Genomic DNA, 67914 nt, shown 5'->3' with positions numbered 1-67914 from the left:
CCTAGCAGACATCCATTTCAGTCTGATTTTAAGCCATTGGCTCAAACATTTTCTCTTCAAAAATTTCGACTTTTATTTGCTTAAGCAAAGTATGAAAATTGCAATTAATACCTTATAAATTAAGCGCACATTAAGGCGTCGTTTACCTTTCTCTTTCACTTCGAAAGATTATATTGTCATTTGCACACCAATCGACCAAGTATTAAATATGTGATAGAAAACTGTTTGGAAAACTAGCACACAACTGCTTATTATAATTTTATTCTCCATCCGCAAAAAGTTTAACGAAACTTTTGAAACTCGCACATTTACTTTAACGTTTAGACTTCTAAGAAGTTCAGCGTGAACTTAAAGTAAGAAATGTGATTTCCTTCGCCTTTTAATAAACTTTAACGCAATGTCAAACAAAAGATGATCCAAATATCCAAATGATTGGCTAATACAAGGTGCTTGAACTCCGTTTAAAAACATGCCGAATGACATATGGTTTCCAGTATGGTTTCCTAGTTAATATACTGATTAAAAAAATAAATGATATTTGTTTTTTTCGGTGCAAGCCCGTTGACGTTGTCCTCATCAGAGACGGAGTCACAGTCATTTCGTGCAGAGTTGGCGCTTCTGGTAACGAGCGGAACCAACAAATGTCCTGGAGACGGGGCTCAGGGGATCGTTTCGGTTTTTATAACGTGACAACACGCAAGGTTGGGACTCGGACTCAGACTGAGTATGAGTCTAAGGCTGAGACTGAGACGTGGGCATGTTGAAGAGGGGCCAACAGGAACAGGACATGAACATGTCACCGAAAATGCCTCCTTTGCTGCCGCCGCCGCCGCGAATTTGATGGGACTGGAATTAAACCCTTGCACATTACCCTTAACTTCTTGCTGTTGCCATAAATTCGACGGGGACACAGAAATCAATGTATTTCATTAATGGCCCGAATGTGTGCCGGCTCTAATAGGCTTTATTGTCATTGTTGTTATTAATATTGGCATGCAACAAGGTCGATCAGAACACGCCAACTTAAAGTCATCAACGGAACACCAGGCAGAGCATACGAGAATCCTTCCCTTTCCGCATACGACGCATTTTGAAAATCCAATTAAATTCGGCTGGCAGCAAATCTTAATGAAATAATTACAAAAGGCCCAGTGAACCGAGGGGGAAAATAAGCCGGGCTTCCGGGAAAAAATAAAAAAAATTAAAAGCTGTTCCAAGAAAGAGAAAACACTTTAAAGCTTTGTTTGGACTCGCTATGAACTGATCTGTAATGTATTATAAAAATTCAGAATAATCTCTGCTTATTGGATTTAATCCCTTCTTATAGTTCTGTTATGATTTCGTAAGATATCGTATCGCTACCCATATCCCAAGCATCCAACTATATGATGGCCAACAAAAATTGCCGGCCATGTCCGGTCATGGGTTGCTGGTTCATTGGGTTCGAATGGGGTCATAGGATGTGCTTGACGATGGGCAAAAAAAAATAGAAAAAAAAGGAGCGGGTTGCGCACTTAACAAACTCGTAAATAACCAGAACAATGAGTGCGGCGATCGAGTGACGAAGGCCAAGGCGGATGTACCACAAATTGAATAAAATGCAAATTTTATTTTTCATTTTTATTTTCTCGCTACACATATGTACGTGTTTCTGTTGTGCGCAAACCAAACAAAAATAACTCAATGTGTGACAATTTGGCAATGTCACAAATGTTTATGTGCATATGTGTTGACACTAAAAAAAAGATCGTTCTTAATAGAAAAATTTTTAAGCTAATTGATAACAAAGCTTTTACAACATTTTGGGTTACAGTACTTGAACATTTACGTTTGAATTAAAACAAAATAGTGTGAGAATCCAAATGAAAGCATGCCAAATCGAAAGAGCGGTTTTCATTCGTACTGTATTTCCCTGATATTTTAAAATCTATTTGTCACAGTGTCGGCCTTTTCGCATTTCTATTATTTAGATATATTTTATTCAATTTTTTATGGCCGGCCGACATTACGCCCGGAAATATTAACGCATGTGCGACGTCGGCAAACATCGACGACTGGGTGTGGGTGTATTTGAATGTTTGAATACAAATTCAGTTTGCCATTTTGACACACATGAATGACCAGCGAGTGGACGGGGCCCTTTTTATTATATATACGCTTGCTTTTTTGTGCGAAATTCCATTTCCAATGTCCGCCTCTCATATTTTTTTATGCACACATTTTTTTTTGTGTCGCTTCTTTATGCTCGTATGAATAAAAAATTCGCTTGGCGACTGCAACGAAAGGTCCTTGCGGTCCTTGCTAGACAAAGGACTATAGAAATAAATTGGAGTGGTGGTTTGGCTGCTGGGTAGGTTAAAATCAATCGCTCCGTTTTAGCGAACGCATTTATTTTCATTTCGCCGAGATTCGGACCGCTTGATTTTCATCTACAATGTGTTCTCCGGCCTCCGCATGCATAGAATCAGATTCTCAGATCCAGATCCAAATCCAGATTCGCAGATACCCCGATATCGTATTCAGATTGTCCGAACCCTTGGCCTGCGGGTAATCCCCCAGCCTTTGGACCCCTGCTACCTTTTCATATTTGGCAAATTTGAGCATATTTTATCACCATTACCGAATGCCGTGACCCGCAGGCAGGGAAACCCAACCCAACGCAACAACACCCACTCACACAGAGTCCCAATATTGGCACCCGCATATGAGGTTTTGTTAGTAAACCGACAACCCTTTTGCCAGTCGAGCCCGCATCCTCACATCCCCTCACATCACATCCCACATTCACATCCAATCAGGATTTTCGGGGTCCTTGCTGCCACTTAGGCAAATAAATAATATTGGACAGCCTGCCAAGGAGCACCAAAAAATTTGTTTAAACAAACTGGAAAATTTATGAATATACTGAAGTTTCTTGGGCTCAAAATGGAGTGGCAGACGCTGGGATACCAAGCCCTAAGAAACTGGTATGAATCCTTGAGGTTGAGAAACAATTCTTAGGTATTGTTATGTTATTCGTTGTGAATCGCATATGAATCACGTTGCCCCAGTTCTATTAGACTAACTTGTTAATCTGTGCAATCTACCAACGATGCTTTTTAAAGTTCTGTTTATGTCTAAGGCAATCAAGACCTTTTGTCTGTTAATAGTTTTTTTTTTAAATTAGTTATTTTGAAAGTACATATCACCTTAGAAATCATGCACCTTGCGATTTAAGAGTAACTTGCCACATCCCCGACCAAGAATATTTCCAAAAAAAAAACAAGAGCATAAAGTAATAAACACAGATTGGCTCCGGAGGACGCTGGAGCAGATGCTCTTGGGCCCAAAAACAATCTAAGGAGTACTTTGGGTCCACGGCAATGAAAGAAAAGAAATGTTATTTCATAATGCAAATTGTGTCTGTTCTGTTCCTTTTTTTATTCCCCCAAAACGATGGGGCGATGGTATTAATGTCGAATGTCAAGCGAATGAAGTGACGTCCAATTGAGGCAACGAAGGATATGGAAATGGGGCAGAAATAAGAAAAATGCGGTATTTAATGTGAATTACACCACTGTGACCACAAGGCTATTGCAGTGCCCAAAAATCGAGACCAAGACCCTCGATCATCGTCATCGCTGGCACAAATGTAAATTTTCAATTTAAATGCAAATATCAATTTGTCAATGCGGCGCTGCGGGGCGACTTCGAAGGCAAAAAAAAAAAACATGAAAACCGTCGAAGGAAAGGCGAAATCCTTGCATTTTAACTAGTCAGGCGTGGTCAGAGGAGAGAAATATTCCAGAGTCTGGAGCGCTCAATTCCCACGTGGCCGTGACAGTCAGTCCTGGCATTTAGCCATCATCATAACGCCAGGAAAGCCCACGGACTCCATGACTTCATACCCATACCCATCCCAGTGGATCCATCCTCGCTGAATGGCGAACAAACGGCGCTGATTTCCTTGTGGGTTGCCGGTTGCCCATTGCCGCTGCTGTTTTGTGCCTAATTAGGAATTCACATCATTTTTTATTTGGGTTAAAATTATTCAAAAGTGGCAAAGACCCTGAGCCGCACTCGCATCCTGCCATCTCGCCATCTTCGAGGCGGCTTTTATGGGCAGTCGAGGAGCTAAATCTGCGTGCGGTCAGGACAACCACCCACCGAGCCACCCTCCTGCTTCACCAAGCACCCAAGTCCTTTGCCCCTGGCCATCAAAGGAGCTCCTCAAATGAACTTCACTCAACTGGACGCGGCAGTTATGAAAACATAACTGATGCTTGCACTGTTGATAGACCAAATAAGTATCTAGGAATGCTTTAAATTTACAAATGTTTACCTTTATTATTAGCAAAAAAGTGAACAAAAACTATTTTATATCGTTTTTAGTAACTGTTTGACCTTCGAATAGTTTGCAGATACAATTTAATATAAACTTATTCTATTAGATATTTGAACTTGAAGCCTATTAAAAATGTAGTTTTCTAGAGAGATCAGCATAGCCATGGTACCCATTTCCATCGCTGATGGGCCGATAAGAATATAGGTGGAAAATTAAACATATTAAAAGTTTTTACACCTTTGATGATGCATTTTTTTGTACCTCGGCCGCCGCTACTGGGCAACCCTTTTGAGTTCATTTTTTCCACTTTGCCCCCTAATATTTGAAACCATGAAACCCTTTTGGCCGGGCCACTTAACAAACTGTCGCGGTGTCGGTCTCAACTGCGATGAGGAGTTCGTAACTGTAGGCTTGAGATGGAAGTTTTTGGCCTGGCCTGGCCAAGTAATAAAAATGCAATTACACAGCCCGGTTGGGGCGGCCCAAGTCCACACTTAACCAGCCCCTGCCGCCCGCCTCAATTTGATTCACTTCATCAGCAAGTAAACCGACGCATTAAAAAATATACCTATATATATATATATAACCTGCCCGCTCGCTGCATGCAAAATGAGCCCGGAGTAATAAAAACCGAAATAACCCAAAATGAAAATAAAAATAAAAAGAAGGCAAGGAGAAAAGCTGGAAAAGGTGAAACCGTAACCAGTGGCCATTATACAGCAGTGGAAGCGTTAATGAAAAGCGCCGAAAGGGTTAAGCCAACTCAAGCCGCCCACAGAATGAACTCTACCCTCTGGACTGTGCCTTCCACCCCGCGCCGCCCCTTTTCCAGTTGGACATGTGACACGCTCGCTTAACTTGGTCCAAACTGTCAACAGGTTGATTGGTTGGAGGAGGAGGTCGCTCCTTCCAACTGGAGCTGCAGGATTCAAGGAGTCGAAGCCGGTGAGGTCCAGTCCAGTCCTATTCTCTACTGTCCTGTATACTCCGGACCCATCGTTATCATTAACATTTCAAACGACGAGTCACGCAAGCAGCAGGAACAAAGTGTAATGTATAAAAAATATAAATACCCCCAGAAACAACCGAATTTTAATCTGTTTCTCCGATTCGGGGTGGAGTTACGGAGCGTGGACAGTCAGCCGTATCGCGTGTCAATTGTTGCCGAAAAGCAAAAGTCGTCAGTCAAAGTGAAAACGAAAAAATGAAAGCCAAAACGCCGAAAAAAACAGTATACAGAAAAAGTGTAGGATTGCTGAAACGAATTTCTATGCTCTTTCAACAATATTGAAAATATAAATTTAATACTTTTCATTAGTTTTTTTTAAATTCCAAAGAAAGGTGTTTAGTTGCAGCAAGTTTTCTCTTTTACAATTTTGAATTAGCGCACAATAGTGTTACTAATAAATTGTAACGAACATATAAAAACAATTTTTTAGTTTCGTTCGATTTGGAAAGTTTACAACTATTCATTTAAGGGCAATACCCCATTTGAATGTAATGTCATTGCTATGGGAGGAATAAAAATAATTACTTGAATGTTATGCTACAGCTTTCATTTTTCACATTTCACATTTTCCACAATTTCCATGCATTGCGTGGGCAATTGCGTGGGCGTATTTTTCCAAAGGGGCATGGTCGCGTTTTCATGTTTCAAAGTGGGAAGAGGGGGCGGGGGGAGGTCTGCCATGGACAGGTTGAGTTTTTCGTTTTCCTTTGCCCAAAATTTTTCCTTTTCTTTTTTTTTTGTAATCGCTGAACTTTTTTTTTGACTTCCGCTTGACATTGTTTGATTGTCGTTTAATTGAATTTAATTAGCGTGAGGCGCAGCAAGGACGCGGTCACCACCCCGCCCTCATTTTCCGTCCCCCCTTGCCCCCCTTTAGCACTCCCGTTCCTTTCTCTCTTTTCCACTTATTAATGGCAGTTTAACTTTTATGAGTATGTTGTGGCTGACAACCGCGATTCTTTTCTCTGCTCGTAACGAAACATTTTTATACTTTCGTGGGAACTGTCTGCGGTTGTCCAAGCCACCCTAGTGTTAAATATGTGAGTCCTTTATCCTTGGATGCCCCATCCAATTCGGCTGCCACCCATTGTGAGTGCAGCTTATCGCTTTTCAATCAACCGAAATCGCTTAAGTGCGTATTGTATTTGCGCTTGCCACGCAATTTTCTTGTTACCAAAGGCTCCTACCTCCCGAGTCTTAACCCCACAGTGCCCCACCCAGCCACTGCCGATGGCACTTAGCACCTTGGTGACTTAACCGCACTGGCGAACGCACTAAATGAAGCTTGGCACGCACCAACAAATACTCATGATTGTACTGAGTACTGTATACTGTGTACTGGAACAACAACAGCCACCCTCGACTGAGGTGTATTTAAGTTTTAATTGCCGGCAATTAAAAGTACATAGATACAGTTAGAGCCGCCCACCCACACACACACGCACACATGCACAAAGGATGTGTGTTAGATGCAGATATGAAAACGCGCTCGTAAATGTATGCACTTAAAAAATCCATTGCCTAGCTAATAATGCAGAATTTATGAAGTACACTTTGATTTAACTATCTAGTTTGAGTTGCTCTACACTGTGCCCGGATTTTCTTGCAGTGCATCTTCAGCCTTTGTATCGCATTGAATAGCAATTGAGATCCAGGCAAATGTAAGCACTCGATGGCAGGACTCCGCCAAAGTCGCTGGCAATTAACGTTTGCGATTATGACACTGATGTGGAAATGGTTGGGAAAACTGATGGGCAAATCGCGTAGGTGTTGCCAGCAGTTTCTAAATTGCAATTAACCAGCTTTTTGCTTTAGGAGGAGAATCAACCCGCATTCGAGGGACTAATTAAAGAGCAGAAGGGTGTGGGTGGCACTTCCATAACGCCCACTCCCAACTAACTGGAGAAGAACCTTGAACTGGAACTGGAATCGGTGAAGAGAAGACGGGAGGAGAAGAGGGAGCTGCGCCAGAAAGTTGCGACGACTTCCCAGACACAGATGCAGACACAATCCCAAACTCCCAGCTCTTTTTGGCCACGCTTGGCATATTAAAAATATGTATAAAGCACAAACTTTTGGCCGCCTCTGTCGTACTTTCACACTTTGGCTGATTAAAACGCCGCCAAGAAAAGTCGAGGAAAAGCCAAGCCGAAGGAAATGAAAGCGAGTGGGGGGTGTGGCAAAGTTTTTGGCACTGCCAGCGTTTGCGGCAGCTGCGAAAGGCTTTAACTACATTGCAAAAGCAAAAACCAAACCCAAACAGCCGGTGTCCTTGAAAAAGTCTCGCAGGACGCAGGTCGCAGGACTCGGGACACCGAACTGGCCTATGAAATCTGCGTGTTTACGTACCGACAACTTTCCGCTTTCATTTCCATAAAAATGCGTTTGCTTATTTCATAACTAAGTCAGCCAGTGCGAGGTACACAGAAAGAATTTTTGCACAATTGTAAGAATGTCTGCAGGTGAATAACAGTGTTGGTGTTCGCATTCGTCCGTTGGGTCGACTGATTGCCCTCCATAGTATTGCCTAAACCCAATTAACTTCGTCAAAAAAGGCCGCAAAGACAAAATAATGACAGTTTTGTGCAGCTAATGATCATATCTAACTAACCCTAACCCTGTCCTGCAGATTTTCGGAAATCCATTTTTTAACAAATTTTCGCATTTTTAATAAGGGATATAATCAACATTTTTTGCGATATTTTTTTTTTGTGTGTTCTCCTTGGGCAAAGCGGACAAACTAATTGGAAAGAAAATACACAAAAATCCTTTGGATGCGGAATCGGATTTGGATGCGGATCCACATGCAGAGACTCATTAGCTTTGCTTCAGTTAATGCAAAATCAAGTTGCCACCATGGTGGGCCAAATCTCAGTCCATTTGTCTACTGCGTTAGCGTTAATCATCATCCTATACGCGTAATTACAGAGTCAGCGAGAAAAGGAAAGTGTGGGAAAAAGTGGTAGTCGGCTATGGAAAGGAAGAAAAATTTGGCAGAAAGGATGGAGGACGAAAGTCAAGACGCAGCATCAACTGAATATTAAAAAGACTTTTCGCATGGAGTTGAAAGGAGCCCCGGGGAGATGCGCTGCTTCTTTACATTCGCCAAAAACCACTGCGGTTGCAGTCACTTTTGTGGCACTGGCCAAAAGCCGCAAATATTATTAACCACGAATTAGGCGTATTCAGAAATGCCATCCCCAGAAATCCCGTCCTCCCCGAAAAGCCACTTCATTAGTCGAAAATAGAATCCATTGAAGCGGGTAATAAATTTGCGACTTGCTACATTCAACAAACAACAAATAACATGCAGCATTTATCTATCAGAGATATATATATACATATGTATGTGACATGTAACATTAAACATGCATCATTGACTTTGCAACATTAAATTTGCAACATTGAATTTGTAACATTGTATATACAGCATTGAATTTGCAACATTGAATTTTCAACAATAAATGTGCAACAATGAATTTGCAACATTGAAACATAGGTAACATTCAACGCAAAACATTAAACATATCAAAAGTTATTTTGTATACATTGTAATGTACTTAATTTACATAATTTTACATAATTAATGTAATGTAAAATAAAATGTCGCCCACCAATACTTATAATTCCACATCAGTTCTGACTCAATCATCATGGGATAGCAGCTCGGACAGCTCGTAAATATGTTGACCGGAAGTTGTGATGCGATAGGAAAAGTAGTAGTTTGTGTGTCGGTGTGTGTGATAGTGGTTCCAGAGACCATGGTATCCCATCGTCATTCTGGATGCAGTTCATCATGGACCTGACCAGTTGTGTTCCACACTTGGGAGGTAGTTTATTAAATTATATATTTGTGTTCACGTGTGCCTTGATGCAGGCTACATATTTATTCTCAACATATTTTATTAATAAACGTCCATTTAATGATTACAATAAAAATAAAGTTACTTATATATATATACATATTGAAATTTTGGAGAAAATCGATTTTCTGTTTTTTTGCGTAAATAATTATCAGTATTTTGATCACTGCATTCGAAATAGTGGTCCCAATATGGAATGTCATACCTCGTTGAGTTCGTAATTAAATTTCTAATCAAACTGCGTTTTCAAAAAAAAAATAAATTTTTTTTACATTCTTTGCAATTTTTGACGATGATTTTTGAATTTTGGCGGAAAATTGTTTTTCTGTTTTTTGCGACTATAAATATCAGTATTTTGATCAGAACATTCGAAATATTGGTCCCAATATGGAATGTCATACCTCGTTGAGTTCGTAATTAAATTTCCAATCGAACTGTGTTTTCAAAAAAAAATTAATTTTTTTTCACTTTTTTTGCAATTTTTGATAATGTTACCCCTTACAAAAAATGCGAAAATTTTGCCAAAAATTATTTAACAGAGTCAGTCAAAGAGTGATTTGGTTGGTTAGTATTGGTAATAAGGAACATTTTTAGTCAAGTTATACCTAAAATACCAATCGTTAATATTGCAATTTTGTAGAAAAACGTCATTCTGGATGCAGTTCATCATGTACCTGACCAGGTATGCTCCACACGTGTGTGTGCACAATTAGGAGGTAGTATATTAAATTATATATATGTGTTCAATGTGCGCTGTGATGCAGGCTACATATTTATTCTCAAAACATATTTAATTCATTTTTTTAAATTTAGTTTTATTGACGTTTTAATTAATAAACGTAAATATTTAATGATTAAAATAAAAATAAAATGTTTGGTAATTTTTAAGAATATTTCGAATATGTTAAGATACAATATTATGACGTAGCGGTTTTGGATTTTCGTGATATACATTTTGGAGCAAGCACAAGTGCCGACGCTTTTGGGGAATTGGACTATCATAAGTTTTATTGAGACCTTAAACATTTTATTAATTAAATGTGCAAACGACAATTTGGATGCTGTTGGCTAGTTTCAAATGTTCCTTTAAAACGAAGCACCACTTTTTCACAACCGGAATGAAATTTTTCAATAATTCATAGTAGCCACCCCGTCCGAATTCCCACTTAAGCCCTGGAAAAATAACCCCATCAAGTGGCTGGGACTTAAAGCGCCTGGATTTAGTTGGAGTCCGACTGCAAGATGAGAAGAAGGCGCCAGGACAGGAACAGGAATAGGAATCCGAGGCGGAATGTCAACTAAGAGTGTTGAGTGTCAAAGACGGATGCCAGGGCGAATTGCTGGCAATCAAAATCCGAAATCCGCTGAAAGCTTGAGAAAAGTGGGCAGATGGGGGAAAGGGGAGAAAACTGTGGCGATAACACCGAATGCTCAAAACAGAAAAGCACTTAACTCTTAAAGGCGAAATGCTTGTAAAATTTAAGCCCTACTTAATTTGCGATATACTCGTAAACAATTGCCCGCGGCAATCTCATTGTGGCACTTGTCACTGGCCTCCTGCGGTGGGTGGTGGTGAGTGCTGTGTGCTGGGTGGAGCTGCGAGTGGTTTTGAGTGGCTTGAGAGTCGTGCCGTGCCAAGACTCGCCCCCAGCCCTTTTCCCACGATTTTTACTAATTTTAATAAAGCTCCAGAGACAAAGGCGTCGCTGGGGTTGCTGGATGAACAGGCGATTGCGAAGGCGAAGGCGCCGCAACTCAATATCACAAGACAAAGGCTCACATCAAGAGGAAACCACAGGCTATGGCTACACCTACGCCTTAACCCGCCATCTGCTCCTGCTCCTGCTCCTCTGCCACACTCTCACTCCCACTCCCACTTAACCCCCCAAGTGTGTGTGCCGCAAGGGGTTGAGGGCGGGGAAAGGGGTGCTGCCACGTAGCATTCCGGCTTATTTCTTTCAATTTCGGTTTTTACTCATTTCGCGACGAGGTTTCTCATTATGCAGACATAGCTCGGGAAATGCCGCTAGAGATGGCAGTGAAAGACTTTGAGAAATACCGCGAAAATTCCAGTTAAATAACCTGAGAGCAGCAAAAGGCCAACAGAATTTAGTGGGCTAATAAAAGTTTCAATATGAAAAATGCAGTTATTAGCTGTTGTTAGTTATAGTTAAGTTATTGAGTTATTTTAAGATCTTAGTGACGGATCCAAAAATATGCAAATTACCTCGATACTGGACACGAACACGAATTTTCCATCAGCGATCTGCTTTTTGGACAAGGCCACCACTAGCCCCAAATGAATTTTTCGTGTTCGTCAATGGAAAGCTGGGAAATTCGAGGATATAGGATGCGATGGTGTTGCGGGAGAGGGGAGTAAACGGGAAATGTCTTTCTCTTGGCAGAAACCGCGAGTCCCCGCATCAGCGGCACATTTGTGTGCAGTGCCGTCGCCGCAGCCGCTGGGAATTTAACCCTTTACTCCACGAAAACCTGCTTACCCCACCTTAACCCCTGTCACAACCCACACCCGTGCCTTTTTTGTGTGTGCCAGTCAGTGGATTACTCAATTAATTTAATTATGCGCTGTCAATCATTTCGTTGCCTTGGCCCAGGAACTTGCTTACTTTCGGCGCCACGCCCACTGCTAGACGCCTTCTTGGCCCATCCCCCAGCTGCCCACGCCCATGGGTCTGGGCAAAAAGTGACTTATTTTCTTGTTGCCACTTAATTTTTGTTGTCCTTAGATTTGCGCCAACGTCTGTGGCCGCTCAGCCGCGGCCTTCCGCCCCCCTTGTCCGCCCACACCCCACCCCTTTCTCTTGGCTAACCCCTCATCCCTTTCCGTACTCATTTTGCCTACACTTTGCCTGTGGCACATCTCGACGGAGTCGGTAACTGTGAAAGAAAGACTTGAAAATGTTTGGTATCCCGCTAAAAAATAACACCAATGCTATGTGTATAGTTTTATTTTCAGTGAAAAGCGTTTTTCATTTGACCGAGTTTAGTTTATTACCAATAAAACAAATGTGCAAACGAAAATTTAAGTAGAAATTGTTTATAAGGCAGACATGGTGTATATGTAGTACGTAATTTCGGACAGTGCAGCACTGAGGCACACAACTTCAGAAGAATGGCACGGGGCCCAGGACGACCCCCATCCTTTTAGCAACCCCCTCCAAAGCTGGGCCACCCGCGAACCGCTTGGTAAGAAATAAGAGAAATCATTTGAGTTTTTGCGTTTACGCAAGACACGGGTTCCGAGCTGCTAATCCCCCGGCACCATCCCGAAGAGCCCCTTCTTGGCGGTATACTCGTACATATAGAATCTATCCTTCCTGATCCCCAACTGCAGATTCCCATCAGCTTTGTGCTCTGCTCGTCGTAATGTTGACTTTTCCATTTGCCTAGGCAATTTGTGGCACTGTTTTTTCCGCTTCTTCAGCGGGTTTTCTTATTTTCTTATTTTTATTTTTGCTTTCTTTGAACCCGTCTTCTGGCGTCTTCTGCGAATATCCTGCGGGCTTTGTTTGCGCCTGTATTTGCTTAAGCTGCACATGTCTGCGTGTGTAGTGTGTCTGTGTGTACCAGAGTGTGTGTGTTTGTGTGTGCGTGTGCACGGTGTTTGCTTACATGTGTAAATTACTTTTCAATCTTGTGATTACTTTTTTCCACATTTAATTATTTTAATTACGGCCCAGCGCACACAGCAGCTTTCGCATCTTCGTTTGCGCCAGCGAAAACCCTTTTCCTGCGACTGGTTCAAAGAACCCGAATGACGGCTCCCATGACTCCCCCATTGTTGCCTTGCTCCACTTGAAACTTGAACTTTGGGGCCTAAACTACTAAAAAAGAAACTGGGCTTTCATTGCGAATCTATCCCCATTAATATGATTCTTGCTATACATATCGAATTAAATATCGAAAATTGATACTGAATTAAATAAATCAAAATATAAACTCTGTTATAAAAATGAATAAACTATCTTTTGCATATAGATGCATTTTAAAGCGATCATTTCGCTTTTGCTGATCTGAGAAATGTGAACTGTAATTTATTTAAATATAAATACTATATAAAACTTTAAAGAGGGATCCCTACACATTGTTTAAAGTAAATACCCCATTGATTAAAGTTATTCCTCGACTTTGGAGTATCTTAATCACTGAACTGCAAAAAAAAGCACACATTCGCGCACTAAAATAGCCAGCTGTGGATTTTAGGTTGCAGTGATGATTGATGGATTGATGACGACGGCAAATGATGGATTCTCGATGCGATCGGCAAGCGGATGTGACCTGAATCACCTGCTGGAGTATGCGTCAGATGTGCTAATAGGTTTGCCAGCCTGGATCGCTATCTGCAGGTGAATGTGGGCATCTGGATCCGAATCTTAAGCGATCTTTGTTAGGCGATGGACGACGGACTGCCGTCCACGGAGGAAATCCCTGCACTTGAGTCGTCGACGGGATAAAGTCATTTGTGGGCTGCTGCCGACGTCGCTGCTCCGAGGATATCCTCGAAGTCCTCCGAAAAAAGCCGCCCCATTTCGGCCACGATTTTTCCTGCGGTCTTTCGGAAAAGGGGGGTGGCGGCGAACAGGACGAGCTTAAGTGCGCCGACTCCCAGACTGTTATACTGTTATACAGTGCTGGCCAGGGGGTGAGTACAATTCCACTTCGGGTTTTACTCCGAAAACGGTGACGACGACGGCGACTGTGACGTCGACTGCAATTTTCAGTGCGTTCGAAAGTTCGACAACTTTGGAAAACTGTCAGTTGGCAGCGAACTTAGAACAGGTAGAGACGCACGTTCCGCCTGGAAAATCGGTACAGAAACGGAACAGGCTAGAAAGGAACATATATTGCCCCAAACTCCCCGGACACACCGTATTGGGAAAGCCGAACGCTTCTTTTTTTTTTTGTTGTTTTGGGGTTCGGAAAACGTGCGTCGACGTCGACAGCGACTGAAAGACGGCGACTGAAACGGCGACGATGTAAAATTTTATTACCCCAAACGCATCGAGCAGTCGGGTTTTGGACGTCCGGACTTCACCGCCTCTCGCTGCGACGCAGACTTTTATTGCAGCTGCCATATAGAGTGGGTACATTCCATGGTCTGGCCCGGAGATCCCAAAAACTTTCTGAAGACGGACACAAACTTTTACCAGAGTGCGGCATAAAAGTGCAAAAGTTTTTGTTCGCAGCGCCACGAACTAAAAGCAAAACTTCCTAGCCGCCGCGCAAAACCCCCTTCACAAAAAAAAGTAAAACCCAGTGCAATGCAAACAAAAGCCCACGAATATAATAAACAAATACTAAAAAGTGCGTGCTCTAATTGACATCAAGTATACGCCCCGTTAGCCGGCTTCAGTTTACGAAAACATTAAACCTTAAACATTTTTCGAAGACATCACCGCCGTCGCGTTGACAAAAAGTGAGTTGAGTGTTTGCTTGTTTTTGTTACTGTTTACCCAGTTTTAGTTTGGCTTATTTTTTGTTTTTGTGAGACATATCCTACATATGTAAATGTATAAAACAAAGTGTTTGTGTGGAACAAGAAATCGCAACAGCAACGTTATCAGCCAGCAGCCACATCATTACCAGCATAGCAAATTAAACTACAAACAAAGGTCTTGACATAATGGTCAACCAATAAGTGAAGAGTGTTTTAATTAAAGCAAGTTAAAAACAAAATCAAAATCGAAATCGTAATCGCTAATAAGACAACAAAATCGAAACAGAATTCGCCAAATAGGTAAAGTTCATATATAAGTATTTGAATCTTGTAATATCCCCAATAGATCTTACAAATTTTTGTACCGAACTAATAACTGACAGTCTATAAATATATACAAGAATATATATATATATTGTGTACACTATATACCATGCTGATCCTCACCCAGACCCGCCCCCCTGCCCCTGTGAAGGCGAATATTTCGAAATAAAAAAAAAACACCAACCATAACGAGAAATCAAACAAATTAGTAATTACAAAACAGGAAAACAAAAACAAATAGAATACAAGTACAAGAAATTCAATGCAACAAGAATAATCACATTGAGAATTTGACAAACAAAATTGAAAATTCAGCTAGCGCAAATCTCGAGTTTCGTCTCGATATTATCCTAACCATTTAGATAACCACTAACTAAGAATCATTTTATTCCCAAATTTATAGGTGACTTAACGAATGTTCGCAGCGGTTCTATGGTTTAATAATATTTAGAAATAATCTTGAACCCTAAATCATTAGACTAGCTAATTCTGTATAAAAGTTATCCGACTAAGCCTTAGGTGTCGAAAAAAATGTAATTTTCATATCTTCGAGTAACATGATTTATAGTTTATGATAGTATTAAATTGATCATAAATAAGCAGAGTATTCTAACAATGAACCATTTTAATGACGACAACAAAACATTCACCCGCTGACACAATACTAGTAGTTTTTGCAAAAATTTTTGGTATACACTTTTGGTAAATTTTAGAGGTGGAGGATGCTTAATGCTTAAATTATGATTTGATTTTTGATAAACAAAAATTTTTGCTTGTCAACACCTTTTTGTTTACTGCAAACTGCCGATGGTGTCATTTTTTGTTATTAGGGAAATGGTTTCGATTTTGTTTAGTCTGGTGATATTGGAGGGAAATAAGTTTGGAATTCGGTTGCTGAAGCTGCAAAATGATAACGCTAATGATAATGTTTCAAAGGGGCATCTACACAAACTGCCACTTCTGCACTAAAAAAAAAACACCAAAATATAGCTTACGTTTCGTTTGACTTTTCACCTGATCAGCGGAGCCAAAGAGCCGGAAAAACGGAATAGCCACCGGGAAGATGGCGCTTTCCAAGCGGCCCCTTACAAAGGACACTCCGTTGTCCGAAAGCAACGGCAACCACGCCAATGGTAATGATCACGAGACCTCCATCAAGCGGCGCAAACGTTGCAGTCGCGACGAGGACTCCAGCCTCATCAACAACAACAATAATAACAGCAATAGCAACAACAACAACTTGCCGCAGAAGAAACGCAAACAGACCGGCCAGGGCCACATTGCAGACAGTCCGGAGAGCCCCACCTGCGGCTACCTGCCCACGCCACTGGCCAAAAGCAACACGGATGCGGACCAGGACGATGAGACCCTCATCCGCGAAACACAGGCGGCGCTGAAAAGCCTCTCGGGCAGTTGGCCCGACTCAAGGGGGAATTTGTATCGGCTGCAGGAACAGGACGAGAATCCACCGCCCTTCCAGAATCTGTTCGAGGAGAAGCAAAAGTATGAGGCCATCGGCAATCCCAGCCATGCCATGCAAGCCAGCTCAACAAATCCAAATCCCACACTCTTCTCACGTTTCCACAGACAAAAAGAGAACGACCAGGCGCGCCTAAATGCAGCCAGTGGCGGTGGTGTCGTTCATCTGGAGGCACAGGCACGCGGCAAAAAGTCGCCCGATGAGGATCAGGATCCGGAGGAACTGGAGGATACCTCCTCCTCCGCCTCGGGACAAGGCGTTTACGCCCAAGCGGCGTCGGCCTTCAAGCCGCCCATCGATATCATCAAACGGAATTATGTGGCCGCCGCACATGCCCATTATAGTGCCTATAATGCGGCCGCTGCAGCGGAATCTGCCGCCGGATTGGCCTACTATGGCTACGCCGCTGCCGCCGCCGCTAGTCAACAGCAACAGCAGCAGCAACAACAACATCAGCAGCAGCAACAACAACTAAGTACCACCTTCGATATTGCCAGTCAGCTGGGCGAGAAGCAGCGGCCCAAGGAACCGATGGCCGATGGCAAGCAGTACACGATCCTCCAGCCGGCGGGCATCGGCAGTCGGGCTGCTTCTGTAATGCAGGACATTGCATCGCGTGAGGGCGTTGTGGGCGTTCCGCTCGTGGCAACGCCACCATCAATGGCGGCCGGCAGTCCGGCGGCGGCGGTACCAACTGCAGGACCGTCGACTCCTTCGACACCGGCACCTAGTTATTCGCCGGGCAGCCAGAATCGCGGTAAGTGGTCACAAATAGTAAGCCAAAAACAAAAAAAAAAGAGAAAGAGAGTGATTTTCCAAGTTGATTGTGATGAGTTGGTGTGCCTCGCTGCTGAGAAGAATCCTGTGAAACTGTACTGTATTGTAAACAGAACTGATCAAAACAGTGTTGTACACATCACTGTGATTCAAACATTAAATAGTGCTGTAAGTGGTGCTGCGATTTGCTGACACATTACGACGACCATAAACAGTTCTGTTAACAGCAATGTAAATTGAGTTTCAATCATTTTGAATGAAGCAGTACAGTAGTTCACCTGCGATTCGTTGTGGTTCGGCTGGGTTTCCGTTTCCGATTCCGGTTCGACTGAACGATCGGTTGATGTGCGAGACTTCTTGTTGCATTGAGTTTACAGCTTCAATTGGCAAAATCTGAGTAAAGCCCCCTGTCCCCACCGCCCCCCAAAACCAACCCACTAAACACCCCTTAAGAGAGACAGAGACGGAAAGAGATAGAGAGAGTGTATGAGAATGTGTGAGTCGTCTTCTGATGTGTGTCTGATCATTGCGCCCAAAGAAAATGAGAAAAACCAAAGAAAGAGACACTCAATTTCCCTTCGTAACAGGCAACATTATGACGATTATTATACCGGTGGTTTTTGTTGTCATTATTATTCGCACAGACTCCTGCCCGTAACCCCACATATCTAAAAATAAAACCCTTTTTGCAGCTCATTCAGCAGCCAAAAAGACATTAAGCGATTTTGTCGTTATGAAAATGGGAACGGTAAGGGGAAGGGGGGTGCTGTGCTTTTGGTTGAAGTTGGGGGTTTCGAGCGCACAACAACTAATGGCTTGTAAACCCTTTATGCCACACAACACAGAGGCACATGGACAGACATCTTTTGGTTGAGTGCCTAAGCCTTGAGCTTTGCCTTCTACTAATTTCGCAGTACAATTTCCACAGGCGACGACGATGTGAATGTAGGGGTGGGCTGGGTAAGTGGGTGTGGCATGATTAGATATAAAGCATTATGAGCACGTTTTCCTTCAAAAACCACTTTTGCATATTTATTTTGTCATTATGTTTTGGCATTAATATGCTCAGCCAGAAGCTGAAGCTACTTTTCCTCCTGTGCGTGTATGTCCTTGGTATTCATATAATTTGAATGACTTTTTAAATAGTTGACGGAAGCCTTAGATTCTAAAGCTCGCTGCGTATACGTAATAAGTCATTAGCGTGCGGCAAGCCTTATGGTTATTGTTTTAGCCTCTTTGCTAATGTGGCTTATTAGGCTTTACCCTTCAGAGTTTATGTGCGTCTGGTTTCTAGACTCTCCTCTCAATCATTAGTTTTCGCCATGTTCCTTCTTTTTTTCCCTGTTTGCTCGCGCCACACACACGGAAATTTTCTAATGCACAAAAACTTTAGAGCCCCATCCCGTTGGCTTTATTTTAATTAAATTCTAATTAGAGACGAGTCGGTCCTTTTACCTTTGCTCGCTTTTCCTCCGGCAGCTGCAGTTTGACATTTTGTGCCCGGCCACGTAATAGACAAAAACAGGAGTAAAATATTTCGAAAAATATTTCATTAACCAACCCCCCATATCACACACATCATACATCAGAAAATATCAGGGGGCTTGGCATTTTATCTTCGAGGAGTAGCGCTTAGAAAGCGACCAAGTTGTTTTGGGTCTGCTCTGGTATGATATGGTATGGTCTGGTTCGGCTTGGCTTGGCTTGCTTTGCTTAGGTTTGATTTTTGAAGCTGTCTCGAAACCCGTTCCCGACTTCCCCTCTGTCGACTGGCGACTGTCATGTGTGCGTGAGCTTTTTAAAGTAAATAATGCAAAGCTGTTTTCCATCAAATTTTAATTAATTATTTAGGGTAAAAGAATTCGTGTTGCCTGCTGTTGATGATGCTGCTGCTCCCGCTGCTGCTTCTTTCGCATTGCTGCTTTTTAAGGTTTTTTTTAGGGCGGGTTCTACGTCAACTTGTCTCTCGTTGTATAATTAATTAGAAAATAGTCACCCTCCCACTGAATCCACCTGTCTCATGCTGGCATGTCTATATATGCTCTCCACCTCCACCTCCCGCTCTCGCTCACGTTCTTCTTCATCGTTGAATTTAAGTTATACTGTTAATTGGTTAATTGTAGATGGCGTCAAATGCCCCACGCCGCATTGTACGGGCCAAGGACATGTCACCGGATTGTATTCGCACCATCGCAGGTACCCATCCATATATATCCCATGGAACTGTCCTTCGGTCACACAATACAAAACATGTTCTTTTTCTTTATTCATATGTATATCATTCGATCTGCCATTAATGGGAACTTGACAGTTTGTCGGGTTGTCCGAAGCGCGATAAAGTAACCACAGAATGTAAGTTTTCCCAAGAATTCAAAAAGAAAAAATACTTCCGTTTCGCATGCCCGTGTATGCCTAGTAGTCGCTCTATCTCTGTCTCTGTCTCTGTCTTTCACCAACTCTTTGTCTCTCTCTAACTGTCAATCTGTATCCTACTCTTTTCTCCCTGTCTCTGTCATCGTATTTATTAGCAAAGTCTTGAGTGTGGATATTTGATGTGTATGAGCGGTCTATCCTCTTCTTCTTTCAGATTCTCTAAAACTTAACAAATACATGCTGAATTCATTCATTCTAAAGAAAGTTTTCCTATTTTAGATTTACTAATATTTTCGTTATTAGTATTGTATTCCTTAAATGAACTCATATTATAACTTTGGGAACTAAAAAACTTTTTTTAAGCAATTTATTCATGAACGGTTTTTAAAACCGAAGTGGAGCTATTAAACATATTTATACTCATTTTGTAAAGGTAGTATACAAATATTAAAACAATGTGATTACAGTAACATGTACTTTTAATTAAGACTTCTTCACGCCTATCCTTCTCATTCCATCTTTGCATGATCTTAGATAGATCTACAGTTTGTCCACAGTGATAGAGTCTATAATTCTGTTGTTAGAATGCATGTAGCTTACAATTAGCTTTCGAGATGGGTTGGATCAACAAGATCCTTCCCTCTGGCTACAGAGTAATTTTGACATGACCTGATAGAGGATCCTACTGCTCTTTCTCGACCTTTCTCTGTCTCTGTCTGTGTCTCTGTCCCTGTCTGTGGAATGCCTTGTTGTTGTAGTCGTGCTGATCCTCCGAAACTGATGATTCCCATGCACTTGCAGTGCTGGCTTTGCACGAGCAGATCCTGAAATGCCCCACGCCCGGGTGCAATGGTCGTGGCCACGTGCAGCCGCATCGCAGCGTGCACCGCAGCCTCTCCGGCTGTCCGCAGGCGGTAAGGCGCTCGGGCGTAACCAGCCGCCGTCCGGGAGCAGCTCCACTAGCAGCAGCAGCAGGTGAACCACTCTAGCCACTCCACTGAGCTTTCAATCCAACCCACCAATCCAATTCAGCCGACAGTGTGTGAAAGAAGCTCCCAAAAAGAACCATTCCGAAACTGATCTGTGTGTAACGCCCTTTCTCTGTTCTATCGCTCCATGTCTTGCTCTGTTCTATCTCGCACCATCTAGCCGATCTGGACAAACATGAGAAGGAGCTGCATCCACTGGACAAACTGAAGCTGGCCTCCAATCACTATCTGAACAATAATAACAGCAACTGCATCAACAATAACAGCACAAAACTGAGCGGCTCCACAACGATGCCGATTATCAAATCGGAATATAGTCCTGTTGCCAGCATAAAATCGGAGTATAACAAGAGCCCCATGCACTCATATCTCTCGGGGGAAGCGGCCGCGCCCGCCCCCGCCGCCCCTTCATCAGCGTCCGCCGCCCAAGCGCCGCGTTCCGGATCGGCAAGCGGAACAGCAGCTTCCAATGGAGAGAACAACCTGCATGCACCGCATCTGAGTCGCTTTGTGGGTCTCCAGAGTCCGCCACATCAGTCACATCTCAATCCTCACGGGCATCACCAGCAGCAACAGCAACAACAGCAACAGCAGCAGCAGCAACAGCAGCAGCAACAGCAACATACGTTGCACCAGCAGAGAGGACCCTTCATAGAGGGCAACGATGTCCCCGATCCTTCAGCCAATTATCACTCGGAACACCAGCAACAGCAGCAGCAGCAACAACAGCAGCAGCAGCAGGCCGACGACCGACAGCAGCAGTATGAACAAATGCGGTATGCCCAAAGTCATGTCACCGTGGGTCCAAGCGGTGAATTGATGGCGCCCAACGGAGGAGAACTATCGCCGGGTACGGCGAGAAGCGCCTACGAAGCGCATCCCGGGCATCCGCATCCGCATCCCGGACATCCACATCCACATCCGCCCGTTTCGCTGAGTTCCCTAAGCTCTCCAGCTTTTACGGTAGATGCGGTGACGGCAGCCAGTGGAGCGGGCTTTGAGCGATACGATCCCAGCGGCGTCTGTTGTCCCAGCAACGGTCAAAGGGCCACCGCGGCAACAGCGGCGACGGCGGCGGGCGCTTCTGCGGCGGCGGCTGCCTATCACTATCTGCCCCAAACCACCGACGAGATGCAGGCCCAACAGCAGAAGTATCTGCAGGAGCAGCAACTGATGCTGGCCAAGGCGGAGCACGAGGAGTTGGCCAACGGCGGACAGCCTCTATATCCGCGGCCCATGTATCACTATGATCCCACGATGGGCCCTCTGCCGCCGGGCTTCTCGGCCATTAATCTGTCGGTTAAGATGGCCGCTGCTCAGGCAGCAGCTGCAGCAGCAGCCTATCAAAATCAACAACAACAACAGCAGCAGCAGCAGCAACACCACCAGCAACAGCAGCAACAACAGCAGCAGCAACAGCAGCACGGCAAACAGAGCAGCTCACCCGCACCCAATGTGAGCGGTGTGCCGGCGGTGGATCTCAGTGGTTCCACCTCGGTGACGAGCAGCAGTCCGCACGGTTTCAATTCGCCAGCCTCACACAACCAGTATACCGCCCAGCGGATGGGCAACGGCAGCCCGCAGCCTGGAGCTAGTCCAAACATAGCTAGTCCCCAGGTGCCCAGTCCCCAAGGACAGACCTTGGACCTTAGCGTCACCCGATTACCCCACAGGTTAGTCATCAAGACCCTTCAAAACACATGTGTACAAACCATACCCATGACTATATGTGTTTATCGGGTGCCTATATTACTAATCACTTGACTTATTCATCCGCAGCATTATTACGAGCCCGCAGTACGGCGCCGATGGCCTGGTGGTGGGTCATGCTCAGGGCTTTGTAAGTGGAGCGACAGGACCTCTCGGTCCGGGCAATGGTGGACCACCACGATCGCCGCAAATGGAACCAGTGGACTTCAGCGGACCTCCAAGACCCTTGGGCTTTGGTCTGGTTGGACACATCAGCGGTCCGCGACCGTACAGCCGCGAATCCACGCCAGACAGCGGCGGATCTCACTACATCGAAACGTATCGGGATCCCAGTGGTTAGTAAAGAACCCAGAGCTCAAAAGAATACTGTTCGTGGCACACGTTTGACACCACTCTTTCAAACCTTCGCTCTTTGCAGGTTACTCACCGCACCCTGGCTATGGGATGGTGGTGCAATCGGACTATCCGCCTGCTGGATACCACGGCTACGGTCCGGCTGCCTATCAATGCAGTAATCCGTACGCCACAGCCGTGGGACCCGGTGGCTATCCCACGCCCGTTTCCGGCGGATACTCGCCCAGTCCGGCCACCTGCTACTCGATGCCACCGCCACAACACATCCCGCAGCACGACAAGTCCAAGGACGGGTAAGTCCTCCCAGTGTGGTTAACGAATTATGTAATAATTGGAGGAAAAACGTCCATCCATCTATGTTGTGGCCACCGCTTCATTTTTGCAATCCATCTTTGTCAAAAGAAATGTGTCTCCGCAACACCTGGAGCGCATATAAAATAAGCCTTTAACTCAGCAGTGCCCGATATAATTATCTTAAAATGTGTACTTTAAACCTCAAAACTTAAGCACAAGGTTCAAAGGGAAAACTTTAATCTAAAGCAGTCGACCTTATGAGTGATAGTTGCCAAACAAAATGCAGTCCTTCGTGGACACTAAGGCCGAGGGTCGAGAGACTTTAATATTTATGATTACGACTGAATGTGGCCGCAGAGCGGTCGTAAAACCATCCCCTCAGCCACCCCGTGATTAAATGAAACTTTAAAACCGAAAGTTTCAAGTCCAGAGTCTTAGCCGCACGAACAAACGCAGACATATGGAGTCCTCTTATCTGAGGGCGACCACTTGGCCTGGTTTAAGTTCCAGGAGTGGGCTTGGGTCACTCACTAATTCTTCGTCCGTTCTTCTCTCGCCAGATTGACGGGCTGCTCGCGCTCGGACCGCAACCATCTACAGTCGCACTCGCAGGAGCTCAAGTGCCCCACCCCGGGATGCGATGGCTCCGGACACGTGACGGGCAACTACTCCTCACACCGCAGCCTCTCCGGCTGTCCAAGGGCTAACAAACCGAAGAGCAAGCCCCGCGATGGCCAGGATTCGGAACCCCTGCGTTGTCCCATTCCGGGATGCGATGGATCCGGCCATTCCACCGGCAAGTTCCTCTCCCACAGAAGGTAAGTCCTTGGTGTCCAACGGCGGTTGTGGAATTAAGGCTCATGCTGTCCTTAACCCTCTAGTGCTTCGGGCTGTCCGATTGCCAATCGGAACAAGATGCGAGTCCTGGAAGCCGGTGGCACTGTGGAGCAGCACAAGGCTGCTGTGGCTGCTGCCACGGCCATGAAGTTCGATGGTAAGTACATAATTTACTCATTGCTATTTTAACCTGGTGAATGTCCTTCGCGTTTAAATGAGAACATTTCTTATATTAGTAGCCCTAATCTCCATCGAATTTTTTCTTCTTTTAACCCAATATCTGTAGCCTGCACCACGGTGGGAAGCCAGGGCATTAAGAAGCCCAAGTTCGATGAGGTCACCATGGTCTATCCAAAGGGTTATACAGGTGAGTGGCCCGATCTTAGACGCTTCATCTCGCTCTCCTTTTCTCTCGCTGTCTCTCTCTTGCGTGTATTTTTCTGTTATGAACTGGGCTTAAGGCTTAAGGTATACCATTTCCCTCCGTTATCAAAAAGAGGGGTTGGGTGATAAAGTTAGCAACAAAAAAAGAAGAAAAATAATTATCGGTTACCTAATCAATTTCCCCAATCAAAACGAAAAATATCACTGAAAATAAAACCTCAAAAATTATTCAAAATATCGTATTCTTCTTCTCAGTTGTTGCTCGCTTTTTGTCTTGAACATTTTCGGTTGGAATTTTGTGTGCGTGTGCTAAATGCTAAAGTCAAACGATAAAAAAGAAAGCATTAAAAGAAATGAATAACGGAAAGCAAATATTCAACAAGAAATAACTTTATTTTTGGTTTTGGTTTCGGAAAATGCAACACAAAAAGAATTTTAAGAAGAATTTAATTTTGCAAATTTCCATTAAGTTTCGAGATCCTTCGAAATCCCCCAGCCTCCGACAACACCAACTCCCCCGAAAGCCAAACACTCACTAGAAATATCCTCTGAAAATCCTCCCGATAAACCCGGTACATAACAAGAACCCATTTATATTCAATACCACACACACGCACAACTGCATCATCGTGTGCATGTGTGAGTGTGTGTGTGTGTGTGAGCTACGAACAAGAGAACAAAGCAAACGCAAAAGCAACAAAGAAGCTGATCAAAAGAGAAAGAAACAATTAAATTCCTAGTTTTCTAATTCTAATTTAATTCTGTGTTTCTTCTTTTCGTTTCGTTTCATGTCGTTTTTGTTGACGTTTTCTTTTAGATTACGCAACGTTTTGTATCGGTGCCGAGTATCTACTGTAAATAGAAAACGAAACCACTGAATCGCAGTCAAAACTGTCCGAATCGAATCGAAACTGAAACCACAACCAGCAACCAAAAATAAATGCAATGAAAATCCAAATGCAGCAGAATAAAAACCAAAACAAATACAAAACAAATTTTATGTGTCTGTATATATAACCGAAAGACAGCTATGCGAACAGACCACAAATTGTCATACCAACAAATAACACAAATCAGAGAATTAAATTAAAAATAAAAATGTACATACAAAAATTGCCAGGGAGTCTGTCGATCAAGGTAAGCCTGAAGATAAGATGATAAAAGCCCACTAAACCACCTACTAACACCTAACACCCACTCATTCACAAACATAGCAAACTCTTGCACACACACACTGAGTCAAACGAAATTTCCCTTAGCACTAACCAACCCATTGATCTACTATTATGCAAATGTGACTTATCTTATTCCACGAACTGTGATTTAACTACGGTGATCAAGTAGAAAATAAGAAAGTTACAATTTTTAAATATGAAGTACAAGCTGTTTGTAAACGATGCATCGTCTGTTCCGCGTCTATCTCAGTGGGAGATTGTATGATTGGCACAAACCGCTGCACCGTTTACAATTAGCATTACAAGTTAAACACTAGTGTCCTAATAAATGTTTGTGACTCACACCATCAAAACACCAACACACGCTCTCACACACCACACACACATCATCACACCAACATCACCAACTCACAATAGTGCCAATTGAGTTGCTAGCACACGCGCACATTGACGAACCGAGGAATGGCAGACGATCCCCCGGATCAAAAAGAGAAAATCCATAACAGCATAATGAGCATTCATAGATCGTAGGACCGTATCATCCACTAACAAGCCTCTGCATTGCCCTTCTATTCACTTGGAACAGGCGGCAGCGGACTGGACATCGTCATGGGCGGCGTGGGAAGCAGTGTCGGCGTGGGACTGGGTCTCAATGTGGGCATCGGGGTCACCAGCAGCAGTAGCAGCAGCAGCGCCGGTGGAAATAACAACACCAGCGGCAATAGCAACACCGGCGGAACCGAGAAGAATCCATCTGGTGGGGGTAACTCATCGGGCGTTAATGGCAGCGATGATCTCAACACGCTGGAGGCCGAGATTTCGGAGCTTCAGCGGGAGAATGCACGCGTAGAATCGCAAATGATGCGACTTAAGTCGGACATCAATGCCATGGAGTCGCAGCTGAGCACCAGCGATCGGGTATGTAGGCTCAGGTTCGTTGACGGCAACAAATTATGAGACCAAGTCCATTTCCCACTAGGCTAAGCGCACCAACTTTGCAGACGATGGTCACACTGAAAGTTTTGCACCACCCCTTAATAACACCTCCTACTAAGGCCCCATCGTCCCTCCGTCCCCCTTAAAACTTTCGACTCAAACGAGACTTTGAGTAGAGTTCTTTTTGCCCATAGTATATCGCTTTTGTTGTTTTGAGTTCGGTCTGTCGTCACCTGAGCGAGTTTTGTCTTGCCACTTTTCAAGGACGTCTCTAAAACTCGCCAAAAAAAAACAAAAACAATGAACAACAAGTAAAAGAAAGTAAAGTTAAGTAAAGTGAAATAAACTTAGGGTAAAGTTGAATCGAAAACGAGGGCACGAGCAAAAAGTTTTAACAGCCGCCGACGCAGACGTTAAATTATCCAGGATCTTTTGGTTTTCAAGCCTAACACAACTCATATTTGCATGCAGAGGCCAAAACAAATACAAACTTGATTGTAGACTGTATCCTATCAGCTCATACGTTCATTTCAACATCAGTCGAACAGCATTTTCTCGTCGTGTATTAAATCCACCCGAATTGCAGTGCATTTGCACTCCACCCCCTGCTGACGTCAGCCAATCGGTGACGTTGCATCCTTGCTGCATCGGACGGCGAATCAGAATCGGCGGCGTCAGGGGCAGGAGGCACACACCCCTAAGCACACACGCCCACACCCACACCCACAGCAACAGCAACATCCACGTCTCCCTAAGGCGCACAAGTGTGCTGACGTGTGTGCGCTGGTCATGCGCAGGCCATGATGTTGCAGCCCAACAACGAGGCGCCAACAAATCGCAGGACGCCATTCGACTTGCTACTAAAAGCTGGGCAATGGGGCGAAAAAAAGACGAAGAAAAAAGTACAACAAAAACGAGAACAAGTCCCCCCGAACACGGGGGCAGCAATAACTGTGCTACAAAGGCGCCGGCAGCGACGTCGACGCAGCATTAACCTTTGTATTTTTGGGGCAACCCCAGGCCCCCAAAAACTCCGAAAAAGCCACGCTTTCTCGCTCTCTCCTGCTCTCGCCAGATTTCGTCGTCTCTGTTTGCCTGCGGTGTTCGGGCTCACTTCGTTCAGGATTCGTCTCTTTTTTTTTTCCCCCCCTTGCTTGCTCCCCATCCCATTTCATTTTTATTTCACTTCTGTATGTGATAGCGCGTTCTTATTGGAATTCCCATACACATATGTGGCACATGAGCAGGGGTTTATGTACCCGGGCGAAACACCCCACCCAATCAAGTAAATTGAAAACCGATTCGTGACCGTCGTCTGAATTGCAACACACTTAACCCTAACCACTAACCATATAGTATGTATACATTTCTGTTGTGCCCACTATAGGAGGCTTCTCCATTGAGCGGTCATCAGCAGCAACAACAGCGTTCCTCGGTGGCTTTGGCCTCGCCCAGCGGGCAATCGCCATTCGCCAGTGTCAGTTCCACCAGTGGTGCCAGCTCCTCGGTCAGTGGCGCCACCACCAACAGCAGCAGCAATAACAGCAACTCTGGCGGTGGCACCACCAATGCCAACGATCTGAACCACTCGATCAGCAATTTGGCACCCAGTTCAGGCAGCAATCCCAACCAGCCTATTGAGGGCGTGGGAGCACCACCCAATGCCAATCTGAACAACTATTATGAGAGCCTAAGGAATAATGTGATCACGTTGCTGGAGCACGTGCGTCTGCCACCACCACCTCCACCGCCTGGTGCGGTCACGCCCAGTTCGTCGGCATCATCGGTGGTTCATGGACTGGATAATGTGTGTGGTGCCGGTGGGCAGTTGGTGGCCGGGGGATCGCTGGTGGGTGGAGAGCATGCGACAGCGTACTCCACACTTCTGCCGCCGCCACCGCCACCGTCGTCAGGCGGTGCCGCTACCGGGGGTGGAATGTACGGTGGTGGTGCTAATGGAGCTACTGATCTCCATCAGGGCTCCATCACTGGCTCCAGCAATGGTGTAGGAGGAATAGGATCTAGCGGAGCCGTTGGACCGCCTCCAGTGCCACCGCATCATCATCCCTACACGGTGCATCATCCCGTTAGCTACGCCCATCCACATGGTCATCCGCATGCACACCCACATCCGCACGAGCACTTCGACTCGTATATCTCAAAACTGCAGTCGCTATGCGTGCCCCCCGATGTTTATGCCCTGCCCGAAGATGCGGATCGGCCCGTCTACAACTCAGTGAAGCCAACCATGCACCAGGACTACGGCAAACTGATGCCGACTCCCATCTAAGAACTCTGAGAATCAAAAGCCCAGTACAGGTGACCCCAACATAGAGCCACATCCCGTCCAGGGCTCAAACACGTGTAAATACTTAGGCACAAGCAGTGAAAAGTAGGAAGTAAGTGGGAAGTAAAAACTGACGTTATACATAGGCCTGACTTCTCAAGGCAGACTATACAAATTAAAATTGGGACAGAGTGTCGGGGTCACCCGTACGTACTCGATGCCCCATTAGTAGATACATAAAGCTAGTTTTTAGGGATAGAAACCTAACCATTTAGTTGGTTGGGACAATGCTAGTTCCAGTCTTAGTAATTAGAACTGTTCCACATCCTAGATCCTAGACGCTTTCGTCGTGTGTTGATAGCAATGATGTATAAAATAAAAACAAGAATGCAAAACCGAACTTAAGTGTGTAATTCGATTATAAATTGCAATTTTTTTTGTCTGTATCAAATACTACAACTAGAAGTTATAGAAATCGATATATTATATATATAATTATATGAAATAACAAACTCCAAATATATGTTTAAATCTAGGGCATTTGTTTGCTGTTGATGTCTGGTCAATTTTTTGCATACGGATCGCAAGATGTTCGTCACTACCCAATAGACCCTACCCAATTTCCACGTAGTGCCCCTCTAGCCCATATCCGCGCAGGCTAAGTTAAGTTTAGTGGCAAAGTCGAACACCAAAGTGGAAAACGCAGTAAAATACAACATATAAACGTGCAAATATAATCAGTACTAAACTTAGTGGATGTAATCGAACGATTTTTTTTTTTGTTTTTTTTTGTGTAACTGTAATATTAAAATGTAATAGAAATATCAAGCGAATATCTAAAACTATAATGGGTAAGTGTGTGAAAGGAAGTGAGATCGTTGAATTGCAAGGCGGCAATATCTACATAAAATCGGGAAAGAAAACATATGCAGATTATATCAGTATGTGTGTACATGTATATGTCTGCTTTTCTGTAGAATCGTAAGTTTTAATGTTACCCCTTACGAAATCGGACAAGAGGCATTAACAAAGACCCCTAAGAAAATTGAACGGATAAATAGATTAAAATTCAGTGCAATACGTTCAACCAAATGAAAGCAACGCTAAAAACCAAAATCGTAATTTACTAATTGTGTAAGCTTAAGTAAACCAAGTAGTTGAACAAAAAGTCACGTTTTTTTTTTGTATCGTCATACGTCTAATCTTAAAACTTAACTTTAACTAAATAAAAAAAAAAATAAAGAGTAGATCGGAGAAGAAATCCCCAGGCCGCAAGGTAATTTAGACGAATTTTAAAAAAATAAAAACCAAATGGAAAAAGTTTAAAACACAAAAAAACAAACGGCACGAAGCAAATGTCGAAAAAGTATGAAAATAAATAGCAGGCTTAACTGAAATCATTGTATTAAACGAAGTAATACATTACGACGATTAATATAATTACACTAAACTAAATATAAAACTAAAATATATATATAATATAATATTGTATTGTATGACAAGAAAAAATTCTGTAATTTACAAGCGAAAAATATTTTATGTGATCATTGTCTTTTTTTTTAATATTACAAGAAATAAATAATTCGAATACCAAATAAAGGATATACACAATAACGACTTGGTTGTTTGCACTAAAAAGGGTTTAGTTTATATGTATTGAGTTATTGTTTATGGGCATTAAAAAAACGTTTTAAGTGTTCTTCAAGCTCGATTATCTATCCTAATTGCTTTGCATCCGAATTCCCATTTTGTGGGCTTTGCATTAGCATAAATCAGTGCTAAATTGTTCATTTTCGTTTTTTTTTTTTGGGGTGGTATGCTCTTACAGTGGTAATCGAATGAAAAATGCGAAGCAATTTCTTGGCAATGTTTTTAATTTCAATTAGCCACTGGCACTGACCAAAGGACCTCCCGCTGAAAGGCCGCTAAACGATGAAGGATGCTGGTCAAGCAGAAGAAGCAGGAGCGGAAGCGGGATGTACTGCCACTTGATTTATGTGGCTTCATTAGACATTCCGCACATAGCTGGTGAACCAAGTAGCCAGGGGGCTAAGTGATTGCCAAAAACTAAAACCGAGCACACGGCCAAAGGCAATTAGAAGCGAACTTCAATGAAGGGATGTGCTGTGGTGGGCGAGAATTTCCCCTTTTCCCTTTCCCGGCGAATTTGCAAGTTTTCCGATTGACCAGCATGGAATATTTTTGGTTGCCACCTCGAGCACTCAAAGCTCACGGACCAAGGGCAAGAAAAAAAAGCTGGGAAAAAGGGTTCTCAGGTCCGGTTTTGGTTTGTGTTTGCCCGTGTGAGCCGCAAAAATATTTGCATAGTTACCTTTAATGTGGTTCGCTTCGGGATGGCTCAGGTCGGTTCAGAGTTCACAGCTCACAGTTTGCAGTTCGCAGTTCGCAGCTCGCAGACTCGATGCAAAGTTCTTCGAAAACAAACGAACAAAAGTTTTCTTTGCATAAACACACACACAGTTGCACAACAACTCGTACATGCTGGCATGTAATTTAAAATGAAAAATTCTATTCTTTTGACGCAATCACAAACACACACATACACACACACATGCTCACAACCACCCACACATACGTCAGCGAGCATTGATTTCATTTGCATAAATAAGGAAAAAGGCGACCTGGAAGGGAGAGTCTGGCCCCAAAGTGGTTGGGGTGGAGGCGGGATCTGTGGGCGGATGGGGGCTACGAAGGTCCTCTGTGCCGCCGATAACGTGAGGCAAAAGAAACTATTGCCTACTTACGGGCGCCGAAAACAGTCGCACACTTGCACAGTGGGACAAAATGCCTGACGAACTGCTACAAATATTTTGATAAATGTCGTCAAAATCCAGTAATGGCTACTAGAATTTATCTGCTATTAATACATTGATTCTACTCCTTTGATTCTTCTCTCTACTTATACATATTCACATTGTATGTTTGAATCCCCAATAAGTGCGTGAAATAAACTCGTCCACGGTGCCACGTACTGTCACTCCCCCACTCCGCCACCAGGAACCCCTTCACCAACCCCTGCCCAATCCGCACCCACCATGCGTATGCCGAAGGGCGGCGGCAGTCAAAAATCGCATAAATTAAAAAACTGCACACACTCACGCACAGACATGCGATGGATGGGAGGTGGAGTGGCGGGTTGGGAGGCAATGGCAACCCTTTGTGCCAACTCCCACCGCCCCCTCGCCCAGCTGTCGCTCACCACCAAGGAAGTAATAAAGTATCTCGAAAGTAACTTATTAACCATGCTGACAACGCTGCCAGCGAAGCTCCTGGAGCTCCAGACACACAGTGAGCTTCGGGATACCAGGACTCCAGGACGCCAGGACTCCCGGGCTCCAGGGCTCCAGGATGTGTCTGTGCACCACACGCACACACTCGCATTTCTCCGCTGTAGGAGAGGGGTGTGGAGTGGGCTCACATTTTGGAACGGGCCCCGGGTAGTCATGTTTCATGTTTGCTAATTGCAAGTCGATTTTTCATTTCGCATTTCTCTCCAGAGTGTCGTAGTGGACCTGGGACCTCGGCTGCAACCTCAACCTGAAGCCTGAATCCCCATCAGAACCTGAGGTCCGCAGCGTGCACAAGGAAAAATGGCGGGGCTAGTACTAGTAAAATCATGTTTTTTAGTACGATCAGTGTGGTTTCGAAGACTTTTCTCTAAAATAAAACAATCGAAATATGAGCAATTTACAATAATTAGGAATGATTTGTTAATTATAAAATCTCCTTTATAGCAAGTACAATGAAATTGACAACACCTATTTCAATTTTCTTTTAGTGCCATACAGGAGCTGGCCAAGGAACTGATTGAGTCTGTGGAAATTGTTGAGGTTTCCGCTGACCCACTCAACGCCGGAACCACATCATCCCGGAAGGGACTCACGCAAAAAGGGAAAAATATTTAATTTAAAGCAGCATAAAAACAAAGACGACGACGGGAAGACGGGAAGGTGGGGTGAGTGTAGCCAGCAAATGGTTAATTTAATTACAAATTCTTTGCTTTCTTTTCCATTCGTATTAAATTTTCATGGGGTCCTGACATCAGCTTCCTGTGCGTGCGTGAGTATGTGTGAGCTGCTGCCAATGTGGTGGTGGTGGTGATGGTGGTGGGTGTGCGTATGTGTATGCGGGGCACCTGCTGTCATTGCCGTCTTTGCGGCATTTTGGCCGCTTAAATACCCAGGAGACTTGAGAAAAAGCATCCACACTCGCAATCACCCACTCAGCCCTTCACACGTACACACAAACACACACACACACATGGACACGCTGATTGTCCTTTCAATGAAAAATAGCACTCATTAATGTTGCTCATTAGCAGGACCTCGCATCCTGCTCCTTGACTCCTCTGCCCTGCCAGTGACATTCCCTTACGAGTCTAAGGACCTTACCAACACCCCCCAGATCTCCCAGATCGACCACCTCCGGCCTCTTGGCCATTCAGCAAGTGTCAACTGGCAAATGATTTGCCATTATTTACTAATAAAACTCATCGAGTTTCGGGCCTCCGCTAATCGAATGTGTGCTCCGCACCACCCAACCACTTTGGCTTCTGTGTCCTGGCAAGCGAAGGACTCTTAATTCGAAGCGACTCACACGTTTACGCTGGCAAATGACCTCAATCAACGCGGTCGAGAGATCAGCTGGGGGAAATTAGTGTACTTTAGTTATACGAGTATAAGAACAAATCCTTAAAAGAGGATGTGTAGCGAAAATATCGAACCATTACCGTAGTAATCTGAGCAACATTTAGAAGCCGAGAAGCTTGGGAAACGCTCCGCAACTTTTAGCTCCCATGAAACTGCTGACAATGGAGCTGATCATCATCCAGTAAACAAATTGCCACCAAAATAATTCTTCCCTTTCTTTGAGACAGCAGTGAGTGTCATATTCGTAAGAATAACATCACTTGCCGGTTCCATTTGTTTGATTATATTTTGTCCAAGCATTGGACGACATTTGTTGACCAGACGAGAGGGTGCGGTGCGGTAATCTTTCATATCGATTCAATAGCTGGCTTCCGGTTCGATTCCGGTGCCTGTCAATCAGAAGAGGTCCCACATGGCTTACCGGAGTGCGGGGCTGAACTCCCCGAACTCCTTTGTCAGGGCTATCCTTACTTGGACTTCCACTTGGACTTTTGCCTGCCAGTCAAACTCTTTTTGGCTGCCCAATTCTTTGCATTTAATTTCGTTTATTCATTCGAACGACCACAAAATGACATTTGCATTTGGGCAGCGGTCAGTCCCGAAACCCGCATCCCAACTCCCGCATCCCAACTCCCGCATCCAGAATCCCTAACCCAGGTCTCATGTGCTGCCCTCCGGGGACTTCCGTTGCCCCGGACTGGGGGAAAGTCTCCGGGGTTTCGTAACAAATGAATGGCTCAGTTGCAAAAATTTGTTTTGACAACTGAAGATGCTCGCAGCAGACCAAGTGCAAAATTTATAAAGCGCACAAGTGCGAAACTATCAAATGTCCAGGCGGCATGGTGCGGATCGCAGTGGATCACGATGGAGCGGAGTGAAGTGGAGTAGAGTGGCATGGCGTGGCATGGAGTAGAGTCGAGTGTTTGTAATTAATTCTCTGCTGAGTCGGCAAACGTAGGCCCAGCCAAAAATGCACAATTAAGTGCACAACAAAAACAGCAGATTTTCTGGACGAGGCATGACCAACTACACTGCTTGAGAACCGATTTCCATGCCTTTCCCCATTACAAATTAGTTTCGGCTTATATATTTCTATATATTATACCAACTACAAGGTATTCTAGCTAATATTACATTTTATATTTCGCACTATAATTTTTGTGCTCTCACTCCGCTGAACAATACCAATATCATTTGGTTTTGGACAGCTCAAGGTCCAGTGTGCAAGTCAGCTAAACTGCAAATGGATAACTACTATTTTTCGGATGCTGTAACTGTGGCCCGTTGCCGGATTCGTCGTTAACAGCTTTATATATATACATATATGTATACGTAGTTCGAGGCCATCGTCATCGTAGCCGTGGCCAAAAAGCAATTAGCAAAGTTTTCAGTCTCCAAAACACTCACTCCTCGCATGGAAAACGGGGATGAAGTGGGATCAGGTTGGGTTTACGGCCAGCAAGGATGGAAGGAGGTAGGAGGTGGCCATTCTTAGCCGACCATCATCAATCTGGTGCAGTTGCGCACCCAATCCCAGTGCCAAATCCCAATCTCCGCGTCGATCGGATTCCAGTGCCCCAATGCTGTTGCACCTAACTATCAGATGTCGTGGACAGAATGTTGCACAACGAAAATACACCCAAAATTACACCTATTCAGTTGGTAGGCCGTCTTACCCATTTAAATTCACTTGGCAAGGAAGCAAATTGAACATTACGCAATTCAATATGCTTAAGTGCTTTAAAATATCTTATAAAATCGATTTTTATTTATCATTTTATATCTTCAATTAATTATATATTGACAATTGATTTTGGGGTTTCTCGCTGTGCGCTGAGCGCGACCAACGCTATTCGCAATTATTCATGGGTAATCTAACCCAAAATGGGACGTTAATTACTGGCGCATGTCAGTGGCATTTTCCCCATGCCCCATGCCGCATGCCCCTGACCCCTCACCACCCAGCTTGCCTTTCGGCAGTGTGTAACTGTGCTGTGTGACGTGAATTGCACAAGTACGGCCAACAATTTGCTTTTTTGTCCAACTGCAAACACTGCGGATTCCGCACACCCAGGTCCCCAGAAATCCGCTCTCCGACAATTTATCGGGTGATTAATTAAGCTGCAAGGACCTGTGAATGCAACTTTCTGCCGCTGACAACTCCCACTGAAAAGAGGTGGTGGTGGTGGAGGGCCATTGAAGATTTCCGCAAATATTCAACTCAAGTAACGCAAGGGGAAGTGTTACCCTTATATCAATCATATTTTTTTAATTAATAATATCTTATATCTAATAGTGTGGGTCAATTCAATCCAACACCACATTTAAACTTGCTCAATTGGAATAGGAAATGTTCAAAATTTGAATTCTTACTATTAGAAGTGGCAAAGACAGCCATTGCTTAGCTAGACCCACAGGAACCCGGTCAAAATGAAAGACGGTGCAAGTTTGGTAAGATCTTTTAGAAAATAAAACAGTTGCACACTTTGCTCATACGCGTGTATGTTGTACGAATATAGTTAGTAGTGATGGTCGAAAAAAAATATATATGATTCAGTTCCTGCGGACACCCAATCGTCGAATACTTAAGTCGAATAAGTAAAATGCAGGGATCCGTTGTAAAACCTCCAGATAAGGGTAAGTTAAAAAAAAACACGTATGCGTATGTATAGTTAAACTTATGGCTAAGTTGTGTTGGCCTAGCTGTGGCCGAGCTTGTCCGCGATGAACTTAACGAAGTCGCTGCGGAACAGGATCTTTGGATTGTCGTCGGTGGCCAGCTCCTCCACCTGGCGCAGGTCCGTCCACTTCCAGAGCAGGCGGTACGAGAAGCTGCACCGGAACGAGGCGAAGATCTCGTTAGCCTTCTTGCTGGGTATCTGATCCTTGTAGTACGCCTCCTTATTCTTCACGTTGAAGTAGTACAGCTGACCCCGCGACCGCGAGTGTGCGGACACATAATATTTGGTCAGGTCGCAGAACATCATTATGCCGCCCGGAACAAAGAACTTCTTGTCATCGAGCGCGTATCCGAACCTCTGCGAGTTATCCTTTAGCACATAATGCCTCATGTCCGCAAAGAAAGTGCCCATATCCTGCAGCCGAAAGAAGGGTTTGCTGCGCAGCGCACCAAAAGTGCGCTCCTTGCGGTACGGCTTGTTTAGACTCCTGGCAAACTTATCGCACATGCTGACGCGCTCTCGGAACGGCCGTCTGCGGATGTCGATGCCACCCAGGCAGATGCCATCGATGATGTGCAGGGCAGCCACTCGCTGAATGGTCCTGCCCTCGCCGTAGAACTCGTACACAATCTGGCCGAAGAAGATCGAGCGCGGCTGCACCTCAAAGGCGGTCTCCACCAGCTCCCACTTTTTATGCTCCGTGTAGCGCAGCAAGTTGCCCCGGGATTTGCACAAGAACAGACTGCAGGCATTGATGTTCGTCTCTTCGCGTCCCACAGGCACAAAATACCAGTCCGCCACGTTTTTAACGGCCGTATTGAGACTGGCCACACCGCTCATCTCGGTGGCCGGCACACTCAGCCAGCTGCGTTCGTTCCCCCAATCGGCAAGGAGTTCATCGAGCAGCCTGTCCGTTGGCTTGATCTCCGGTGCCTGGCGAAGTTTATCCGGAAGTCCCCAACGCTTCAGACACTCCTGCCGCACCTCCGACTGCTTGGTCTCCTTCAGCTCCAGATTCTGTGCGAATGCTGCTATCTTGCGCAAGCCGACGATCTGCTTCTTGCCAATGGCGTTATTTGAATCGATAATGTAACGCAGAAAGTCCTCGTCCTCGGCCAGCTCGTTGGCATCAAAGATCTCCAGCACGTCGTTCTCCTCCAGTTGCGACTCATCGGACAGCATCAGGTTGACCGTATTCAAATAAGCTATGATGCCCTCCGTTTCCGCGTCCGAACGTTTGTACTTGCAGACCAGGTAGCGCTCCGAATTTGCCGGCCGGCTGCTGTTTGGCTTGATTATGGCAATCTGGTGGAAGCACTTGTACATCAGATAGACCAGGCCCACACTAAACGGTGTGAACAGGTCAAACACCTTGCACACGAAGCTGCCGTTCGGTCGCAGAATCTTCAGCGCGGTGAGGAACTGACAGAGGTACAGCTGCTTGGACAGGATCTCCTGGATGTTCTCCTGACCTTCCACCGAAAAGCCGCCGTCGGCCATGGCAAAGTGAACCCCCTGGGGCGTATGCATGCGGATATACTCGTTCAGCGAATCCTGGTTGCTTTCATCGAAGATGTTGCCATCTTCCTTTACGCCATAGAACGTGTCAAAGGACTCCGGCGAAGCAGCGAAGAACTTTTCCAGCTTAAAGTCGTTCGCGCCACGCAGCGTGAAGCCGAATCCTTTGGCCTCCCAAGATTTGCGAAACAACACGTACTCGGAGAAGCCGCCAGGGCCTGTGCAACAACAGAAAGGATATCAAGGTTATTACTATAAAGCGAGTTTATTGGGAATGAAGTATTTATGTTAATGGAAATCAACATTTGGAAAGTGAAGCGAAACGCAAGGTAATCAATCACCTGCACACATATCCGTGAAGTAGAGGAGTTCGTCGGGAGCCACCAGGGACTCGCCAGCGGGATCACGGGGATTGGTGAACATGAAGTCGCACATCGAGTCGATGTTGGCCATCTTGACGGCGGCGCGGTTAAGAAAGATGGAGCTGCGGATTGTCTCGAACGGATTGCATCTGGATCTCGCCCGCCGTTTTTCGCTGTCGTTGAGATCATCGAATACGGTTTTGGCATTGATGATGTGATGCAGGATGGCTGGCTCGCAGTAGCGTGTTTCTCCGTCGAGAGTTAACTTCTTCTCACCGGTGACCACATGTCCCATCAGCTGATCAAGGCTATATGCGTCTGCACGACTGCCAGGATTGTGCAGCCAAAGCACCGGTTCGGGTATCTCGAGCTCCTCGCAGGCTGGATCCCATTGGCCAGCCGAGGATTGGACGGTGTCCAGCTTGAGGCCGAAGCCACGGCGCCCATCCTGCTGAACGGCGATGATGGGCTCCAGACGACCCTGGTTGCTCTTTCCCAAACCCTTGTCATTCTCGTAGCCCATCTTTTTCATCATCTCCATGGCCTTGTTCGAGTAGCTCTTCACCCATTCCCGCTTGATTTTCTTGGGCGTGGGCTCCGAGTTCTCGTCGTCCGAAGGTTCGTCCATTTTGCACGCGGCGATGGAATCTGATTTGTGAGCTGCGGTTTTAGGAGATGGGATGCTGCTCTAGTTTCTGCAGCGTATTAATGGATTATATACAATAACAATTAAATCATCTAAATGGCATTAGCTAATTAACATTTCTTTCTTTCTTTCTTTCTTTCAGTGCCGAGTTATTTGTTTACAAAGAAATTTGGACAACGGTGTCGATTCCTTGTAGGTTCCACAGCCTGGTTATTACACTTTATCAGTGTTTTTTGCCGTTCCCGCCCCCGGATCGGGCATCTAGATAGTTAAGACTGCGTTCCGAAAAGTGTTTGTCAACCGCGATTTAGATTTAAGCACATTTAGAAGAACTTTTTGGTCTATTTTTCAGCTGCAGCTGATTCGATAGGTGCGATAAGTCCAGACAAATAACGCTTCGTGTTATCGATAACATAGTTTTTCTTGGAGAATAGCTAAAAATACCGAAGCGAAATGCAGTGAAATATACCAGAAAAATACTTTCCGCGGGCAATTCAAAATTTTAATTTATTATTTCCTCAACAAATTTTGATTTTATTGTAATCTCTTAAAATGTGGGGGCTACACTGACCAAAGGAGTCTTTGAGTTATATTTCTATAGAGCAGACAACTATTTCTCACAAGTTTAGCTTAAATTCCCGGGCTGAAAACCCAGATTGAATATTGTATTATTAGTGTACCACCATAATGGACAGGCAGACGGGTAAAGAGATTAAAGCAAATCCCCAGTCGCGGAAACTAAAGTTCTCCGGGATTTGTCAGCTTAATGATGAGGAACTTTCGCATCTCTACAAGATCGATAAGCTGACGGACGAGGAGCTGGCCTCCGTGGACCTGGAGAGAAGCTCCCTAATCGATGACTATCGTCATTTGCACGAGCTTTCGCAGATTTGGCAAAAGGAGAACAAAGCCGCACCGCCTTCCAGCCTCTCGGAGTGGGAGTTACACAAAGAGCTGCAGCATATGGAGTACAAACCTAAAAAGGTGTACAAATTTCACTTGCTCAACAAGTTGGTTAAGGTCATGAGTTTCGAGAAGGAGCCGGCCTCTATCTTCAGCGAGCAGCAGTTGCAGTTTGATGCGGACTACCATGACGAGAAGGTATATCTGCTTCCGCCCAAGAATTGTCTGCGTCGCCGCCTGGAGTCCTTCTACGATCACCTGGACAACATGTTCGTCTGCGGCGACCGCAACATGGCCATCGACTTGGTGGTGCAGGGCATCCTCCGTTTGAACAGCGCCGCAAGTGGCAGATCGATGGCCTCACCCCAGAACCAAATTCATACCTAGGAAGTGCAATCTCAAGTGCAGGATTATCGACCGAATTTCCGTTTTTTAGTTAACTTTTTTTCTCACTCGGAAGAAAGGGCAACTTCCCACGTTATACTATTATTAGAACAAATTTGAATTTAAAGTTTGCTTGCCCATTAAAAAATGTAGAAACATACGAATTTCTAAGTTGTGGCAACGTTTATTCGGTAATAATGTGGGTTTATGTACAGCAAAATCCTAATTTCTTGGCCAAATAAGGTCTTAAAGACAAAATAATATCAGTTTTGTAAAGCTAATGAACATATCTAACTATCCCCCATCACTATCCTGCAGATTTTTTTTTGATAAGGGGTGGTACCATCATCATTTTTTTCGAAAAATGACAAAAAATTTAAGTTTTCAGACTGAAATACAAAACGGTTTAATTACGAATTTAACGAGGTATTACATTCCATTTTTGGATAATTATTTCAATTGTTATTGAAAAAAAAACGATTATTTTTTACCAAAAAATCAACAAAAAAAAAAATCGCATTTTTATCATAATTTTTTGCAAAAAAATGAAAAAAAAATTGAAGTTTTTAGGCTTGACTACAGAACGATAGGGAATTTAATTACGAATTCAACGAGGAATCACATTCCACTTTTGAATAATTATTTCAATTGTTTCTGAAAAAAAATGAATTTTTCTTGTGCAAAATATCAGGATTCAATTTTTGCAAAGTTGAAATAAAGACTATTTGCGCAACTAAGCAATAATCAAGGAGTGCTCATTAGTAGCCTTTGGGAAAAACTTCCACTAGGCATTCCGAAATTTCAGGGAAACACACAACTAACGTCGAACTGATCCCACGTATAGAAAATTGAAACGGCCATGTCCTGGCTGACGGAGATTCCATTGACGAGACAAGACAGAGGGGGTCTGCAAGAGACGTTTCGGTTGTCCGACGAGGCACTGGTCGCCAATGGGCTGCAGAGGAATTCGATGGTGGAAAACTTGCGCTTTATTTGCGATCTCAGTGGGGAGTGGCATACAAATGGCAGATTGACTCAGTTCCAAGCTCGAACTCCAAAAGCCAGCCCCGCCAAACGCGAAAACCGGATGATATTGAACATACCCAACAAAGTGTACACGTTTAAGATGCTCAGGCAGATGATCACGGAGATGAGTTTCGAGAAGCAGCCGGAGGCCATTTTCAAGGAGCAGGAGTTGGCGCTTAATAAGGATTACCGCGAGGTGCCCGACGAGGAGGCCAGGCAGATGACGCCCAGAGAGCGTCTGGATCGCCGGCTCAAGTCGTTCTACGATCATCTGGAAGACATGTTTGTCGGCGCCGATCTCAACATGGCCAACATGGCCGTCGACTTGGTGTTCAACGGAATCTCCCGCTTGGCCGAGCGCCGAAATGTGTTGACCGCCAGCTGGCGGGCCAAAGGGTATACTAACTTCACGCACTTTGAAGCCATTTAGCCAAATTTCAAACCCAAAATTAATATAAGCGTGTAGTTGTCTGGGAAATGCTGGGAAATCATCATGCGAATGCACCAGAATATTGTATTTTAACCTAAATTCAAATTAGTTTTTAGCACTTGATCCATGCGCATTTGTGTGTACTTCAATTACAGATCTCACTTATTATTCACTTAACTAGTTTTTTAGAGTAATAATGGTGTGTAAGTAGGGGGCTTAAGATGGGAAAAAAAAAAGTTTTTAAGTTTTCAATGGCTTCAGTTCCATTCTTGAATCGGCAGCGCTTGTGGGCTCGCAACTGGATGCTGACCACATCCCCCTACATCTTCTCGTAGGTCTCGCTGTACGGACAGGTGAGGCAGGTGTGGGTGTAGGTGTCCTCCTCCTCGTTGTAGGTGTCCGGCCCGAACTCGTGCTCGTGAACTTCGTGCGTCTTCTTGGTGTAGATGCTGCTGCGCACCTCCATGCGCAGTTGCTTCATCTTCTTGTTGTACTTGCGCGCCTTTCCCTCCTCCCGCTTGTCCTCGCGCGACTCGTGCTGGCGCACTAGTTCTTCCTCGCTGCCCCAGACCTCCAGTGCGCGCTGGTGGATCTGCATATGAAGATACAGCTTCATCTCGCCCCAACGCACGTTGTGCGGATTCTTGCGGCTTATGTACCGCAGCTTGGGCTCCCGCTTGTCGAAGTCGCAGTCCTTCAGCAAGTACTCGGCCTTGGCCTCAGTCCGCGTAATCAGGGCGTAGCGTTCGTCCTTGTCCCGGCACTTGTCGCACGCCGAGTGCCCGAAGTTGTTGAACAAATAGGAGTCGGCGAACATGTCCCCGCACTCCAGGCACTCCTCGTACTGCACGGGTATGGCAATGGCGTCGTCCAGGATAGGAGGGGCCTCCTCCCCCGACTTATTAAGGCCCGCTGGGCCCGAGGCCGTGTGCAGAACAGGCTGTTCAAGCAGGAAACCCCCGCCAGAGTCTATGTACTTGGTTCCCTGCACCTTGATCACAGAGCTTCCCTGGCTGAGGGCCGCATCCGGATGGGAGCCGCGATCCTTGTTGCTGTCCGGGATTAGAAGAGCTGCGGGTTGGGTATAATCTCTCGTAGATATAGCATAATAGATAGCCCACCTGGCCAGGTCCTTAAATGGATGCAAAACCAACTTGGCCTCTCGCAATTTCTGCGCCTTGGCCAGGTTTCTTTCGATCCTAGCCTTTTGTGCATTGGTCAGCTTGGACTTCTTCTCCGCCGGCGGAGCAGCTTCATCGGTAGACACCTCCGCAGACATTTTGATTTCACAAGTTTTTGTTTTTAGTGAGCGCAAAGTTCTCCGATATTTTGTTTATAAAATGCTTCTTCTTGCCGATTTGACATTCCACGGAAGAGCATCAAGTTCAAAGCCGATTTAACAGTGCTGCCAGCTTTTGAGCGGAGCAAAGTTATTGGCGAAAAAGTTAAAAAAAAAACAAATTTTATTTTAAATTTATATCAATTTCACAAAATTCATCGAACTCCAAAATGGGCCTTCAGATTTAGAAGAATTTGAATGCTTTTAGACTTAGTTCATTTTTAAGTGGGCCGTATCAAGGGTGGGCGTTTGGTATTTTTTCCACGTCACGGTCACATTGGTGGATTTGTTTTTATTTTGGTCGCAATGCAAAGTAAACACCGCAAACTGCTGCTGCGGTGCCTCCTGGTGCTGCCCCTCATCCTCCTGGTGGACTACTGCGGGCTGCTGACCCACCTGCACGAGCTGGACTTTGAACGGCACTTCCAATACCCGTTGAACAATGACGCCGCATCCGGATCTGGATCCAAATCCTCTGGACTAGAAAAGTTCTCCTACCTACGAGTGCCCTCTTTCACGGCGGAAGTGCCAGCTGACCAGCCCGCGCGTCTCACGCTGCTCATCAAAAGCGCCGTGGGTAACTCCCAGCGGCGGGAGGCCATCCGCCGGACGTGGGGCTACGAGGGTCGCTTCTCAGACGTCCATCTGCGACGAGTGTTCCTGCTGGGCACGGCCCAGGAGAGCGAAAAAGACGTGGCCTGGGAGTCCCGGGAGCACGGCGACATTCTGCAGGCGGACTTCACGGACTCCTACTTCAACAACACGCTGAAAACCATGCTGGGAATGCGCTGGGCCAGCGGGCAGTTCAATCGCAGCGAATTCTATCTCTTCGTGGACGACGACTACTATGTTTCGTGCAAGAACGTGCTCAAGTTTTTGGGCAGGGGGCGTCAGAGTCACCAGCCCGAGGTGCTATTCGCAGGACACGTCTTCCAGACATCACCGCTTCGTCACAAATTCAGCAAGTGGTACGTTTCGCTGGAGGAATACCCCTTCGATCGCTGGCCACCGTATGTCACCGCCGGGGCGTTCATGCTGTCGCGGAAGGCACTCCGCCAGCTGTACGCCGCCAGTGTCCACCTGCCCCTCTTCCGGTTCGACGACATTTATCTGGGCATAGTGGCCTTGAAAGCGGGAATTCCCCTCCAGCACTGCGATGACTTCCGCTTTCATCGGCCAGCGTACAAGGGTCCGGACAGCTACAGTTCGGTAATAGCCTCGCATGAGTTCGGAGATCCCGAGGAGATGACTCGGGTGTGGAACGAGTGCCGCTCCGCCAACTACGCGTAGCATCAAGGACAGGACTGAAGGCCGTTGGAAATTGTATATACGAACGAGTCAACACCTATGCAACAGCCTTATAAAGTATATTAGGAGGAGCAGATAATACCTTAACCGTTGAGTGAGACTTTAAACTAAGCAGCTGGTGGTAATAGTGCAAGTAGAGACTATGTGCAAATGTCGGATAACTTTTGATGCAATATAAAGTTGATTAACATAAGAAAGCGAACAAAGAACTAAAAATCGAAATTCGGCGCTCTAATTTGGCAGTTGTATCCGCTAAGCGGGGCTAGTGTATCCGCTAACCGGGATTAGTGTATCCGCTAAGCGGGGTTAGTGTATCCGCTAGATGACATGTGCTTCATTTCCAGTGTGACCATGAAAAATATTACCAACGAAGTTCAGTGTGACCGCGCATTCGCCCAACAAAAAAAACGCAGAAACAAAACCGCGATAGTATCGCCGTCGTATAAAAAGCGACGGTCAGCGCCGAGCGCCAGTATTAAATTTGTGACGTCAAGAGATCCGCTTCGCGAACATCGAGGGCTAAGCTTCCAAGTGTACAGCTACACATATATAAAGATATATATAAAGCCGACCCCGCCAGCATCCCAGCTTAGTAATCCACTTTGCCAATCCAAAAAACCAACGCCAAAAACCAAACCAAGGTGAGTTCCATTTCGCACTCAACGCAAATTGTAACTTCGAATTTTGTCGCTTTTTGTCGATTTTCGATGGGGCATCGCCGGTAATTTCCTTATCCGTGGAGAAGAGACAGTGGTAAAAGGGGATCCTAACTGGTTTTTATTCTTCATTGATTGCAAAAATGGCAGCGGATTTGTTATAAATATTTATTGTGCTGGTCTAGTCCGTTACTTTTTGCTCTTTCTCCTCGTTTCCATTTCTTTTCTTCTACTTTGTAACTTTTTTCTGCAGCTGTTGAAGCGCTTTTGTCTTCGCCCCTTTTGTTGACTATTATTTTTTGTGTGGCTCAAACTTCAGATTTGCGCGTGTGTGTGTGTGTGAGTGCCGGCCGGCATTTTTCACTTCTTTTTTCGCCGTCTGCTTGTATGCATGTGTATGTGTGTGCGTGCTTGGGCGGGGCGCATGTGTTGTTGCTGCCCAATATCCTCCCCCACAAATGACACCACAAAGAAAGTGACACTGTCTCGCAAATGAATTCATTTAGTATCACAGAAGGCATATAACTTAATCTGATAAGTTTGAGCTTAGGTGAAAAGCAAAAATATGTGCAAATTTGAGTCTTTTCAAAATATAGATGTAATTAGTCAAAGGAATTTGAATTATTAAATAGGTGTTGAATATAGTTGAAGTTCTCAAAAGTACAGCCAAATCTATTAAATTAGAGAATAAATTTCTTGCAATTACTTGAATACCAATGAAAAATGAACAGGGAAAGAAAAACATATGCACATTTTATAAGGATGAAGTCACTATCTGTGCGACCTCGGCTGTTCGACGTGTGTGCTTGCAAGTTGCGAATTTTGCTGGGCGTGGTGCTATGTCACTTGGATATCCAATATCCAGCGATTTTGAAATTGAATATATGACTAAACGCAGCCGCCTGCATAAAATGTGTATATAATGTGCACAACAACAAAGTGCTTAAAATTCATTGCAAGTCGCCGATTGCGCCTCCCTTTCGCTCTGACTCTCTCACTCCGTCTCTGTCTAATCGCACACACTTGTGCATTTCTGCAGGAGATGAGGGTGTAAATGTAAAGCGGACGTGTCTGTCATTTCTCATTTCCCCATCTCTCCAGCTCCTTTTCTTTGCGCTCTCTCCACCCTTTCTTCTCGCCTCCTTTTTGCAGTCCGTTCGTCGGCTGGTTGCCACGCATCAGCGGCTTTGACTCATTTTATTTTACATACATATGTCTGTTATGTATGTACGTATGTGCATATTCCTATTCTTATTCCCAAAACAATTTCTGTGTCTTTTGTTTTTAACGGTCTCTTGGCGCCGTCTCACTCACACCCCCGAAAAGAGCCAAAAGATATATATATGTATATCTGTAAGAGAATTAACCAAAACAGGAAGAAAGAAAGAAAGCAAAATAAAAACTTACAAAGCCAGGCGAAGAAGAAGCACAGCTGTGTGGGCAACGATAAATTCACCAACAAACATATGTACGTATCTATATACATATGTATGCCTGTATGTATGCAATGTGCGATGATTCATCAGCGGCTTTTAAGCGGGACGACCATATTTCGAAGTTGGAAGTTGATTCACGGCGAACTTCATTGCCCCCTCCCCCATAAAATCACCACCTCACCGCCCCTAATCGTCATTACTCTCACTTTGTATGTATGCATGCGAAGTTGTCGTTATTGGTGATGTTGTTGTTTTTGTTGCTTAGTGGCCTCTCCTTTGTTCGGTGCAAGGAGCTGACTAATACGACACTCGTCGTTTACACGATGACAAATTAATCGATATTCAAACTGATCGTTGAGATCGATACTACATCTCAAACACTATGTCCTCAAATTGAAACTCAAGTTTATACATTATTTGATGCGAAGATTACTGCGAAGACAATTTATGAAAGCTATAATCATAAAGCTTGACGTTCAGTTACCGCAATCAAACAACTATAATCCCCCAATGAGTTACACATTGAAAAGAATGTGCAAACATAATTTCTAGAGCAGATATTTTTTATTGTTCAGTTGCCGTTTTCTCATTATTGGCTCACCGCTGTTATTTTGGTACCGATAAAGAATTGTGGCCAATTCATTGGCATTATCAGAAGAAAGATTAGCGAACCAAATAATGTTTAATTAATCATCAGTTAAATACAGCAAATCAATAGATTTTTGCATTGGTCAGAGTATTTGTATCAGAGTAAGGAATGTTGGGGGGATTGCAGCTAGTCGGGTATACATTCGTGATAAAAGTGCTGCATGAACCAAGCGGACTACGATACGCTTGTGAGCCAGGGGTAGTGGAAGTAAGGAGGGAGGGAGGTAAAATCGGCGGCCGTTAGTCAGTTAGTCAATCAACGTGATTGGCCAGCCGCTTGAGGAGCAGCTTTCCGACCATTTATGGCCATAAATGTTCAAATAAATAAATATAGATTCGCGATGCCTTTTCTCTGCTTTTCCGTTTTGCTTTTGGTGCGGTCGCTGCCCTTGTACCGATTGCATTTCAGCGCAGCTGTTCAGTTGACTGCAATGCAGTCCCAATCCGACTGATGACTTGATACCAATAAGATATCGGTGCACAAAGAGGATTCTTTGTCCGGCGCAACTCTGATTGGAACTCGGGGGCATGCTATGTGGCACGCACACTCGAATTTCGCAACTAAAAATAAACGTGATAAAATGCAGTTTAACCGCTCGACCAAGTACACATGTCTTCTGATAAGAATGTCAGTGCTAAAAACAAAGGCCAAGAACAGCAGCAAAGCGAATTGGAGTCTTAATCTGTTTCCAGTTGGAAAGGTTCGCTGAACTCCTCGCTCTCTCCGCTGCGCTTTCATTCTCTTTCCCTCTCCTTCTGATAGGGACACACACTTGCATGACTCGTCCTTGCTGAGCCTGTGTGTGTTTGTGGCTTTGAGTCATCGTTATCGCCCCACATTTCTCCACATGGCTATCGCTTGAGAAATCAACGGTCAACAAAGAGACATTACGTTTCTGTTTAAACAAAATGAATTATTTATTAAGGCGCAACACAGTATCAACAAAAGCAAACAGTGAAGAGCAACAAATCGTCAATCGGAAAGTTGGCTTCCTCTTACTCACCGATAACATCGATATCCTCTTCCGGCTTGGCTCCAATTTGATTTGTTTCTAATTGGAAATGTTTAAATTAGAAATTCTTTTGCATTTCCATTGTTAATAAGCTAACAGCTTGTAGCTATTTCTATATATTTTTATACATACCTACAAATCATTTATTGGTTTTATGACTTTTCGTACTAAAAGTTTATATCAAAGGGAAACCGGTATGAGTATGAACACAGTAGCTCTTATCTAAGTGCCAGTGATATTTTTGTATGGTTGAGCTGTTTTGATTTTTTTTTTTTTCAATTTTCTTGTGTACCATTTGAAATCAATATTCTTTATAAATTCGGGCCTAAGACTCTGTTATCTAAGGTAAAACCACTATCACAATTCCCAAATCAATTGGGTGTGTCAGCAAACTAAAACAAAGATCTTAACAAGTGATCGATCAGCAATTGAAGCTACGAGGACAAGAACAAGCTATAATCCCAATGAAAAGATACGTTTAGTATCAAGACAAGTAATTTAGGATTCACCAAAAAACTTCTTGTTCAGATGGCCGCCCCAGCACCAGCACTCAAGGATCTCCCCAAGGTGGCCGAGAACCTGAAAAGCCAGTTGGAGGGATTCAACCAGGACAAACTGAAGAACGCTAGCACCCAGGAGAAGATCATTCTTCCGACCGCCGAAGGTGAGTTGGCTGTTGGTGAACGGCCGAAACCATGAAAACCGAAATCTAATCCCCCGGCTCACAGATGTGGCTGCCGAGAAGACCCAGCAGTCGATCTTCGAGGGTATCACCGCTTTCAATCAGAACAACTTGAAGCACACGGAGACCAACGAGAAGAACCCGTTGCCCGATAAGGAAGGTGCGTTGTAGGCCATCTAGTATATGGCATATGGTTTGGCCATAAAAGGCAGCCTGCCTTAGATGGCCAATGCAGGCTCTATAATTGTGTTGTTATTTCTCCATATCTCAACCTCTCAACTCAAATTGCAGCCATCGAACAGGAGAAGGAGAAGAATCAGTTCATCGCCGGCATCGAGAACTTTGATGCGAAAAAGTTGAAGCACACCGAGACCAACGAGAAGAACGTGCTGCCCACCAAGGAGGTAATCGAGGCCGAGAAGCAGGCTTAAAATGGGGGCTCCAATGTGGTCAACTCCGATCCGAGATCTGAGATCCGATCCTCAGTCACCCCATCTCTCTTTTTCGTCTCGCCGCATCTCACTCTTTATACGTATAAAGCTATTCCCTCTCAATTTTCAACTGCTACCAAGTTATTTGAACCGTTGCGCATGCGCGTGATAGCAAAAGTATTTTACTATTATCGTATTTCGGTTGTCCTTTTTTTTTTTGCAATATTTTTATATATATATATATTTTTTTGTATTAACAAGCAAGAGAGCCAGTCTCATTCCTACAGCGTAATTAACATAAAATAAACATTCGTCTATCCCATATATTTGTGCATAAATGTTTCCAAAACACACGACACACACATCATCAGAGGAAAGATAAAACGCAGATACAAAGCAATACGACAGCCAACTCACTCAGAACATTTACACAAAAAAAGACAGCAAATATATGAGAAATACTTTTTAAAAGACACGAAAAACGTATGAAGCGTATAAAACAGAAAAACAAAAAGAAATACGGTAGAAAAGCATCTATATAAAGAGTATGTGTAATTTTTTAATGAACTTTTTTTTATATACTTTACATACGATATATTTATACTGGGAAAAATAAAAACGTAAATGTACCATTTTATAACAAAAACGTACTAATACTGCACCGACTTTTGCCTTCTTTGGGGAGGGAAACCTTTTAAATAATAACACAAATTGTTGAAATTGCCCACTTTGGGGATGTTTATATACTTTTGATTCGTAGTAATTATACAACTGGTCCGCTTAAATGCTAGATTTCGTAGCTACTCCCGATAAACACTAACTTCTCGTGGTCACCTCTTCGGTGTCCATGGGTGTGCTTGTTGTCTTGGCGGCCTCTGGGACATCAACAGCTCCACTGACAGAGGATGTTGACTCCGTGGCGGCACCCTCGCCCGAGGAATCAGCTTCGGCCTCACCACTCTTGCCGGCTTCAGCGTCTGCTGCAGCAGCAGCCGCCACTCTCGCGTTCTCGTACTTGTTGGTCTCAAACTTGCTAAGATCAGCGCCTAGCAGCCGCAGAATGTGGACGGTTTCGTCCTTGTGGACATAGGCGCGCAGACTGGAGGTGCCGCGCCAGCCCACCGTGTACAACGTAAACCGCTCGTCCACGTACTTGAGGATGCAGCTGCCCACTCCTGAAATGGAATACCATTAGCTAACCGTTAGAGCATAAAAACCGACCGAACTTACCCAATTCCTTGCAACGCTCCTGGGTTTCCTTCTTCAGTTCGTGAGTCGACGGTGGCTGCGTGGGATCGGTGCAATTAAGCATCATCACCAGGTCCTCCCGCTCCACTTGGATTCTCCTGTTGGCGCCCATGAATGCATTGGAGGTCTGGAGACCCTCCTGGGCCAATCGAAAGGGATGCACCGTGTGCCTGTTCTCGCAGCGCACGAATGTCTTAACGCCCGTGTTAATGATTTTGATGTTGTTTTCGTTGTTGAGCACCAAATCGCGGATGGGGTCGGAGCAGTAATAGATGTTCTTCTTTTTCTCCGTGATGCAGCGAGTTAGAAGGCATCGTTGGCTAAGGGATTCGTCCAGCTGGTAGAACTCCTTGATAGCCTCGTAGTCAGGATCATTTTCGCCAAAGAACACATACGGATCTTCCTTGTAGCCATGCAAACGTCGCTTTTTTCGCTGCGGTCCCCACGGGACGGACTTTTCCTCGACAGGCTTGCCCTCCTCATCCAATTGCGGCTCACCTGCAGGCTGCTTGGCCTTCTCGTTTAGCTGCACTAGCTCCACCACATCGTTCTTCTCAAAGCTTAGCTGACGCCGCTTCTCCAATACGGCTACAAAGAAGCCGCCGCTGTCCTGAAGATGCGGCAACACCCGAAGGCACTTGTCCAACCCGATCTTGGCCATCTCGTCGGCCGGCAGCGGAAACATACCGGGCCGTATGATGGTGTGCAGGCTTTCAGGCACCTCATCGAAGTTGCTAAAGATCTGGTCCACCTCCTTAGTGGCCAGTTTCCAGTCAGTCATGCCTGGCTTGTACTTAAGACCTGGCACCAAGTGCCCCGCATCTACCAGCTCTAAGGCACCGTCAGCGTCCTTGATAATGCGCTGCAGCACCGCCTCGTTCTCGATGGGATTCAATGAGCAGGTGGAGTATACCAGACGACCGCCAACCTCCAGCATTTCAGCGCCTCGGCGCACGATCCGGTACTGGATGCCGTGAAGGTTGTAGGCCTGCGCCAAGTTCCACTTGAGCCAAATGTCTGGATTCTTGCGCAGTGTGCCGTCGCCGGAGCAGGGTACATCGCACAGGATCTTATCAAACTTAAGGATCGCCTTTGAGCCGTCAGGCTTTGTGGTCAGGAGATTGGGAAAGACACTGCTGTCGTGGTTTGTCACCAACAGGCAGGGCGAGTTAAGGCGCTTGGCCTGGTGAACCAGCATGTAGCAGCGGTTGTTATCCACATCGTTGGCCAGGACAAAGCCGGGCGGAATCTTGTGCTCTTCGGGAGCAGCGTGAAGAGCCTCTATGAGCTGGGCTGTCTTCGAACCTGGCGCGGCACACATGTCCAGAACTTTGTCCGTGGGTCGTACATCCAGGACAATCGGCGGGATCATGGATACCGCCTCCTGCCGGCTGATTCCACCCGCTGTGGTCTCCACAATAAGGAAGTTGTGCAGCCGGTATAGCGGCTCCGAGCGTCGAATGTCCTTTCGGGTGAGGTGAAGCTGGTAGGCCAGACCGTTTGGATACCAGGGTAGGCAGAGCGGACGTTCCACATCCTCGGGCGCCTTCTGGTGCAGCTCGGCCACCGCCCTCACATACTCGGTGAACAGCTGCGTCTCAATAATGGAGAGCAGGGCCTTGGCCTCGTCCTTGAATCCTGTCACACGGAAAGTAGTGGGCAGGTTGTCCCTGATGGATTCGAGGAACTGCGACCACTCCTCTTCGCTGGCGCAGATCTTCTGCAAGTGGTAGTACTTTATGAAGAAGGCATTATCCCTTTTGATCTCCTCATACGGCAGGGCCCGACGATCGGGGCGCTCGGGACCCTATAAATATAAATATAACATATATAACAATAAAATCCAAAAACGTGGAGTGTTACTCCTTTCGAATTCAGGTGACTCACGTTCTCCCGCTTTTGGCGTTTGCGGGCCGCAAAGGGGTTTTGTTTCTTGTTTCGACCCATTTATCAATATCAAGCCCAAGGTATTAAATCAACTGAATAAGTTAAAAAAAACCAAGCAAACGTTTATATATTTTCCAAACGAAACGAATAAATAAAACGTGTTCGATGGCTAACTGGCAACACTGATGCGTGAGCGTTGCCGGACAGTTGGAGCTTTGCAGGGAAAATGTAATATGTTATTTAAAAAGTATTAAACACCTGGTGAACACCATTTTACAGTACTTGGCTTCCGTCCCATGAAGATGGTGTAAACATTTGACTTATTTTGGAATTTAAAATTCAACCGCAATGCTAAAATTTTTAGCGCCAAAATAATTCTGCGCTGCCATCTGCAAACTGGTTTCCTAACTATCGATAAATAAAGTCAAACAACGAATTTTACTTTTCTAAAAACTAGAATTAGTTGTTTACAAATATTGTGCAATGCAAAGATAGTATAACGATCTTTTAATTTTAATATTCTTCTCGAGGACGTTATTAATATTATCAAAAAAAAAATTAAGAGCCAGATTTGACGAGAATGTAGCTAGGCGTTCATCAGTATTTAAAACCTCCGTTAGCTGACATCGAAAGCGATAGCTGTAATCGAATCCGAATTTACCACTTTTTAAAACGAAGACATTTTTGTAAGCCATCATGGAGACGTCACGCACGCCCACCATGACCACCCCACCATCATTGACAACTGAGGGCACCATGGACGACATCCAGTACTTGCTGCATCTAGAGGCGATGCGCCGTTTCCAGGAAGACAGCCGCAATGTAAAGCGCCAGGTGGAGGAGCAAGTGCGCATTTGGCTGGACGCCAAGTGTGAATATCAGCGGGAATTTGGGCGGCTGGCTAAGCTCCTTAAGTGCGGAGCGCTGCAGGCAACCGTGGATGCCCATCGTGTATCTGATGTCAAACAAATCAACCAGGCGGCCAAGGATGTCGCTAGTCTGCAATCCAAACTATGCAGTGATCTACGTCCCGCCATTTTGGACTCCTACGATGTGGAGCAGTGCTTGGAGCAGCTTAACACCACCCACAAACCGCGGTTAAATCTCTGCCGGCAGCAACGTGAGTTCGCCCAGAACCAGGAAGCTCTAAAGAGTTTGCGTACCGCAGTCGATGGATTAGAGAATGGTATGGAGATGGGCATGATTCAGGCAATGGACCGCCTTGTGGAGGACCTCCTCCCACCGCGGGAAACAAACCACTAGTCTCAAAAGTATATATGGTTTTGGGATATAAACTAGTTTATAACAATAAAAACGGAGACTTGCGAATGAAAACTATGAGCTACAACGGTGACATGTCCATCCGGAGAAGGGCATTGGTAGCGGCAATCTAGAACACAGATTTAATGCTGATTAAGCGCAGTTCGTTAAGCGGACAAGAAGGGAGATTACCATTTGGAGCGCTTGGACCAGTCTTTTGGCGTCCAGTGCAGGCATTTTGAGTCGATGCGGATTTTGCGCTTGTCCATTGCGCGCCGGTGCTGCTCGATGGTATCCCGGTTGATGCACACGATGTACTGGCCCTTGTAGTAGTTGATCAGGTTTAGGTTCTGCAGCGTTGAGATCACGTCCTCTTTTTTGATGGATGTGCATTCGCAGATGTCGCTTTAAAGAAAAATGAGAAATGAATGTATGGTTCGACAATGTTTTCTCTGGTTTGAAAACTCATTACTATAAGCTTTATAACTAGCCATACTTTATTGTTATGGTGGGCTTCTCGCCGTCCGTGCTCGGGTTTTGGCTGATAAAGATCTCCAGTATGGTTTGCGCCCAGTACGATCGATACGACAGCAAACCCAGGTCAGACAATGGTTTCTCCGGCGATCCCGTCTTGCCCTCAAACTTGGACAACTCGTAGCTGAACTCAATGAGCAGTTTGCCGTAGCCCTTGCGCTGATAGGGAGGCATTGTGAGAATGCAGGCCACGTTGTAATCCTCGGTACTCTCCTTCTCCTTGGAAAAGTAACCTACTATGTGGAAGCCGCGCGAGTCAAACTCGGTCATTACGTAGAAGAGAAACGGATCTGTATCATAGTACAGAGTCTTGTGGTCGAGAAAGAGTTTGGCAAGCAGGCACAAGTTCTGGGCATACACCTTATTTTTGCGGCCGTCGATTTCAAAGAAGGAAATTGTGTGTTTGCGGTAGATCTCGTTCCCCGGCGGATGCCTAAGATTGCACTTAGACAGGTGCCTCTCCAGGCATTTCCTGCTCTTTCTGTACTTTAGGCAGAACTCGCAGATGTAGATGCATGACATTTGACACAGCTCTTGCGGATAGGGTGAGAAATACCAGGGTTTAATGCGATGCCTGCCCAGTTCAATCATCTCCACGTTTTTCATGCGGGTGACCACGTCGTCCTGGTGCGTAACCATGCTGCCCGATTGCCTCGGCGTGGGCGTCTTGCCATCCTGCGATCCATCACCATCCTCATTGGCCGCACCGCTTATCAAACCGTCGCCGGTTACATGCACGGGCGTAGCCGTGGGTGTCTGTGGAGTTGTAGGATGCGGATGTGACTGCTGCTGTTGACTCGGCAGGCTGTGGTGTCCATGGGCCGAGCCTCCGTGGACTTTTCGTTTGCGATTGATGCGTTTTTGAAGAGCTGCGGCCAGATTGTTGCCATTCACAAGCTCTCCCCCACTGCTGGGTGTCCCGGGAGGAACTACAGAGCTGGGAATACCTGCAGGGGGAGGAACACTGCCTGATGCACCAGTGGGAGTCACGGGGATGGCTGCCGGAGTACCGGAACCAGGATGTTGTGGCGATGTAGGCCGGGAAACGCTGCCCGCTAAGGAATGGTGGCGCTGGGGCGTCGTCACTCCGGTGCTAGTGCCCGTTTGGGAGCCGTCCCGCCGCGGAAATTGCACTTTTCGTGTGTACAGATCCTCTTCGTTGACCCATTCGTCCAAGCGTTTGTTGACTGCGAATTGGAGCTTATAATGAAAATGTTCTCACTCGACGATCTCGTACTCACAATCCACATAGTGCACGTAAAACTGCCGGCGCCCGTCCAACTCTTTGATGCTCACAATCTCCGCCAGGGGCCAATCGTCCGTTTTGTGCATTCTGACGGGCAAGCGACATCCCTCGGTAAGGGCGGCCTACAAGTTTACGGTTTTAGACTATTATATCGAACACCAAAAATACGCCAAAGCGTTCTCAAGCCTACCGTTGACTCGCAAATGGAGGCCACATCGTCGTCAAACTCATATTTGTGGTTAATTTTCATTTGTTTATATTTTACGTGTTTTTTTCGCCCTAAAAAAGCAGCGTTGCCAGATGGCGAAATGGCAATAACTATCGACAAATCGACGCCAAAGTGACATCAGCGGTTTAAAAATATCGATGACATGGGCAGTGCTGCGCAGCGTCGCGTCGCCTTTTCAAAGTGCTGCACAATACAACAACAATTCCAAAGAGTTCTTCGGTACGGGTTCGGTATTTTTTCTCATGTGCCTACTTTGCGATTAAACAATTTCGCCCGCTTACAGACAGCTGTAAGATAATAAACCCAACCGTTCGACTCTGTTGCAGTTGATATAATTTGAGTGCGCGGCTATGTGCTCCCTTCTTTTCAGTTGCCAAACCAAAAAAGAAAAACGCTGAGAAGGTCAGAGAAATGTACACAGGCGCATACCTGTGCCCGTGTGTGTGTGTGTGTGTGTGCGTGCGTGCATTCGTGTGTGCTCGTGTGAGTGCGCAGAAAGTTATACAGCTGTCATCGACTGCCGTATTTATCAATAAATAACTACTGTGATCAGCGGAAAACTTCAGTTACTGGGTAATTGTGACTACAACTGCAGGGCAAGTGTGCCGCAGTGGCCAAATGCTAACGTGCTGAGCGGGGAATTGTTAAAAAAGCTGTGGCAAAATGACGTGTTTTGCTCTAGTGTTGCCACTGACAACAGCCGCAGGGCTGCCAACTGGATGCGCATTTTCCTAAATAGCCTCCTTGATTATAACAATTAGTTGGTAAATGGGTATGCAATCTTGTGTTGATTATTAAATGGAAGCTTAGAGCAAAAGCCGATTTACCAACCTCAACGGATTGCCCCTAAACAATAAACAGCATTTGACAACCCTGACATGCAGGGCAGTTGGCAACACTGTTTGACAGCCAAAAAAAAAAAAAAAAAAAAGAAATATGGAAAACGACCAGTGCTTTTAAAAGAAATTTGAAGTCAGTGGGCCGCAAAGGGTCGCCAAAGACTAAAAAGACGCACCTGCCACCACCCCTTGACGCTTGTCCGCTTAACGACAACAAAAACAAATGGTCCAAAACACACAGTCAGTGGGCTAATGTCTCAGTTCCAGTTTTAGTCTCACCTTCATCCCCATTTCCCAATCAATTGCAGAGATCCGGGCGCACACATTTCCGTATTCCGCTTTGCTGGCGAGAAATCCGAATCCCCTTGCCCAGGAACCTGCATAAATGCCGCGGACAGAGGTTTGAGCCGGAGGATAACTACTGACGACAGGCCTGTCAAGTGCAGCAGGAGTCCCGAGTGATAAGCAATAGGTGGGCTCCCCCAGTAGTTCACAGCGTCTGGAAGTCAGGAGAAAGCGGTAGGAATCGGCGGCATAGCCGGAAGAGTAGTTACAGTCGCGGTGGCGACCACAAGGAGGCTGGGCAGCTGGGCTACTTAGAAAAATCGCGAAGAGAAGAAACAGTTTGTAAGTAGTGGATAGGAACTCGAGATATACCAGTTTACTAAAACAAACTTCCTCAACAGATTCGAGGAATTCGAATGGCATTTGTTTTTTTCGTTCGTTGCGTGCCACCAAAGGAAAGAAGATGAACAATGAACAAACGCCGTCATCATCGGACACACCGGCGGATCGTGTGGGATCTGGTGGAGCAGCTGCCAAACTGCCGACGATCATACCAGATACGCCTATCGTTTCGATTGCCGCTGGCACGATGAGCGAGAGCACCACGACGACCACCGCCACCAAGACAACGCCGACGCCATTTCCGCAGGAGCAGCTCATGACCATGATGTCGGACCATGTGGCCAAGGTGGACGCGCAGCTTGACGAGGCCTGCAGAAACCAGGAGGCCAAAGACGACGATAGCCAAGGAGCGGCAGCAGTGCCTGCCAACCATGTAGCCACCAGCGGCTGTAGCAGCAGAGGCAGTGACCCCAAGAAGTCATCGTCCCCTAGTAATAGCCATAGCACTGGTAACCACGTCGTAACCACAGAGGCTGCCAAAGGCTCTCCAGCAGCAGAAGATTCGTCCTTTTCGCAAGTCTTTGCCATGCTGAAGGATTCGCCCAACGCTGAACTGTCGCGGCCAAACCGCAGAGTTCTCCAGTACGGGGCCACTGCCAAGGGCAAGACCCAGGACGATCAGAATGTCGGCAAGAGACAGAAGAAGAAAAAGGTAAGTGCGTTCTGGCAGTGGAAATATAGCTCTTTTTTTTAGCAGAAACCCTGTTAAGATATTGTTTTATTAAGAGAAAGGTATCGTTGTTATTCGCAAAATTTCTCATTTGAGTGCGTTCTGGGATGCTGAAACTATGGAGATCTTGAACATCATATCTTGTCCATAAATGGACAGTGTTGAATAGAGCTATAATGCCCACATATAAAGATTAACGTGGTTTGAAAATGAACTTTTTAACAAAGAAAATGTAGCAGAATCCCCTATGATATGAATTTTGGAAAATAACATTAGAGCAGCGACTAGACACACTACAAACACACTTTTATCGAAAGGCGAATTGTATTTCAAAAAAAAAATGTATCGACAAAGTGAACCCCCCTAATGAGCACATATACGCGAATTTTAGCTTTAGTACCGTTTACGAAGTTAATGGCAAAGTAGAATTTGGAAAAAACTAGCGTTGGTTGGAAATAGATGAAGAATTAGACCAAATATACGGTCATCTCGCTCTGGCCAACTTGGTTTGTGGCTTTCGAAATAGTTCCGTTACTTTTGGTCCGATCTACTGTTCGCACGCAGGAAATTTAAACCAAAAGGAGAGAGAGCCGAGTTCACTGCAATTTCTACAATTTCCACAGATTGCAGTCGGTTTTTGAACAGCGCTTACGATAATTATTGAAATTCAGACTCCGATTCGGGCAGGCAGAAGGAACGGATAAAACCGCAAAGCGTTTGTTTATCTAACAACAACATTGGCGACAACCGCGGCATTAACCACACAAGCTTCTCGTCTTTTCCCGTTATTATTTCAATTATTGTATTTTTTTTGTTTTTTTTTTTTTTTTTTGTTTTTTTTGTTTGTGTGCAACACCATATACATATGTGTGTACGTATGTACATCGTTTATTTACTGGAACCGTGTGCTATTTAACACTTCAATTGCTCTGCGGTCGCTACTCCAGCAGTACGCATAAGAAACTTGGGAGGGCATGTGTTTGCAATAAGTGGAGCTGCGATTTCTTTTGATTTTTTTAGGTTAAGTCGATTAATGTTTTACATATGTACATTTGTGTTCGTGTTGGTAACTGGAAAATAAGCAAAACTAATTGCCGAATATTTCCCACGTCTTTGCAGACAAAATACGATACTTGGGAAGATAGCGATTTTAATGATCTGGACGACGCATCATTAAAGAAACTTCTAGAAGAGGCCTACTGGTATCGAAATCCAGGCGATAGGAAGAACAAGAGCCCGCGATTTCTGGTAAGTTTGGGCTCATATACACACATATATGTACATACATATGTATGTTGCTGTAATTAGGCCGTAAACTGTTTTCAATACTGCGTACATGCATATGTGTGTATGTATCGGCTTTACCTGCACCACATTGAGGCGTACAATAAAAGTGCATTTTCATCTACAACCCTGCAGCAAATGCTCAAAAAGGCTGAGTACGACGAGGAGATCTCTTATCGTGCCATCAAATCCTGCATCACACTCAACCCATCCGCACTAACGCCCAGTGCAGCAACAGGCTCAAGCGGCGGGAGCAGCAGCAGTGCAGGCCACAACAGCAGCTACAACTCCACCAATCACCGGTCCACGGATCCCGGCCAGCGGCACAAGCAGGGCGGCTCGCTGCAGGATCTCGTCGAGGCGGCGCACCGCAGCGAACTGGCAACAACCTCGGCGGCAGCGGCAGCGGCGACAACGGCAGCAACCCAACGTTTCAACTGTGATTACCAGCTGAGTGGCCGCCCCAATCGCCGCCAGCAGCAGCACAACCAAAACGCCACCTCCTCCGCATCCAAAAAGATCAAGAACTCAAACGTCTCGGGCCGGCAGCGCGAAGGAGGCAGCCTGCCCAGCAGTGTTAACTTTGACCCGTCAGCTGCTATGGAAGCCAAGCAGCACAAGCAACAGGCTCAGCCTTCGTCCGAAGCTGCAGGAGGTTCGTTTTCGGGATCGGTTGGTAACAAGCACCACCACCGCAGCAGCACCGGCAGTTGCAGCAGCCTGCCAAGTCATTTGGGCGAACGCGATCCGGAGGCTAGCACCCAGTTTGACTTGGACGTGGACGATGCGACGGGTGTCGGTGCCAGCGCCGCCGTCGGCGTCAGCGGTGTCCAAGACGACTTCATGTTGGAGGTAAGCGATTTTAAGTATTGGTACAATGAAGTGGGTAATGCGGTTTGAGAGGTTAGATCATTTTCCACATAGCATCTTTCTCATGATGTGGCTTTGTACATTGCTAATTCCCCCGCTCTTCATTTCCTGTACAGCAATTGGACCCTCAGAACCCCTCGGTGAAGTTACTGCTTGATGCCCTCAACGACAAGCCATTGGAGGCCAGGTACAGCGCTGCCGGCAAAAAGTTCCTAATCGACGACCGGTTGCATTTTTCCGTCCTGGAGTTGTCTGCCAGGAGGAAGTTGCAGCAGCAGGCACAATATCTGGCCGCCCTCACCGGACAATTTGGTCTCGGCCTGGAGGAGGAGAAGCGCAAGGTAGAGGCCGGCTACGTGTCGCTTAACGACAACTACACGGCGTGCTCCTCAGTTTACGGCGGTGGTGCTGGTTCGCCAGCTGCCGTGGAGGGCAGCAAGCCCTCGACCTCCTCCTCGTCCTCGTCTACCGGTAGCAACTGCGGTGCCTCCTCTGACACACTGTCCAGCGATCTTCGTCCTGCTAAGATTGGACGCATGGTCCCCGCCGCAGCATCTGTGGCAGCTGCGCCGATGGGTGGCAAGACCACAACGGTGAGTTAATATAAGGGTTACTGTTACAAGTCTATAAGTGCAACTTGTGACACTTCTTCGACTGCTAATACAAAGTCCTAGAGTTCGGCTCATGTTTACATCATCATCCATTTTTTTTATTACAGCGTCAGCTAGACGAGAACGGAAATGCATTGGGCGATGGCTTTGGTAGCAGTGCATCCAGTGGAGCCAGTGCAGTCGCCAGCAGTAGTAACGGCAATGGAAACCAGTTCACAGCTCTAATAACCACCACGGTGGGATCCAGTGCACCCACATCTTCTGTCGCACACCGTCAGAATAGCGTCTCCACGCTGCTCTCTACGGGCACCAACACCACGACCACGGCCATGGCAGCGGCGGCGGTGGCTGCATCCTACAGCCAGTTGCAACAGACACCGGGTGGCGGCACGGCTGGGGCTGGTTCGGGAATTGGTATTGGTCTGCAGCAGCCCACCAAGCAGAAAGCGAAGAAGAAGTCGCAGCAGGAACGCAACACGACCACTGTGGATGTGGAGTCTGTTGCCGGCTATAGGGGCAATGATCCTGTCGAGCAGCTTGTCAAGTATATTGAAAACGATGTCAACGGTGGCGGGAACAGCGCCGCTGGACAGCGCAAGAAGGAGCGCAAGAAGCAAAACAAGCTCAAGAAGAGCAACTCGCTGGAGGAGCTGCGCACCTGCTCGAAAATGGAGGTGGACGATCTGAAGCGCCAGTCGGCTACCACGGAGATGATGCGCCAGAAGAAGGGCACGAACAATGCGTCCTCGGGCGGATCGTCGTCGACGGCCTCTGGTTCCTCAAACAGTGGCAAGCACAACTCGGCATCCGTGGCGGATATTAACAAAAACTGCAACAAGGAGCAGCAACAGCAGTCGACGCCGACGGTTCAAGTGCGCAACAGCACAAATCCAGGATCACAGCAGCGGAAGGGCGAACGTCGGTCTTGGGGCACCGAGGAGTTGCAGTACCTGGGTGACCACCAGGAAATGGCCGCTGCCTGGTCGGAGCCGGAGACTGTGCGTCAAAAGCAACTGCCACTGGCGCTGCCCGCCTTGGCGCGCATGTCCGAACTGGATGCCCTGAATACCGTCCTGTCGGAGACCGCTGAGTTCCATGTGGTTACCAAGAAGAAGAAACCAAAGAAGCAGCGTGCCGTTACCATGGATGATGCGGCGGTGGCTGCGGCTGCAGGCACGGGGGGCAACTTGCAGCGCATGCAGCAGATCACCAAGTCCGCGTCCTCTAACATAATGTCCCAACGGATGCACTACTATACCCCGTACAACAGCAACAACGGAGGAGGCAGTGCCAACTACAAGCAACAGCATCAACAGGGCCAACAGTACCAGGAGCACTACCAGGCGCAACAGGGGCAGCATCACCATCACCACCACCATCATCACCATCATCATCACCATCACAGCGGCTCGGCGGTTTCGAATCAGGTGGATAGCTCGCGGCGCAAGTCCACTTCGTCAATGCCGCCATCGGAAAAGTCTGACTCCAGTGATCTCGACTCTGTCCACTCGCTGCCCATTCAGACGGGCAAGAAGAAGAGCCTCGGCGGTGGCAACAACAAGCAGCGGGCGGCGCAGGCAGCCAGTCAACGCCAGGCCAAGCAAAACAACAATTCTGCAGCCCCCATTTCGTATGCCGACATTGCCCGAAACAAGAAGGAGGCCTTGAACAATGCCACGGCCAGCGACACGGAGCTGGAGCTGGGCGACAAAATCCAGAGCAAGTGTGGCGGCAAATCTAAGTCGCGGCCCGACTTTCCGGAGCTGCCAGGTGCTGTTACGACGGGGGCTGCAAGTGGAGGTGCAGTCAATCAGGCGGCTGTTGTCAGCAACCAAACATCGCCGCCGTCCTCGTCCAGTTCGATCAGTTATTCACAGAGTCTTAATGCAACGCCGCCCAGCAGCAGCAGCGATGCAGAGTCCACCAACTCGCCAGAGTTGCTTGCGCAGGTGCAGATACCGAATTACAGCATGGCCACGCCTACCCTAACATCCTCCACGATCAGCAGTTTCAGCAGCTCTGCCGCCAGCACCTCATTTACATCCTGCTCGCCCCCAGCTCTGCAGAAATCCAAGAGCGTGGAGCACGACACCAGCTACAGCTGCAACAGCAGCAACTTGGATCAACAGTATCCGGCACTAGAAAGGACCGTCAAGCGGCATAGCACCAACAACGTGTCTGTGGCCGTCGCAGCCTCTACCTCGGCATCGGCGTCCTCATCTTTGTACAACTTTGCAGCGGCAGCCAAGCAGCAGCTGGCGGAGAACGCCTGTGCGGCCATATCACCGCCAGCAGCAGTAACAACTACCTCAACCGCAGTCGCAGTCTCAGCTCCAGTTCCAGCTTCAGCTCCAGCTCCAGATGCAGTTACAGTTCCTTGTTATTCCTCATCCTCCACACAAGGCTCGACTCAATATTTATCTTCTACTGCATCGTCGGCTATAGCTTTATCGTCGGGCAAGGCAAAGGTCAAGCCAAAGGAGCTATCTCCCAGCAGCAGTTTCAGCAAGAAGCCAACGAAGCCTAGTCAAGACACACCGTCAATCAGTCTGTCCATTTCCACCACGCCTAAGGCGACCACCAGCACCAGCACTACTACTACACAAAAGACCACGGCTGCCACGCAGACCGAGGGAGCCAAGAAGCTGATCAGCGGCATCCACAAGCTGCCCAGCAGCAATTGCATTTCCAAGGGAGCCGGGGCCGTTTTGGAGGCCAGCGCTGGCAGACGTGCTGTGATTATACTCAACGATGATCGCGAAGCGGGCAGGAGCAACAATGAGTTCATATTCGGTGATTTCAACGAGGATGAGCTAAAGCTCTTTGACGATAACTTGGATGATGAGGAGGAGGGCCAGCACAAGCAGTCTTCAGACAAAAAACAGCAAACAGAGACGGAATCTGATGTGGGCCAAGATTACACCGAGGACGTGGACCAAGAACTAGACAAGGAACTGGAATGCCTGGGGCGACGACCAGAGAAGAAGCAAGAGCGACAGCAGGATGTCAGCGCCAGCTGCGATCAGCATCTGAATGATTCTGGCGCAGCTTCGGATGCGGTCAACAGCTCGGCCAGCCTTGACATGCTCTCAATTTCTGCAGAGGCGGCACAATCGTCACCTAATGCGGGGGCAACTGCTTCCTCATCCAGCGCCGCCAGTCTTATTAACTCGTCCACGCCATCGGGTGCTTCATCCGCATCGGCAAGCACCTCCACCTCATCGTCCTCGGTCTCGATTTCATCCTCCTCGGGCGGCAACGGCGCCGCTTGTCTGGCATCCGTTTCCGGTATGCTTGGAGGAGTGGCCAATCAGTCGGGGGATAGCGGCATTTATGCTGCCGCCAACACGTCCATTAAGGAGCACGTTAACACTTTCCTGAGCAAGGCCAGCAGCAGCGAGGAGACGCTGCCGAGTCCCCACTCCATATCGATGCAACAGTTGGAAACGTGCAACGATATCGAGGCGGCTATCATAGCCGCGGCCCGTGCTGCCGCTGCTGCTCGGAGCACCATTTGTAGTCGCAGCAACTCTCAGGAGCAGGAGACCGCGCATTCGCAGGTCAAGACCAAAGCGACTCCCAATCCCAATCCGGAGGCAAAGGTTGTTCTGCCTGTGTTTATGACCTACAACGATGACGACGAGGAGGACGACGAGAGCCTGCAGGAACTGAGCTTCATGGCCGACCTTAAGGCGGATGCAGTTCCGGAGGATATTTCGGTGCTGCCGCCACCGCCTTCACGTCCAGCGATGATGACCAACACGGAACTAATCGTCGACTACATCGCCAAGAGTGAGTACTCGGGTTTGGGTTTCCTCTCTGATTTTAGCCATGCTATCAACTATTTGTATTCACAAAACTTTTGTGAGAGCAGCAACTATGGCCGCATTATTAACACTTTCATGTGCACTTTTGCAGCCTGGAATGCCATTGCCAACAGCAAGTATGTAACGTACTACAACGAGCTGGAGCAGGAGACCTAAAAACCACACAAACAGCAATCGCTGCAGCATCAGCGATATCAGCATCTTCGTCGTCAATCACAATAGCAACGTCAGCAATATCGGCAGCAATCTAACGAGAGCACCAAACATCGGCTGAAATCAGTAGAGCAGTTTAGTTGGAATTGCGTGCTCTGAAAGTTTAAATATTTTTTTTTTGCTGGGCCATCTTTTATATATCTACCGATATCGTACACACACTACAAATTATTGCTATAACGATACGCTTCTATGCTAATTAATGTAACGAGTCGATAGACGAACTATTGATTAACTTTTGCAAACGCGGCAGCCGAGGATCAGGGTAGACATCTGGGGTCAGCATTGTCAAGGAGTATCAGGTGTCTGCGTTTCCAGTGTGAGTGCATGCGTGTGCCTGAGATTAAGAGTATAGGATCTATTTAGATGCAGGTCGATATTGTAGGGGTGTGGTTCCGGTTCCGCATGCCCAATAGGTTAACTATTAAAAAAGGGATTTATATGGAGGAATAGAGCGTTTAGCTGTGAATAAGAAGGATATCATAACTAAGAAAGTGAACTTACAAGATAAAAAGTGGTCGCGGGACAGGAGGACAGCTATAAGTGAATATTTATTTAACGTAAGTTGACCGAGATTTAACCGTTTTTTTTTTCGCCACAAGATGCGCTGTTCAGATAGTGATGTTCAATCAAGCATTTGGATCTGCTTTTGTTAATTTACAACCTTCTGGCTCCCGAAAACGCAACGTTTTACCATTACTATTACTATTACTATTAATATTACTGTACTTTAATTATTATTATACAATTACGCAACCGTTTTTTTTCGTCATTGTTTCAAATGCCCAATCTGGGCGCGTTGTTGGAGGAAATCCTAATCCTAGATATTAGACAGAGTCAACGTCGCGTGTACATAGTGGACCAGAAGTCGTGGAGGCAGTTCGATCATTTTGTTTATGGATTAGAAGCAGAACCGAACAGAACAGAAAGCCCCGCGGAAGATATTTGATATGTGTGTATGATAACGACTATTTAAAGTAAACTATGTAAGGCCCGCTTTTTAGCTCCGGCTAGCCATAAATAAGCCTCAAGAGGAGAGTATGTTAAACCGAATATTCGCAAACAGAGAACCACAAAATACCAGCAAAAATACTATTATGCACTTACGAAAAATGCCGCCGTTTAGCAGGGAGAGCTTCAGATGGACTCTCCGAAGGTAAAGAAGTATAGATATCGTAACCATTTAAACAAAAATTAAAAGTAAACATCAAAAAAGTTCAGTAGAGAAGAAATGAATTGGAGACGGAGAAACAAACAATAATCGTTAAGTAAACTCGTAGCATAAAGAGCGCAACTAAATTGCTGTCAATAGGAATATACATTATATACGTGCATCTATTAACGTAACTTTTTTTTGATAATGCAAACGTTAATCGTTTAAAATCGAGTATGTAAGAGCAGGTAACAGTTAGTGTGAACAAAAGTCGGAATAAAATTACGGAAACAAATCATAAAATTACATTAAATTATCTAAAGTGCGAAACGAGAAAGCCTATCTAGAAAGCTAATCATTAAAACATTTAAAAATCCGATTTGGAATGCCCACTCCTTAAGTCCGAATAAACAGAACAAACAGTGCGAAATGTTTTTAGATATATGTGAAACTGTTTTGCTTCAATCGCTGTATATTTTGAAAATAAAAGTAAAGTAAAATACCGAAAGGCGGAGCATATACCCAACAGCAATCAACCCGAACCCTTGACCCTCTCAAACTCCGCATGCGACACTCGGCCAGAGCTGTTGCTGCACTGCTCTAATCCATGTTAGCCATCCGAAGCAGAATCAAAAATCAAAGCATTAGAATTTTAACTATGTTGCTAGGAGGATGATAATATGCGGTATCTGTACCACACACATTAAGAAGACACTAAGAAAAACACTAGTTTTCAAATTCTGCCTTTTGGCGGTTACCTTGAAGAGCGCCATATTTTCTAATTGTTTGGGGGCTGCTGAAAACGAATTTGTATCATAACCCAGCTTACTGTAGTTTTTATCTTGCGAATATTAATAACAACTTGAGGAGAATGGAATAACCTGTCTTGAATTCTTTAAAGAACTATATTTGATTTATTTGAGATTTTAGTTTTCAATGTTTTGTGTTTAATGGGCTGGTGATCGATTTCTGTTTTTTGCCGGTCAACATTTCCTTTCACACCCAACGCCTTTTTCGAAAATATCAAAAACTTACCCTGTTCTATTTACAATACGCATGTTTAATTTCAGCCAACTCAAATTAGTCTAAGAAACGTGTTTTTAAAGACGTACATCTCTCGTGTAAACTAGTGTTATATATGTACAACCACTAAGTCAAACTAAGCCAATGTACACTGCAACAATTTTAGACAATTGAGAACTAACAAGAAACAGAAACAAAATACACAAATCCGAAAATATGAGAGTATGAATAACAAAATTAAATTATATTATACGCTAGGCCAGTAATTCAAAATAATACTGAAATATTATAAATTACTTATAAACAAAAGGAAAAACACAAAAAAAAGTTTCTTATGTGTGTATTTATGTAATATATATATTGTAGTTGTGTGTATGTGTATATAAATAGTAAATTGTGACTCGAAAAAAAGAAAATCACCGAGGCATATGAAGGATCAGGATAATCGGACATTCAATTTCCCGCTATATAGTAAACCGCCTTTTTCGTAGGACGAGGGTGGCTCGAGCTTGGAGTTTGGAGGTCGAGACTTCGGCCGACAGACCAAAACTAGGATTGTTTTAGTTTCGCCTTTTGTTTTTACGTAGCTAGCGTATTGTTCAATTTATCGGATATTAGATATCGGAGTAATCGCTCGAGTTGCGTACAGTTAAGTCTGCATTATTTCCGTCTTGCGTGCACTTGTTGAGTTTGAAATACAAAATAATAATTGGGAACGGAGTGGAGTGGCGAGAATTTAAGCAGCAGCGAGCGCAGTGGGAACTATAATCATAGATATACATACATGTAACAAAGTCTACGACTAAGTCTATTTACTACTGATGAACCTACTAAGTAACCCCTGATTCCCGATCCCCCAAAATTCCAACCCATCCCTAAATATAACTTATACATACCAATATTTGTACATGCGAAAAAGCGAATGGCTTTAGAATTTAATCGTAAAGGTCCGAAAACCGATTAACCAATCGAGGCAGAAGCAGTAACTGAGAAACGTATTTGAATGAGAAATCGAAATTTAATTTAAAATTTGTTTAAATTATCATAAACTGGAGAGAAGTGTATTTCTGTGGAGAATCGAAATAAAATTAAAAAAAAAAAAAGAAAACAGCTGCTTCAGATTTTCCGGCTTTTGCTAATCACATCAGCTGATCATGGAAATTAATAATTTGGTAAGTTTATCAAAGTACTGATAGAAATCCATGGGAAAGCTTATATTTTTCTTTTATCTAGATAAAAAGGAATAATAAATCTTAAAATTAAAAATAATTGTAAACCTCGTTGATATCCGAAAAAGTCATGCAAATGAAATTGCTCAACAAAAATCAAACAGCTGATTGGCGTAATTGCGACTTGCTTAGGGATGGTCGGGTCTCGGCAAATCTTCCTCACGATCCAAACAAACTTAAGGTATCTCGTGTATATCGTAACAAAGACGTGACAGAACCACAAGAACAATGCGACTCCCCATCTCTGATTAGCGTTCTGTTGCAAAGTAACGGCATTTCTCCTTAGAGCCTGAAAGCATGCAAGGGACGGCCATCATGGAAATATCAGATAGTTGTCTCGTTCTATGATAATTGCTGGCATCTGCCGCCACCTGCTGAGATTTCTGTTCGCCTGGTG

The 67914-nt window shown here is 45.5% G+C and overlaps 11 protein-coding genes across 21 annotated transcripts; 7 read left to right on the top strand and 4 right to left on the bottom strand.

Moving 5' to 3' along the window:
• Positions 1 to 14762: 14762 nt before the first annotated feature.
• Positions 14763 to 32504, top strand: LOC120456712 (alpha-protein kinase 1). Of its 6 annotated transcripts, none has more exons than XM_039643689.1 (10): positions 16031 to 16481; positions 16566 to 17215; positions 20758 to 22270; positions 22377 to 22642; positions 22726 to 22954; positions 23516 to 23773; positions 23837 to 23949; positions 24079 to 24159; positions 25938 to 26269; positions 27675 to 30031. In XM_039643689.1, the coding sequence occupies exons 1-10, from the start codon at positions 16042 to 16044 to the stop codon at positions 28575 to 28577; spliced, it is 4785 nt and encodes a 1594-aa protein (XP_039499623.1). In that variant the 5' UTR covers positions 16031 to 16041; the 3' UTR covers positions 28578 to 30031. The 6 variants fall into 6 exon arrangements, with proteins under 6 accessions (XP_039499627.1, XP_039499623.1, XP_039499628.1 ...); XM_039643694.1 differs by adding an exon at positions 20410 to 20583 and having other exon boundaries at positions 16031 to 17215; XM_039643693.1 differs by lacking the exons at positions 16031 to 16481; positions 16566 to 17215 and adding an exon at positions 14763 to 14954.
• Positions 32505 to 35490: 2986 nt separating this feature from the next.
• On the bottom strand, positions 35491 to 38851 carry LOC120456050 (cap-specific mRNA (nucleoside-2'-O-)-methyltransferase 1). The gene is made up of 2 exons (XM_039642628.2): positions 37785 to 38851; positions 35491 to 37661 (listed from the first exon to the last, which is right to left on the bottom strand). Exons 1-2 carry the CDS (start codon positions 38431 to 38433, stop codon positions 35944 to 35946), a joined length of 2367 nt encoding a protein of 788 aa, XP_039498562.1. The 5' UTR covers positions 38434 to 38851; the 3' UTR covers positions 35491 to 35943.
• A 178-nt stretch (positions 38852 to 39029) lies between these two features.
• LOC120456051 lies at positions 39030 to 39902 on the top strand. 2 transcript variants are annotated; one of them, XM_039642630.2, is made up of 2 exons: positions 39054 to 39154; positions 39214 to 39902. In XM_039642630.2, the coding sequence occupies exon 2, from the start codon at positions 39415 to 39417 to the stop codon at positions 39739 to 39741; it is 327 nt and encodes a 108-aa protein (XP_039498564.1). In that variant the 5' UTR covers positions 39054 to 39154; positions 39214 to 39414; the 3' UTR covers positions 39742 to 39902. The 2 variants fall into 2 exon arrangements, with proteins under 2 accessions (XP_039498563.1, XP_039498564.1); XM_039642629.2 differs by having other exon boundaries at positions 39030 to 39902.
• A 695-nt stretch (positions 39903 to 40597) lies between these two features.
• LOC120455613 lies at positions 40598 to 41194 on the top strand. The gene has a single exon (XM_039641994.1). The coding sequence runs from the start codon at positions 40598 to 40600 to the stop codon at positions 41192 to 41194; it is 597 nt and encodes a 198-aa protein (XP_039497928.1).
• A 36-nt stretch (positions 41195 to 41230) lies between these two features.
• On the bottom strand, positions 41231 to 42575 carry LOC120455035 (DNA repair protein complementing XP-A cells homolog). Its single transcript, XM_039640869.2, has 2 exons — positions 42316 to 42575; positions 41231 to 42246 (listed from the first exon to the last, which is right to left on the bottom strand). The coding sequence occupies exons 1-2, from the start codon at positions 42471 to 42473 to the stop codon at positions 41514 to 41516; spliced, it is 891 nt and encodes a 296-aa protein (XP_039496803.1). The 5' UTR covers positions 42474 to 42575; the 3' UTR covers positions 41231 to 41513.
• Positions 42576 to 42785: 210 nt separating this feature from the next.
• On the top strand, positions 42786 to 44057 carry LOC120455034 (beta-1,3-galactosyltransferase brn). The gene has a single exon (XM_039640868.2). The coding sequence runs from the start codon at positions 42840 to 42842 to the stop codon at positions 43821 to 43823; it is 984 nt and encodes a 327-aa protein (XP_039496802.1). The 5' UTR covers positions 42786 to 42839; the 3' UTR covers positions 43824 to 44057.
• A 254-nt stretch (positions 44058 to 44311) lies between these two features.
• On the top strand, positions 44312 to 49357 carry LOC120455036 (thymosin beta). Its single transcript, XM_039640871.2, has 4 exons — positions 44312 to 44482; positions 48123 to 48258; positions 48323 to 48436; positions 48568 to 49357. Exons 2-4 carry the CDS (start codon positions 48123 to 48125, stop codon positions 48705 to 48707), a joined length of 390 nt encoding a protein of 129 aa, XP_039496805.1. The 5' UTR covers positions 44312 to 44482; the 3' UTR covers positions 48708 to 49357.
• A 64-nt stretch (positions 49358 to 49421) lies between these two features.
• On the bottom strand, positions 49422 to 52033 carry LOC120455033 (tRNA (cytosine(34)-C(5))-methyltransferase). Its single transcript, XM_039640867.1, has 3 exons — positions 51843 to 52033; positions 49938 to 51762; positions 49422 to 49882 (listed from the first exon to the last, which is right to left on the bottom strand). The coding sequence occupies exons 1-3, from the start codon at positions 51900 to 51902 to the stop codon at positions 49524 to 49526; spliced, it is 2244 nt and encodes a 747-aa protein (XP_039496801.1). The 5' UTR covers positions 51903 to 52033; the 3' UTR covers positions 49422 to 49523.
• A 408-nt stretch (positions 52034 to 52441) lies between these two features.
• LOC120456907 (augmin complex subunit dgt4) lies at positions 52442 to 53177 on the top strand. Its single transcript, XM_039644035.2, has one exon. The coding sequence runs from the start codon at positions 52539 to 52541 to the stop codon at positions 53103 to 53105; it is 567 nt and encodes a 188-aa protein (XP_039499969.1). The 5' UTR covers positions 52442 to 52538; the 3' UTR covers positions 53106 to 53177.
• LOC120456905 (histone acetyltransferase Tip60) lies at positions 53103 to 55277 on the bottom strand. The gene is made up of 5 exons (XM_039644034.2): positions 55073 to 55277; positions 54878 to 55004; positions 53599 to 54823; positions 53295 to 53507; positions 53103 to 53232 (listed from the first exon to the last, which is right to left on the bottom strand). Coding segments are annotated over exons 1-5 (1626 nt in total). The 5' UTR covers positions 55133 to 55277; the 3' UTR covers positions 53103 to 53231.
• Positions 55278 to 55324: 47 nt separating this feature from the next.
• Positions 55325 to 65797, top strand: LOC120456904 (pneumococcal serine-rich repeat protein). 5 transcript variants are annotated; one of them, XM_039644030.2, is made up of 8 exons: positions 55325 to 55513; positions 56259 to 56577; positions 56637 to 57289; positions 58427 to 58555; positions 58727 to 59443; positions 59578 to 60054; positions 60180 to 63864; positions 63991 to 65797. In XM_039644030.2, the coding sequence occupies exons 3-8, from the start codon at positions 56699 to 56701 to the stop codon at positions 64053 to 64055; spliced, it is 5664 nt and encodes a 1887-aa protein (XP_039499964.1). In that variant the 5' UTR covers positions 55325 to 55513; positions 56259 to 56577; positions 56637 to 56698; the 3' UTR covers positions 64056 to 65797. The 5 variants fall into 5 exon arrangements, with proteins under 5 accessions (XP_039499964.1, XP_039499963.1, XP_039499965.1 ...); XM_039644029.2 differs by having other exon boundaries at positions 55325 to 55684; XM_039644031.2 differs by lacking the exon at positions 55325 to 55513 and adding an exon at positions 56051 to 56190.
• The last annotated feature ends 2117 nt before the right edge of the window (positions 65798 to 67914 follow it).

This window comes from Drosophila santomea, chromosome X (assembly GCF_016746245.2).
Source record: "Drosophila santomea strain STO CAGO 1482 chromosome X, Prin_Dsan_1.1, whole genome shotgun sequence".
NCBI classification, from domain to species: domain Eukaryota; kingdom Metazoa; phylum Arthropoda; class Insecta; order Diptera; family Drosophilidae; genus Drosophila; species Drosophila santomea.
Note: the sequence above shows the minus strand (reverse complement) of the source record. Positions and strands in the feature narration are given on the sequence as shown.

Bases quoted from the DNA above. Each gene is read 5' to 3' on its own strand.
- LOC120456712 (XM_039643694.1), top strand. From the start codon at position 16,042: ATGGCGCTTTCCAAGCGGCCCCTTACAAAGGACACTCCGTTGTCCGAA. The intron at 17,216-20,409 runs GTAAGTGGTCAC...ATGCACTTGCAG, and splicing joins GCCGGGCAGCCAGAATCGCG to TGCTGGCTTTGCACGAGCAG. The intron at 20,584-20,757 runs GTGAACCACTCT...CGCACCATCTAG, and splicing joins TCCACTAGCAGCAGCAGCAG to CCGATCTGGACAAACATGAG.
- LOC120456050 (XM_039642628.2), bottom strand. From the start codon at position 38,433: ATGGACGAACCTTCGGACGACGAGAACTCGGAGCCCACGCCCAAGAAA. The intron at 37,662-37,784 runs GTGATTGATTAC...GTTGTTGCACAG, and splicing joins CTTCACGGATATGTGTGCAG to GCCCTGGCGGCTTCTCCGAG.
- LOC120456051 (XM_039642629.2), top strand. From the start codon at position 39,139: ATGGACAGGCAGACGGGTAAAGAGATTAAAGCAAATCCCCAGTCGCGG.
- LOC120455613 (XM_039641994.1), top strand. From the start codon at position 40,598: ATGTCCTGGCTGACGGAGATTCCATTGACGAGACAAGACAGAGGGGGT.
- LOC120455035 (XM_039640869.2), bottom strand. From the start codon at position 42,473: ATGTCTGCGGAGGTGTCTACCGATGAAGCTGCTCCGCCGGCGGAGAAG. The intron at 42,247-42,315 runs GTGGGCTATCTA...AATCCCGGACAG, and splicing joins CCATTTAAGGACCTGGCCAG to CAACAAGGATCGCGGCTCCC.
- LOC120455034 (XM_039640868.2), top strand. From the start codon at position 42,840: ATGCAAAGTAAACACCGCAAACTGCTGCTGCGGTGCCTCCTGGTGCTG.
- LOC120455036 (XM_039640871.2), top strand. From the start codon at position 48,123: ATGGCCGCCCCAGCACCAGCACTCAAGGATCTCCCCAAGGTGGCCGAG. The intron at 48,259-48,322 runs GTGAGTTGGCTG...CCCGGCTCACAG, and splicing joins CATTCTTCCGACCGCCGAAG to ATGTGGCTGCCGAGAAGACC. The intron at 48,437-48,567 runs GTGCGTTGTAGG...CTCAAATTGCAG, and splicing joins CCCGTTGCCCGATAAGGAAG to CCATCGAACAGGAGAAGGAG.
- LOC120455033 (XM_039640867.1), bottom strand. From the start codon at position 51,902: ATGGGTCGAAACAAGAAACAAAACCCCTTTGCGGCCCGCAAACGCCAA. The intron at 51,763-51,842 runs GTGAGTCACCTG...TTATATTTATAG, and splicing joins AACGCCAAAAGCGGGAGAAC to GGTCCCGAGCGCCCCGATCG. The intron at 49,883-49,937 runs GTAAGTTCGGTC...ATTCCATTTCAG, and splicing joins GGAGCGTTGCAAGGAATTGG to GAGTGGGCAGCTGCATCCTC.
- LOC120456907 (XM_039644035.2), top strand. From the start codon at position 52,539: ATGGAGACGTCACGCACGCCCACCATGACCACCCCACCATCATTGACA.
- LOC120456905 (XM_039644034.2), bottom strand. From the start codon at position 55,132: ATGAAAATTAACCACAAATATGAGTTTGACGACGATGTGGCCTCCATT. The intron at 54,824-54,877 runs GTGAGTACGAGA...TCCAATTCGCAG, and splicing joins TTACGTGCACTATGTGGATT to TCAACAAACGCTTGGACGAA. The intron at 53,508-53,598 runs GTATGGCTAGTT...TTTTCTTTAAAG, and splicing joins AAGCCCACCATAACAATAAA to CGACATCTGCGAATGCACAT.
- LOC120456904 (XM_039644030.2), top strand. From the start codon at position 56,699: ATGAACAATGAACAAACGCCGTCATCATCGGACACACCGGCGGATCGT. The intron at 57,290-58,426 runs GTAAGTGCGTTC...ACGTCTTTGCAG, and splicing joins AGAGACAGAAGAAGAAAAAG to ACAAAATACGATACTTGGGA. The intron at 63,865-63,990 runs GTGAGTACTCGG...GCACTTTTGCAG, and splicing joins CGTCGACTACATCGCCAAGA to CCTGGAATGCCATTGCCAAC.